At 35.8% G+C, this 50,876-nt stretch overlaps 4 protein-coding genes across 4 annotated transcripts; 2 read left to right on the top strand and 2 right to left on the bottom strand.

The window, feature by feature from the left end:
* Positions 1-3,679: 3,679 nt before the first annotated feature.
* Positions 3,680-11,786, bottom strand: LOC150083417 (uncharacterized). The gene is made up of 6 exons (XM_090377260.1): positions 11,611-11,786; positions 9,593-9,648; positions 8,264-8,365; positions 7,281-7,316; positions 4,146-4,178; positions 3,680-3,821 (listed from the first exon to the last, which is right to left on the bottom strand). The coding sequence occupies exons 1-6, from the start codon at positions 11,753-11,755 to the stop codon at positions 3,768-3,770; spliced, it is 426 nt and encodes a 141-aa protein (XP_090233386.1). The 5' UTR covers positions 11,756-11,786; the 3' UTR covers positions 3,680-3,767.
* A 5,000-nt stretch (positions 11,787-16,786) lies between these two features.
* On the top strand, positions 16,787-25,075 carry LOC150083416 (uncharacterized). The gene is made up of 6 exons (XM_090377259.1): positions 16,787-16,969; positions 21,481-21,536; positions 21,918-22,019; positions 22,668-22,703; positions 24,546-24,578; positions 24,868-25,075. Exons 1-6 carry the CDS (start codon positions 16,825-16,827, stop codon positions 24,919-24,921), a joined length of 426 nt encoding a protein of 141 aa, XP_090233385.1. The 5' UTR covers positions 16,787-16,824; the 3' UTR covers positions 24,922-25,075.
* Positions 25,076-34,174: 9,099 nt separating this feature from the next.
* Positions 34,175-40,829, top strand: LOC150083415 (uncharacterized). Its single transcript, XM_090377258.1, has 6 exons — positions 34,175-34,358; positions 35,998-36,053; positions 36,376-36,477; positions 37,674-37,706; positions 40,323-40,355; positions 40,638-40,829. Exons 1-6 carry the CDS (start codon positions 34,217-34,219, stop codon positions 40,689-40,691), a joined length of 420 nt encoding a protein of 139 aa, XP_090233384.1. The 5' UTR covers positions 34,175-34,216; the 3' UTR covers positions 40,692-40,829.
* Positions 40,830-42,874: 2,045 nt separating this feature from the next.
* LOC150083414 (uncharacterized) lies at positions 42,875-48,750 on the bottom strand. The gene is made up of 6 exons (XM_090377257.1): positions 48,529-48,750; positions 46,066-46,121; positions 45,654-45,761; positions 44,902-44,934; positions 43,356-43,397; positions 42,875-43,182 (listed from the first exon to the last, which is right to left on the bottom strand). The coding sequence occupies exons 1-6, from the start codon at positions 48,632-48,634 to the stop codon at positions 43,114-43,116; spliced, it is 414 nt and encodes a 137-aa protein (XP_090233383.1). The 5' UTR covers positions 48,635-48,750; the 3' UTR covers positions 42,875-43,113.
* Between the last annotated feature and the right edge of the window lie 2,126 nt (positions 48,751-50,876).

The raw sequence follows: 50,876 nt of genomic DNA, 5'->3' as shown, positions 1-50,876 counted from the left end.
TTCACGTTAATGAACACAGAGAGAAGGGCTCTTCGGTGGACTTTGAAATCGGGGCCCAAAATTTCCAGCTTCTTCGCTAATAACACGTATTTAAATACGAGAATGCCATGCAAGATTCGTTTACTATAAATTTCTGTCGTTTACGTTTAAAAAAATTAAAATAAACATTTCTTGACAAAACTCTGATAGTCTTTATTTTTCATTCGTTTCATACAAATTATGTATATTTTGATATGAATTTCTTGATATGTCAATATGCAGAGAGACGCATCACCCTTGTTGCTCTTTGTGCCTTAGTGATTTGGGTAACGGCCCCACATGCACATCTCAAACAGTATATCCGACTGGAGTACTGGATATTAAAATGGCTTAGCCGAATATTTGGAACTTCCTCACCATCTCCAAGACAGCCTCACTCTCAGTGCTGAAAACAACTCCATTTGTTCTTAAAATACGCCCATGCTAACATACGTTTAGCAAGAGTTCTTGGAAAATAAACACCCTCGTTAAACCTATAACGGGAAGGCTTGATGCTCCAGACATCCATAGACTCATCATCGAAAATTATAGACCAAGTGATAGAGCAGATATGTCCCTCCCTTGATCAGCTGAGCTGTTTGGATAACATGTTACCATCTAACGAACTTGATTAGCCAAACCCACAAAGAAACTACACGTAGTCCTTAATAATCATGAAGTACAATCCACATTCCAAATAAATGATTTAGTCTACAATGTATTTTGAAAGAATTGAAGCTCTTTATACCAAGGATCAATTACTTGTACACTCAATACGAGAATAAAACAACATTCAACGTCCGTCCTTGAGTCCCGCTCCTCTGCTTCGGAACTTGCCTTCCATGTGATCAGTGAAGGTCACTCCTTTCTATTCAACGAAGCAAAAATACTTAGCATCCAGCATGGTTACACCAAATTATTAATTGCTGAGAAATTAATAATTTGTTGTAATCGTTGCCCTTGAAATTAAATTGCATCAAAATTCAGTCAATGTAAGTCGCCCCAACCCCATTCCAGATTCATGGTCCTTCACAGACATGTCCCAAGATAACAACTAATCTCCATGCTATAAATTCCGTCACAAACCGGTGGTTTTACTTTCCTGTGATCATGACCCTAGTCGAAAATCCCCGTCAGCTTCAGGGAAGCAACACAATTCTTTTAATTTCTTAACGTGTCAGAGGATTCTTGGTGTTTTGTTTTTTTTATTTTTATTCTACGATCTGTTCGATGATCTGTTCTTGGTATCTGAAGAGCAGTTCAGCCGTTCATTATTATTCTGCCCCACCAAGAATACCACCTCCATCTTAAGTGACCCTTTCTCTGATGTTGGAGAGAAATTACTGTATTTCTCCAGGTCTCCAGAAGAAACAACGTCTAGAATCTGTTTGTAGGCTTAAACAGGACTCAGCCCGTCACCACCAAATACGGAGGATGCGGAAAGGTCAGGGAATAACCACCGCATATCCCGGAGTAATATGGCCTTAGTTGCTAATGCTCCTAAAAACCAAATAACAAAACAAACAGGACTCATCGGAGTTCAACTGTATCTAATTTTGTGGCAAGCTGTACGAGTTACACAACATTTTCTACCATTAATTAAGGTTAACTTACCAGTTGACCTTAAATAATTGTTTGATCAAATTCCATTTGGTGTTTGGCAAGTAAGTGGTTTTTGATAAATTTAGGAGTATTTGTCGTATTATTAGAAAGAAAGGCTTTGTAAATTTTTCCTGGCTGTTACTTGATAAGTTGTTTCTTTGCAGTATTGTAAAGCGAACTTCAGTCATCTCACATGGTGTCCGTTTTCCTTTAAACAGTCACAGTGGATATTAGGGCTCTTGATTGACCTTCAGACATTCGTTGTGAGACGCGTCTCCACTGCCATTCAGTTTAATTTAGAAAATTTAAGATAGAGAAAGTTACCAAATTTAAAATAAAATACGAGTTTAGTAAAATTAAGCCAAACTTGTACTAAACTGTCTGGTAATCGAATTCCTTTGTGCTTCCATAAACCATGGTAATGTTGTGGCTTCTTGATAAGTTATTATGTACCTTGGTTTACGATTATTTATTTATATTTTTCTTGTATCTTTTCTATGCTATCATTGTGATTTATTTGATCCCATATTACTGCATTAATTTTTTACTTAACTCGCTGCTCATTTAAATAAGCAGTTATTATTTAAAAAAAACAAAAAATGTTTATTTAACCTAATTTTCTCTAAAAGTGTATTTTATTATCCCCTCTCTTTTATTAAGTAAAATTTCGTAGAAAACCCTTCTAGGTCAACCCTACCCCACGGTTATTTATATATAAAAACTGTGTGGTACTACAGTGGATACAATTACATAGCAAAGCGATCTGGCATGGTCCTGTTGAAATAAATAAGGGTGTGTACCAAAGCACTCCCTCATCGCAGGTAGTATCGTATTGTCCAAATATTCAGGTAGGCTTATGGATTCATGATTCTCACCACAACCACTTAATTGCTTCGGCCATACCACGAGATCTAACGTCACACTTTAACCATATCACCACCGAATTTCATTGTTGACACGAATCATTCCAGCTGAAATCTTCAAGTCATCATTCCTGATGTTTGGATTATGGGCCACCGCTCTTCCACTAAAAGCAATGTGTGTTTAACATCTGTTGAGACATTAACTGCAGTTGAAACTTTATTCCATCGTTGAATTACAAAGTTTTTTGGAACATCTGGAGTAATCCCTTTCTCACGAGAAATGAACTACCGTGATTTTCCTGTGCTTTTTTGAATGGTTGTGGTAATATCCTCACATTTCCATTTCATGATATATGTCTTTAAAAGTGTGTTCATGGGCCGATATGACTTCTATCTTGTGCCCTGCAGAAAAACCCGTAATAACTCATTGGAGAACCCCACTCCCACCTCCTCAGATAGGCTATCAACAGCACCCAATGAAGAGTTCTTTAGAAATTTCTCCAATTTTCGACGGTAAACAAACTCAGACCTTTTCAAACGAGTGTCAAACGAAGATGTATCGTGTCCACTAGACTGCCACGAAAGACAGGTTCAATGGACATAAGGGGGATCCAGATATTTGTTTCCAGGGTAGTGTAAAATCCACTTTATCTAGGTCTGATAATGAAGATATAGTTTTACTGGTAAAAACTTACTATTTAAGGAAACATAACTAGATTTTTAAGTAGTTGAAATGATCGCTTCACAGTTAAAAAGGAGAAAACAAGAAGAGAATGAGAAACAGAAAAATAGCTTTATATAGCGAATAACTATTCAAGAAGTAATTATAGAGTATAAAGATGAAAACAGTGGCAAAGTGCAGAACAATCAGAATGTAAATGCTGGAAGAACTATTTCTTAACTAAAAAGAAATCTGATTGAATCGATTATCAAACTGCTTGAAGTGATTGCATAAAAGATGTATGTCGTCCATGTTAATGGCTGTTCAATGTGAGAAATCTTAACGTTCTTCTAAAATATTTTTTAAAAATATATACATTCTTACTTCACCATTTTGATTCTCAAATAAGCATGTATGAATGAAACCAAAAGTAATCTTGAATTAAAAGAATTTTACGTTATATTTCAAAAACGATTTCATCTCTTCTTTTACTTTTTTATTAGTTATATTCTCAAGAAAACAACTTTTATAATATCAGTTGAAATGGTGACTGGATAAGTATGTGGATTAGAAACTAAGGAATACTTCTTAGCATTAGTTTCATTTTCTTCAGAATTTTGAAATCAAATGTTGCTGCGCACTCCCATCACCTCTTCAACGAAATCCTTCATGCACTCCTTAAAATGAAATAAAAGCATCACCATATATTGCTTCTGAGCATACTTATTCATCATATTTTAAATATGAAATAAAATTAGCTATATCGTATTTTAAATATAATTTTATGCATCATATTTTAAATTTAAGAGTTTGTGTTAGTTCATTTATAATTATTCTAAAATTAAAAGTGAAACATTATTCGAGGTTTTTCTTTTTTTTTTAATTAAATCAATTTCTTAAATTTCAAATAAATTTAACAGAAATAAAATTTTAACGAAACTAAATATGAAATTCAATGGCTACTTCAATACAAGATTTATGTAAGAAGAAAAAAGGCTTACCACAGCTTCCATGACATCTTCACTGTCTGGCGCCTGAAAGTGGTAAAGAAATAACTCAGAATTACTTTCTTCTCTGGGCATGCTTAAAAACTATCAACCTGAATTCAAAGAATTTGTTTTGAGGGGAGGGGAGGGAAAGTTAAACGGTTTTAAAGGAAGGGTTAAATGTCTATGCATAACTGAATACATCGAAACGAATTACCAGTTTGTATTGCGAACTGTAATGAAAATTAGACAACTTAGGAATTACTCAAACTAGAATTTGTTTTTTTGCAATCTTTAGAATGATAAAATCTGCTTAATGACTTCAAACCTGGATACGTCTGAAGTTCATCTTTAGACAGAAACGAAAGAAACAGGTTTGAATAAAAAGTGGGTTTTTTGAAAATTATTTTGTGCAATGACTGCGATTCATATTCAGAAATGTATTTTTTATAAGAATCCTTTGTTTTCGTTTACCTGTAATTCATTTCAATTTAGGTTAAATTAATTTAAGATAATTATTGAGAAAACTAACAAAAATTGATAATAACAAAACGTATGCAGGAAAGCAGAAGAGCTACGGTCAGTCAAATAATAATCCAGTACAGCTGTGGTAACCGAAGAGGCATTTCCCAATGCACGACTCGTCTTAACTTCTTCTTTAAGCAGGAAAATGCACCATATCACAATGCCAGAATTGTACAGAACTGGTTCCAGGAACACGAGAGTGACTTTTGAAGACTGGACTTTTGGGGGGTTTTTTTTTCAAAATACAAATGGTGTGTTCTGACTACTTGATGTATAATTAACCCATTGTGGACCATTCCGAATTGGACTGTTTTGTATGGGGCTAAATGGGGTTATATTTTTATTTTCAATTAGGTGCTAGAGTTTAGACAGAATTAACCCTTGAATGGGTGTACTCTTCCCTGTCTTTGGGCAAGAAAAGGGGGATGGTTCTTTCGCAAGAAAGCATTCGTAAGCTGGATACTAAACTAGCCGGCGCCAAGTGGCAGAGATGGTTAAAAGTATCTGCAACTGTCTGGGTGAAGTGGCCAGTCACTTAATGTAAACAATGCATCCGAACACTAAACATGATACATGAATTCTATTACACTGATTAGCCTTTATCACTGTTAGACATATCGAGCAGTAGGTTTTGATTGGGAGCCCTTTGGACAAGAGATCTTCCACTATCCAAATTGCAATAACGGTGGGAAGCAATTGAAGGCACATGCATCTCGCTAATACATAATTGCATCCATGGCATTACGAATGCAGGATTTTCTGAAGGCAAAATTGAGATCTCCTCGCTATTTGGTAGGTTTACATAATGATGGAGTCTACTCAATGTATTTTATGCTATATTGTATGCTATAAATCCTACAGATTGAAATAAAACTGACCTTCCCACAATTGGCGAGCCAGTTTGTTATTTATTATATAAAGTTAAATACATTCACATCTTGGGTTATACGTTTCAAGTAGATGGAACCGAGAGAGGCCATGGAACTCAATAGCAGTAGCTATTGGGAAGAAGCTATTACTCAGAAATTGGTTGGTTATAAGAAGGGCTTATGAAAATATAGCACTTATGTAATCTATTTTCAACATTTAAGTATTCTGTATTTAAGTGGACCTTAGAGGTCTAAATCATGTCGTTACGTAAAATCAAAGGCCTATATACCTGAGTGGAAACAATTGTTTCAAAATGTCTTACGTTTTACGAGAAAAAGAAAAAAAAACATTATTGTCCCCATGTCTCCACTTTACAATTTATTTTAGGTAGCAATCGACATTATTTTGTATACAGTAGTAATAAATATTGTTATGAAAGATGTTAATACGTGTTGATGGGAGCCCCTGGAATGTCCCAAACTTGTATACTGACTCCGCAAGTGGACTTTCTAAACACACCGACTTCAAGTGATGATGTGGAATCAGCTGGACACCATAACTGGGGTTACTTCTCTGGGGTAGAAGTAACCCCAGAGAAACGTACCAACTGTGTGGTACTAAACTTAAGGTGGTAGTAAATGAAAAAGACCTGGGAGTAATTGTGTAGTCAGATATGAAGTTTTCTGAGCAATTCAGACAAGCTGCCAGTGCTTGTAATAGGGCTTGTTAATGATATAGAGGAATTTTGCTAGCAGGGAAAAGGAGGTGATTGTCCCTCTGTATAAGGTAAGGCAATGGTCAGGCCACGCCTTGAGTACTGCGTACATGTCTGGAGGCCCCATTTTAGAAAGTATGTAGATTTGCTTGAGCGTGTACAGAGAAGGACAACAAGATTGGTGAGGGGAATGAAGGTATCCTCTTACCAAGAGAGGCTTAAGTTCTACAAATTGCAGTGGCTGGAGACTAGGCACCTGCGCGGTGATGTGATTGAGGTGTATAAGGCCTTGAAAGGGTTGAGCACGCTGAATTCTGATGGGATCCTTCCACTTGTTCAGATTACGAACCTTAGGGGGCATAAATTCAAATTAAGAAAGGACAGATGTAGAATAGATGTGCGGTAATTTGCCTTTAGCCAGCGGGTGGTTAATTGCTGGAACAAACTTCCATCTGTCGTTGTGGAAGTTGATAGGTTGAATAAATTTAAGGAGGAACTGGACAGGCATTTGGAGGGAATGGTGTGATTTTTTTTTTTTTTTTTTTTTTTTTTTTGGCTGATGCTGCATAAGCTCATACATGTGCTTTCTTGCATCACATGCCACTACTACTACTACTACTACTACTTTGGAAAAGAAATATGAAGATATGATTGGAGAAACATTTGAAAGGTTTTCATCTTCTTCTACAGACAGAAAAATTCACCTCCGCCATGGGATCCTTAGTCACAACCTACCTTGAAAAAACCTAATTTATTCCAAGGTGTCCAAAGTACCATCTGAAAGTACGCATTCCCGACAAATTAGAGTAACTGAGTTGTCGAATATAAGGCAGGACAATGCCAGATTAAACGCGAACCAGTGTATCATCATCTTGTGGGTTTCATTTATATAGTCAGAGAAAGCTAACCGACTTATTAGAAGATTTCCTATTCCAATGGGGGCATTTTAACTTTTCATTTCAAGTGTCTTATAAATTGAAAATTTAAAGAAAACCATTTTTATTAAAAGCCAGAAGAAAATTTCTTCAGAAAATACTTACTATATCTGCAGTTTTTTCTTGTATGCATTCATTCACCTATAAATATAAAGAAAGTAAGAGATTGTTAATTACAAGTTGAAAATCACAACATAAAATAACTGTGATTATAAAATCGCTGAGTGCTTTACGTCATTCCACAAAGAATGAAAAAATGAAGATTAAGGAAACTGTGTACAAATTGGCTTTAACCAGCAAAGAAATAGGTTGGATAGACCGAAACAAGAGCATAAAAAGACACAATCAGTTAATGAATCTGGTGATATCTCTGAAGGTTAATTTTCTCCCATAATCAATGATTCGCTGGCTAAACTAAAACATCCTATAAACTAGTCTGAATCTCAACAACTGAAATTTGAATTTAAGGCTCCTAGTTCTGGTTATAACAGTGAAAATTCCACCTTCATTCTTTTTATTGAATCAATGAAGATTCCTAACCTTCTGAGAGCCTTATAAACTCCAATAAGGTCTCCTTTGAGGTATTTAGTTGCGAGAAGCTCTGTAGCCCACATAATCGGAAACTTGAAAATATTGAGAGAGAGAGAGAGAGAGAGAGAGAGAGTGAGAGAGAGAGAGAGAGAGAATATGACAATGACTTATTGCATCAAGTCTTGGTGCGTCAATTTTTGGCGGTTAAACTTTCTAATCTTAAGTAATGGTAGAATCCTGTATCCGCACCTAAATTTGTAGTACAATAACGATTCCTAATTGAATTTCTTAAAATTTAAATTGGGGTTCAGGGTCCCCCAATTTCTCGATTTCTCTCTGTAATGGATATCTTAATTACAATGAGAAATCAAGAAATATGCGCAATATTTAAGGCAGCAACACCGAAAACGTATTTTCGTTATTTGTAATTTGTATAAAAGGTGTCTTGTTTTTGCAAAGTGACATTAATATATTTTTAAAACATTAATTCATTAACATAGATAGGGATGTTATACTGATATAATAGTCTACTAAATATGTTTCAATAAAGTACATACCTCACTTGCAGCGCCTGTACAATAATGATTGACAAAAGTTAACTCTGGGTGTTCACTGTCAGGATAGTGTTCCGAGAAACATTGAGAAAGAGCATCCTTGAACTATAGAAAGAAATTTCATTAGATACCCATTTTAGTTAGTCCACATACGGCATAATTTCATTTTAAAATTCTGAGAAGCTGACCAAAATAATTCGGATGGATAAGTGATTCTAAGACTATGGAAGAAGAAAAAATATTATAGAACTGCAGAGATGTCAATCCACAAGTAGCCATAGAGATTGGTCAATGGTCGGTCATCTGCAGATAATGAACATCATTTGATGTAAATGAAAAGATCAGGTTTATGGGCATTGATCATTTTTTTTAATACCCATTTATCAATTTTCTATTTGCATGAGTAGAAAATTTCGGCAATAAAATTCGGACTAAGTAAGAAAGTAAATAATAATGAAGTGTCACTGAAAACACGAATAGTAAAGGTACAACGTGACAGAGCAACAATTCATGCTTTTACAGCTGGTCTGTTAAAAATCGGTTAACTACTGAGTGCCGGGCACTCAGGATTAAGGGTCCGTAGTCACGAATGGTCGTTAGTGTAGTATCTCAAATAGAGAGCTTTGTGGTAACTGAAAACGTTTCTTGTACCCCGTCTTGGCCAGAACTGAGGAACTAACGAAAACGTTGTCTATTTGAGTCTTTCCAGTTGTTCTGAATAAAAAGGGTGGGAAAAGCGACTCCGACTTCTTCCTGGAGAAGCGATTAAAGTCTTGGGGGAAAAGCGACTGGCAGATGAGAGCCGTGCAAGATTCTGCGCAGGCGTCTTGCCACCACCGCCGCCTCAACGTTGGCTCTCTGAGCCAAGGTTGCCGGGACAACTCCAGCTTTGAAAATTGTTAAAAAATACTTCTCTTCGCATAATTTATAAATAACCTTTATACAATTATTAACTAATTACTTAGCAACCTTTTTGTCAACAAAAGGAGAGTTACTTAGTAAAAGAAGAGCGCTACCGATGTGCAATAAAAATTGTTTTTTTAATTTTAACTCAAAAAGTAAATGTGGGACAACACAGAGACTTTTTTTTTGAAGGCTGACCTAAAGGTTATTACTAATTGTATTTACAGTACACTAAAACTCAGATGGCTGCTCAACCAGCGTGTTACTGTTGCTAACATAAATTTCTATGATCTAAAGAGTAAATTTTACTTTACAACATCAAATAACATATTCGGGAACAATAAATAAATGTACATTTTTAATTGAGTAGTTTATTAATTTCGTTTAATTTTTAAGAGAGAAGAGTGCAGTACAAAGATGTATTCTTACCTCGGCAGTGGGTAACTTAATACATTCTGCAATTCTATTTCGGGTTTCGTCGTCCCCTGAAATCAGAGTAACAGGTTTTAATTTATAAATAACTCCATTGAAAAGAACTCTTCGTGTAATCACTGAAGAGAATTTATCTCTGTTTGTGAGTGTTAAGATCAAATTAATCGTATGTTTTAGGTCATGATAATCGTAGTCACGATATTCGTTAAAGAGGAAGGAGACTATATTCAACAAACGTTTGCATTCTGTATTGAGTTAGGATGTTATTCCATCGTTGTTGTCTGCGCGTGTAGCACAGTGGAATCTTCACCGTCCTTCCCACACCTGATGGAAAAGCCTATGGTTCGAATCCCGTTAATTACGCGAGGAACTTTTATGGGTTATTTTCACTCCTTGGCCGAGTTAATTGGTCTGAGGCGTAGATAATAACGTTCCCCGAAATGGAAACTCGGTATTTTGTCCAGCAAAATAGGCAAATCGATCAGAGAACACACGCATTTCATGCACATAATACACTTAAGTAGTGGATTTAAAATTCCAGATGGTCCTACTGTTATTTATTAATATTAATGTTCTGTAATAGTATTGACTTGTAGGCTGTGAGAGTCATCCTAGTAGCTTGGAAGAAAAGCCATATTGGGACTGTTCTAAAGTAATTTCCGAAAGTATTTGTTACTTTGGTGAGTAATGATGATGTTTTCTAAATTCAATGTAAATTTGTATATAATAGCAAATATTTAGGGAGTCCAATGTATGTTGTAGTCAACTCTTTCACGCTTCAATTTAGGTGTTTATTGCTGAAGAATCGTTACGTGGGATTTATTTGACATTTAAGTGTATATGTAAAACAAGGGCTATGGTTGTCCTGCAGAAACTCAAAAATTGCTAATGTGAAAGCAAGCAGAACATATCCCACAGTCCACATACAATGGATTTATATTCTTTGCTGTTCTGAAACTAATGTGAAAGATGTGATGTCTTCTGTGAAGTAGAACTGGGCTCATGAAAAAATTTTCGGATTCAGCGAAAAGAAAATCCAAGAAGGTTTCATTTATATCCTCGTTAAATAGATAAGTTTTGTTTTAAAAGAATTTTTCAATCGTCCCAGTTGGAGTGTTTCCAAAAATCGCTTAGAAAAATTTAATCAATTTATTTTTAAATAAAAACCAAATGTTCACATTACACTTCAAGACCACAACTTTTTAAAACACGCTTTATCTTTTTAAAATAAACAAAAATTAAAAAGTACAGCTCTTTCAGGCCACCTAATTCTACCATTTTGAAATTACAATTACAAATGTCTTACATTTGTAATTGTAATTTCAAATTTGTATATAGTAGCTGTATACAAAAATGTCTTACAGGTATTAGATGAAGATTAGATCGTTAGTCCTACAGGTTTCATAACCCGCTTCTGTAAAATGAGAATCAGGGGCTTCATCGGACTGTCGGTTTTTCCAAATTACGCTCCTATATATTTTGTTGCTCACTTTGCTTGTTCCAAACGAATTCATGGCTTAGGACGCAATGTCCGAGATTGCTGAAGCACGCAAAAACCCTAAAACAGCCCTCTCTCTAAAAACAACTCTCCCTATTCTGAAATAGTAATTTAACTAAGAATTTCTGTAGTCCATAAACTTTTAAAACTCACGTTTGAAGAGAATTCTTGACTTTGAAGATATGTTTAATGAAATTTTAACAACCGAATAATATCTTTTATTAAATGGCCGAAATTCTACTAGAATTCATTTTTCACGCTATGAGGGTAGAATCTACAAGTTGTTTTGAATGAGGGAGACCGTTTCTACCATTAACAAAAGTAAAGTTGTTACGGGCACGAATCTCTAATGAAAACTGTAGCAGACACAGAGAATATTCCAACTTTGGAGTACAAAAAACTTTTAAGTCGATGTTTATGTAAATGGTTTATTTACAAAAATTCGCAACCTTTTCTTTAAGATATTGAATACGCTGCAAGGCATACTGAAATGAGAAACCTATCACGAATTACTTACTGCAGATAACAGACATAATATCTTTTATCCTGGGAGGCTCAGATGTATCTGAAGGAGGTTCAGGAGGTACTTCCTGTCCTGTTGGAAATGCGAATCCAGAACATAACGCTGCACCCGCAAGGAATAAGGCAAGCCGAAAACTCATCTTTCGTTCTTGCAAATTTCGAAAGTAAAATACGAAACGAATAGGGTAAGGGCTTGCGAATATCTTTTTATACCAGCAGGTTTCCTTGATTACTTCACACCGGCCTTGAATTACTTCCTTTCCTTTCTCATTATCGCAGGAAATTAAAAAAAATAGGTAGAATGATTAGGCTTATCAAAGAAACATTTGGTCATTTATGAAAGCATCTAAAAAATTAGAGTTTAACTCAAATGTTTGATATATCTATTTTGCAGTACATACTTTGCAAGTATATATGATTATAATTATTATTTATTCGATGAATAAATAATTAGTAAATAAAATGAGGGATTACCTCTATGACGTGTTGATAGAACACTTCTGTGCTGATACTCTCTGTTGTTGAATTAACTATGCAAATAAGTTACATGGATTTCTCACACTCGTCGACAAAAATCAATGATCCTATACACCACGTAATTGGAGGCCAGCTGACCACAAACCCGTACGAAAAATACATCGAATCACCAACCGAAATCTTTGAGTGAGTGAAGATCATAAGTCCATACTTTAAAAACAATTTAAATGCTTTGAAACCAATTTAAATAATGAGAACATACTTTAAACACTTTAAAACGTGGAAGCAAGCAAAAAAATGTGCAAGCATATTAAAACATATTTATTTAATTATAAAAACAATGATATAAGTTTCTTTTAAATCCAATTACATTCAAAATCTGATCGCTGAACGTTTATTTCTGGAAATGTTCGTTCAATATTTACGTTTTTGTGAGGAATGCAAACAAAATAAATGCTTTCAATATTTTGAAAAATTCAATACTCGATCAATTCCTGTGTATAAAGCGAAGCGTAATCAGCCAGGTTTTGAATATATCAGATTATTATTGTTGCATTTCTTATTCTTTTTTTCTCCATATGGGTGTCTTTTCCATCCCAGAACCGGTACAATTACCGGGTGCTTGGGGCAGTTCTTATGTCTAGTCACTATCTTATTACTACTCAAGGAAGCCTTTGGCTATACTGCAAATGATCAGGATTTCCGTTTTCTGGAGTTCCTTGTAGGGGGTTCTCTGGGAAGCCCATTGCTTCTGAGTTATGAAGCCTCTTGACACCATGTCGGTTGGTTACACGATGATCGGGATCGTCCTTAGTTATTTCTGGAGGTTGCTGGTGGGGGTTGTGCACCGCGATGTCGTTCAAGTAGGTGGTCATTTCCTTCTTGTCGATGACGGTTAAGTCTGATCCGTTGTGTGAAATCGTCTCATCCGTTGTTATGGCACGGCCCCAGTATATAATTTGTGAGTGGGGTCTCTGGCACGGCCTGAGGCTCGTACTTGTAATGCGGTACACTTTCTTTGATCAACTGGTATTATTATTATTATTATTATTGTTGTTGTTTCTCTTATATTATTTCTCCCTGATTGGGGGATTCTACTCCGTGATAGATACTGCTACCAAGTACACAAGGTGGTTGTTGTCTGGTGTTACTGTCGGTCGAGAAAATCTCTGACTGTCCTACAGGTGTTCAGGATTGCGACTTTCTGAAGTTCCTTGTAGGTGTACTCTGGGAGACCTATTGCTGCTAGGCTGCTATGTAGAGTCTTTGGTACCATACCGGTTGTTGACACGATGATTGGGATGGTTGATACATCTTGCATATGCCACATCTCCTTGATCTCATGTCTCAGGTTCGTGTACTTCCTAATTTTTTCCTCATGGATTTTCTGGACATTGCTAGTGTTCGGCACCACTATGTCAATCAGATAGGTAGCCTTTTCCATCTTGTCCACAAGGGTATGTCCGGTCAGTTGTGCGGGATGGTCTTATCCGTTATAATGGCGCGGTCCGAGTACAGCTTGTGGGTTCGGGTCTCTACTACTGCCTGGGGTTCGTACTTGTAGTATGGTACACTTTCTTTGGATAAAGTGTACCATACACTTTATCGAAAGTGTATGGTACACTTTATCCAAAGATTATTCTTATTATTATTATCATTTCTCCTTTATTTGGGATTCCACATCGCGACGGGTATTGCTGCCAAGTACACGGGGTGGTTAATGTTATGTCTGGTGTTACTGTTGGCTATTATTATTAATATTATTATAAAAACCTTTTATCTCCTTTATGGATTTTTCTGCACCTTAAAGGGTACTGGTACCAACTGAATTGGGTAGCTGATTATGTTTGGTTACTATTATTATTATAATTATTAATATTGCTATTGATCGAGGAACGTTCTCTCATTCCTACATGTGTTCAGGATCGCAGCTTTCTGGAAATCCATGTAACTGTTCTCTGGAAGGCCTGCCTGTTTCTGCTTGGATTCTATGGAGGCTCTTTGGCACCATGCTCAGTGGCGGTTTTAGGAAGACGCCCCTGTAATATATAAATTGAAAGTAAAACAGAAACAGGAACCCCTTATCGCTGTTTTAGTCTCAATTTGGGTGGTTGACCCCCGACGAAGACCCTAGATTGTGTTAACATGTACAAAAAGGAGTTCCTTTTTGTACGTGAAGAAATTTACATTCTGAATTACAAGTACAGAGGATTAATAATACATAAATACTTAATAATACAATAAATAGCAATTGTACGCCATTAGCCTCCTTTCAACATCACTTCAACAGATTCTTGTTGTCCATTCCCGATTCAAGCAAGTATCCTGGACGAAGCGGTCCTCATTCTGAATGTCCATTTGAAAATCCGTCAATGAGCTGGTACCTAAAAGGGAGAAAACAATCGGTAATTAGTAAACCGGATCCATAGACAGGGATGCCCATACAGAAGGACACAAGTACAAACAGATTAGTGCACCGCGTACCTCCCCCTACTAACGGGCAAACGTCTACCACACTGCTGTCCCCCACCCAACCGTAAGGATCCAGTTCTTCCCTATTGAATAAGCCTACCCTCCGTTCTGTTCTTATGAAATTATTAATGAAATAAATTTAGTCAATCTAAGTCCATTAGACACAATTGGCCCACGATTTTTATTAACATATTTTTAATTCATTCTGGAGTCATCGATAAAATTCGTTATCAATTTGAAATTTCCATTGCAGATTCGTCATAAACTCAGTTATTGCAACACTAAAATAGTCTTCACTGTTCAGAATTTTCTGTCCATTCCTATATTCTGTCCATTGCAGTCAATATCTGGGAAGTTAAAATCCTCCATTATAAGACATTCCGATTTACTAGCCCACTCTATTTCTGTGTACAATTGTTCATTGTACTCATTCAAGTCATTAGGCCTATAACACACTCCTACTCTTATTTTTGCTTTCGCAGTGCTTATGTCACACCAAACTGACTCAACAGTGCACTGTTCGTCTATACCAATTGGATGCACTTCTTTTGATTTTATGTTTTTCTTAATTAAGCTGATTGGATTAAAAATTCAAGTGCACCAAACAACTTCGGATCTTCAACTTTAAAGTATCACCCCATCTATGAGATATCTCCAGAGGGGTGTCGCTTCTTATCCAAGAGGAACTGCACCGTGAGAAGTGGGTAAACAAATCAAATATCCTCGGATGGAAGTTACCGCTGCTTTGATGTCGGTTTGTTTGGAAACAGCAAAGACTGCAACGTCACATTACATCCATCCGAGAATATTTACTCAACTGGGAGTTGATTTTATTATCTATCCGATGAATAAAACTGATTTTTAAACAATTTAAATAAATTATTTATATTCATTAGTGTTAGTCAGATAGTGAGCTATTAACAAATACTTAAATATATATATATATATATATAAAATTATTTATCTATTATGATAGAATCTTTTTCCTAATATTAGGGAGGGTAAATGTGGTGGGCGATGGATTTGTTAAATTCTAACTGAGCAGCACACTGCTGTACGGATGATGCCCGTTAGGAGGATGGAGGGAACGTTCATTATTCCCACACGGTGTGCTGCGTAGTGAAAACACAACGTGTCCATCAAAGGAGCTCATTGGGAGGGTAGTTAACGCGAGAAACTGCAAAACTGTTGCGTTGTAAGACAGGATGGAGGGTGGGCTTATTGAAGATGGACGAACTGGATCTCCACGGTGGGGTGGGGGTGAACGGTGAAGGCCACACCTTTCTATTGAACGAAGCAAAAATACTTAGCATCCAACATGGTTACACCACATTATTAATTGCTGAGAAATTAATTATTTGGTGTAATCATTGCCCTTGAAATTAAATTATATCAAAATTCAGTCAATGTACGTCGCCCCAATCCCATCTCAGATTCATGGTCCTTCACAGGCATGATAGCAACTCCATGCTATAAATTCCATCACAAACCGGTGGTTTCACTTTCCTGTGATCATGACCATAGTCGAAAAGCCCCGTCCGCTTCAGAGAAGCAAGAAAATTCTTTTATTTTCTTAATGTGTCAGAGGATTCTGATGGGTTTTTTTTATTATATTATTTTTATGTTTTAATATTTGTTTTTTTAAGTGTTTAAAGTATATACTCATTATTTAAATTGGTTTCAAAGCATTTAAATTGTTTTTAAAGTATGGTCTCATGATCTTCACTCACTCAAAGATTTCAGTTGGTGATTCGATGAATTTTGGGGTCAGGTTTCGGTTCCGCTGGCCTCCGATTCTGTGGTACATTGGATCATTGATTGTGTCTAAAAGTATGAGGAATCCATGTAAATTATTTGCATAGTTAATTCAACAACAGAGAGTATTAGTACAGAAATGTTCTATCAAGACATCATAAAGGTAATTCCTTCTTTTCTTAAGTAATTATTTATTTATTGAATAAATAATAATTATAATCATATATACTTGAAAGTATGTACTGCGAAAATCGATAAATATTGACACTTGGGTTAAACTCTGATTTTTTAGATGCTTTCATAAATGACCAAATTTTGTTTATAATATTTGATAAGCCTAATCACTGTATCTTCGTTTTCAATTTCCTGCGGTAATGAGAAAGGAAAGGAAGTAATTCAAGGCCGGTGTGAAGTAACCAAGGAAAACTGCTGGTATCAAAAGATATTCACAAGCGCTTACCCTATTCCATTCGTATTTTACTTTCGAAATTTGCAAGAACAAAAGATGAGTTTTCAGCTTGCCTTATTCCTTGCGGGTGCAGCGTTATGTTCTGGGTTCGCATTTCCAACAGGACAGGAAGTACCTCCGGAACCTCCATCAGACATACCTGATCGCCCCGAGTTAAATGATTTTATGGCTGTTGTCTGCAGTAAGTAATTCGTGATAGACTTCTCATTTCAGTATGCATTGCAGTAAATTCAATATCTTATTTCTATTTTAAAGAAAAGGTTGCGAATTTTTGTAAATAAACCATTTACATAAACAGCGACTTAAACGTTTTTTTGTACTCCAAAGTTGGAATATTCTCTGTGACTGCTACCGTTTTGATTAGAGATTCATGCCCGTAATCACTTCACTTTTGTTAATGGTAGAAACGGGCTCCCTCATTCAAAACAAATTGTAGATTCTACCCACATGCAAACTGTATCCTAGTAGAATTTCGGCCATTTAATAAAAGATATTATTCGGTTGTTAAAATATTCAGTTATTAAATTTTCATTAAAAAAATCTTTGAAGAAAAGAATTCTCTTCAAACATGAGTTTTAAAAGTTTATGAACTACTGAAATTCTTAGTTAAATTACTATTTCAGAATAGAGAGACTTTTTTTAGACAGAGGATTGTTTTGGGGTGCATCAGCAACTTAGGACATTGTGCCCTAAACCACTAATTAATTTGGAATAAGCATAACGAGCAAAAAAATATATAGGGGCGTAATTTGGAAAAACCCGTCAGTCCGATGAATCCCCTGATTCTCGTTTTACAGAAGTCGATTATAAAACCTCAGGAACTGACGATCCAATAGTCATCTAATAGCTGTAAGACAGTTATAATGGCGATAATAAATTTTCAAATTGTTATTATCATAAGATTCATTGAGGAAGTGAGTTGAAATGTTTTGAAAGCAAGAGCATTTATGAAGAACATTAAGATTAACTCTTTTCAATAGTACACCGTACACTTTTGGACAGTGATCTTAAGACTGATGTCATTTCACCAATAAGTGCTTATTTAAATATGCCCAAGGTTTATTTGAAAATTGTTAAGTTAGCAGTTTTTATGAAAAATGTTTCACCTGTCCTACCATGGTGTGGAAAGACAGGAGGAATTTTTCTTTTTCGCGAATCAAGAAACTATTAACGGTTTTATTCATACCATGGGAAGTTAGTCGGTCCTGTAAAGCAACACTCGCACATCCTTGTTTCTTATAAACTGGGAATTTTCTTACAAAAAAACAAGCAAGTTAACCGAAAAAGATGTGTCATTTACAGACACATTATACTCAAGCCTCTCAGCGTTTGCTGCTTTGGCGCTTACCATTCAAGCAACCTTTTTTTTTAATGACTCTTGTAATTTTGGTCCTAGAGATTAAAATAGCAATAAGTTTGTAATTATAATTCTCTAAGTTTTTAATTGTAATTTTTAATGACCATTAAATTGTAATTGTAAGGCTTTAATTTTGTAAATTTGCATTTTTAACAGAACATAGTAGTAGTAGTAGTGGTGGTGGTGGCATGTGATGCAAGAAAGCAAGTGTATGAGCTTATGTAAATTCAGCCAAAAAAAAAAATCACACCATTCCCACAAAGTGCCTGTCCAGTTCCTCCTTAAAGTTATTTAACCTTTCAAATTCCACAACGACAGATGGAAATTTGTTCCAGCAATTAACCAACCGCTGGCTAAAGGCAAATTTCCGCAGATCTATTCTACATCTGTCTTTTCTTAATTTGAATTTATTCCCCCATACGTTCGTAATCTGAACAAGTGGAAGGATCCCATCAGAATTCAACGTGCTCAACCCATTCAAGGCCTTATACACCTCAATCAGATCACCGTGCAGGTGCCTAGTCACTGCAATTTGCAGAACTTAATAATCTCTTGATAAGAGGATCCCTTCATTCCCCTCACCAATCTTGTTGCCTTTCTCTGTACACGCTGAAGCAAATCGACATCCTTCCTAAAATGAGGCCTCCAGACCTGTACCAGTACTCAAGGCGTGGCCTGACCATTGCGTTATACAGAGGGACAATCACCTCCTTTTCCCTGCTAGCAAAATTCCTGTATATCATTGACAACACCCCATCACCAACCCTGGCAGATCATGGGGTGTTGAGCAATGTCTGTCTGCATTGCTCGGAAAACTTCATATCTGACTGCACAATTACTCCCAGATATTTTTCATTTTCTACCACCTTAAGTGTAGTACCACACAGTTGGTACGTTTCTCTGGGGTTACTTCTACCCATATGCAGTACTTTGCATTTGTCAAGGTTGAACTTCAGTTGCCACTTCTTACCCATCTGCCCAAATTATCTAGATCCTGTTGCAGTAGCACACTGCCATTACTGTCATTAACAACCCTGCCTACCTTTGTATCATCTGCAAACGTCGACATTAAGCCTGATATACCTTCATCAATATCATTGATAAATATACAAAACAACAGTGGACCTAACACCGAACCCTGTGGGACTCCACTAATAACATCAGTCCACGAAGAGCAGCACCCATTGATTACTACCCTCTGTCTTCTCCCACTCAACCATCCTTTTATCCGTTTTAGCAACTTACCCTTAATACCATTCTGCTCCAATTTGTACAATAGTCTTCCATGCGCAACAGTGTCAAAAGCTTTCCTGAAATCCAAATATATGATATCAAAATTATTTTTTGCATCCAGTTCCTTTGTAACCACATCATAATATCCTATCAAATTTGTCAGACAAGACTTTCCCTTAACAAACCCATGCTGTGTCTTAATTATTGCTGCAGTCTTGTCTAGATGATCCTGCAATGCATCTTTAACCAGTGACTCCATTATTTTACCCGGACCAGAAGTTAAACTAAGTGGTCTGTAATTACTCGTGTCACCCTTCGATCCCCCTTTGTGAATTGGGGATACATTTGCACATCTCCAGTCCGTGGGGAGCTCCACTGAGTCCAAGGATGCTCTCATAATTATGGCTAAGGGTTTGCTTAGTTGCTTTGTAAACATTATAAACATTGCTCTATACTGTCTTTTTAGACTCATGCGAAGGAATTAATTTAGTAATAATGGCTGTTACTAAACACATTATAGCAAAATAAATTATGAACTACATAAAAAAGGCGAAAAATTACAGTTTTTATTATTCGACGTTTCCATTAAAAAAATCTCGGTTCATTTCACTTCGAATAAATGAGACTAGTTCAAGAAGGTATTAACGAATTAGTTGTCCACTGATATTCTTGTTTCATTTAGACTATCGATAATTCAACTACTCGCCATCAATCGGTCTCTCACCATATTGGTGTTTTGAACGATCAATGTATTGATCTGCCGACATTTCAAACTTGTCATGATTTGAACTGCTTTTAGAATTTGTTGCATTTTCATCTGTCAGTGTTTTAAATGTCACAGTTTGGAATATCAATGTTTAAATGTTTAGTGTTTCAACTTTGGCCATTTGATTGCTTCGAAAATAGTTTATATAAAATATCTACACACACACACTGGCCAAAAATAATATTATTCAGTATCGAATTGGGCCGCTTTTGTTTGAAATAACAGCACGTTTCAAGCACAGCAATGATTCTGTTAAGGTGTTTTAGTGTGTTTTTGCCTAATATGTTAATATAAACTGTTTTTGTGTAACCAATCGTATTTTGATCACTTGGCCATAAAAATTTCAAAATGGAAGAATAAGGTGACCTGAAATAGCTCCAATTTTTAATTTTTGCTTATTTAAAAGATATAAAGCGTGTTTTAAAAAATTCTGGTCTTGAAGCGTAATGTGAACATTTGGTTTTTATTTAAAAATAAATTGATTAAATTTTTCTAAGCGATTTTTGGAAACACTCCAACTGGGACGATTGAAAAAATTCTTTTAAAACAAAACTTATCAATGTAACAAGGATATAAATGAAACATTCTTCGGTTTTCTTTTCGCTGAATCCGAAATTTTTTTGATGAGCCCAATTCTAAGAGTTGACTACAACATACATTGAACTCGTTAAATATTTGCTATTATATACAAATTTACATTATTTAGAAAACATCATCATTACTTACCAAAGTAACAAATACTTCCGGAAATTACTTTAGAACAGTTTCAATGTGGCTTTTCTTCCAAGCTGCTAGGATGCCTCTCACAGCCTACAAGTCAATACTATTACAGAACATTAATATTAATAAATAACACTAGGACCACCTGGAATTTAAATCAACTACTCAAGTGTATTATGTGCTTGAATTGAGTGTGTTCTCTGATCGATTTTCCTATTTTGCTGGACAAAAAACCGAGTTTCCATTTGGGGAACGTTATTATCTACGGCTCTGACCGATTAACTCAGCCAAGGAGTGAAAATAACCCATAAAAGTTCCTCGCGTAATTGACGGGATTCGAACCATAGACTTTTCCATCCGGTGTGGGAAGGACGGTGAAGATTCCACTGTGCTACACGCGCAGACAACAACGATGGAATAACATCCTAACTCAATACAGAATGCAAACTTTTGTTGAATATAGTCTCCTTCCTCTTTAACGAATATCGTGACCTAAAAAATACTATTAATTTGATCTTAACACTCACAAACAAAGATAAATTCTCTTAAGTGATTACACGAAGAGTTCTTTCCAATGGAGTAATTTATAAATTAAAACGTGTTACTCTGATTTCAGGGGACGACGAAACCCGAAATAGAATTGCAGAATGTATTAAGTTACCCACTGGCGAGGTAAGAATACACCTTTCTACTGCACTCTTAAAAATTGAATGAAATTAATAAATTTATTAATTTATTAATTTCATTATGTAAATTTATGTAAAGTTAAATTTACTGTTTAGATCTCTCCTTTCCTTTAAAATGTGAATAGAAATTTATGTTAGCATCAGTAACACACGGTGGTTGAGCAATCACCTGAGTTTTAGTGTAATGTAAATACAATTAGTTATAACCTTTAGGTCAGTCTTCAAAGAAAAAGTCTCTGTGTTGTCCCACATTTAGTTTTTGAGTTAAAATTAAAATTAGTTTCGTCAGATTGTCAGAAGTTTAAAATGAAATTATGCCGTATGTGAACTAACTTAAATAGATATCTAATGAAATTTCTTTCTGTAGTTCAAGGATGCTCTTTCTCAATGTTTCTCGGAACACTACCCTGACAGTGAACACCCAGAGTTGACTTATGTCAATCATTCTTGTAAAGACACTGCAGGAGAGGTATGTACTTTATTGAAACATATAACATCCCTATGTGTGTTAATGAATTAATGTCACTTTGCAAATACAAGACACCTTTTATACAAATAATGAAAATACGTTTTCGGTGTTGCTGCCTTAAATATTGCCCATATTTCTCGATTTCTCTCTGTAATTAAGATATCAATTGCAGACAGAAATCGCGCATTGGGGCACACTGAACCCCAATTTAAATTTTAAGAAATTCAATTAGGAATCTTAATTGTACTACCAATTTAGATGCGCATCCAGGATTCTTCTATTACTTAACATTAGAAAGTTTAACCGTCCAAAATTGATGCACCTAGACTTGATGAAATAAGTCATTGTCATATCCTCTCTCTCTCTCTCTCAATATTTTCAAGTTTCCAATTATGTGGGCTACAGAGCTTCTCGCAACTAAGCACCTCAGAAGAGAACTGATTAGAGGTTATAAGGCTCTCAGAAGATTAGTAATCTTCACTGATTCAATAAAAAGAATGAAGGTGGAATTTTCACTGTTATAACCAGAACTAGGGGATATAAATTCAAATTTCAGTTGTTCAGATTCAGACTAGATTAGCTCAGTGATTTTATAATCACAGTTATTTTCAACTTGAAATTAACAACTTCTTATTTCTTTATATTTAGGTGGATCGATGCATACAAGAAAAAACTGCAGATATAGTAAGTATTTTCTGAAGAAATTTTCTTCTGACTTTTAATAAAAATAGTTTTCTTTTAATTTTCAATTTATAAGACACTTGAAATGAAAAGTTAAAATGTCCCCATTGGAGTACGAAATCTTCTAATAAGTCGGTCAGCTTTCTCTAACTATATAACTGAAACCCACAAGATGATGACACACTGGTACGTTTTGACTAAGGATTCTATGGAGGAGGTGAATGTTTCTGTCTGTAGAAGAATATGAAACCTTTCAAATGTTTCTCCAATCATATCTTCATATTTCTTTTCCAATGTTATGGTGTCCAGCTGATTCCAATGTCGATTCTCGAAGATATCATCACTTGAAGTCGGGGTGTTTAGAAAGTCCACTTGCGGAGTCCGTATACAACTCTGGGACATTCCAGGAACGCCCATCAACACTTATTAACATCTTTCATAACAATATTTATTACTACTGTATTCAAAATAATATCGATAGCTACCTAAAATAAATTATAAAGTGGAGACATGCGGACAATAAAAGTTTTTTTTCTTTTTCTCGTAAAGCGTAAGCAATTTTGAAACAATTGTTTCCACACAGGTATATAGGCCTTTGATTTTACCTAATGACATGGTTTAGACCTCTAAGGTCCACTTAAATACAGAATACTTAAATGTTGAAAATAGATTACATAAGTGCTATATTTTCATAAGCCCTTCTTATAACCAACCACTTTCTGAGTAATAGCTTCTTCCCAATAGCTACTGCTATTGAGTTCCATGGCCTCTCTGGGTTCCATCTACTTGAAACGTGTGACCCAAAATAGCATACAATACGTTGAGTAGCCACTACATTAGGTAAACCTACCAAATAGCGAGGAGATCTCAATTTTGCCTTCAGAAAATCCTGCATTCGTCATGCCATGGATGCAATTATGTATTAGCAAGATGCACGTGCCTTCAATTCCTGCCCACCGTGATTGCAATTTGGATAGTGGAACATCTCTGGTCCAAAGGGCTCCTAATCAAAACGTCCTGCTCGATATGTCTAGCAATGATAAAGGCTAACCAGTGGAATAGAATTCATGTTTCATATTTAGTGTTGGGTTGCATTGTTTACATTAAGTGACTGGCCACTTCACCCAGACAGTTGCAGCAACTTTTAACCATCTCAGCCTTGGAGCCGGCTAGTTTAGTATCCAGCTTACGAATGCTTTCTTGCAACAGAACCATCCCCCTTGTCTTGCCCAAACACAGGGAAGAGTACACCCACTCAAGTGTTAAACTCTAGCACCTATTTGAAAATAAAAATATAACCCCATTTAGATCAATTCAAAACAGTCCAATTCGGAATGATCCACAATGGGTTAATTATATATCAAGGAGTCAGAACACACCATTTGTATTTAAAAAAAAAAAAAACCCACAAGAGTCCAGTCTTCAAAAGTCACTCTCGTGTTCCTGGAACATTTCTGAATATGAATCGCAGTCATTGCACAAAATCATTTTCAAAAACGCCCACTTTTTATTCAAAGCTCTTTTTTTCGTTTCTATCTAAAGATGACCTTCAGACGTATCCAGGTTTGAATTCATTAAGCAGATTTTAACATTCTAAAGATTGCAAAAAAACAAATTCTAGTTTGAGTACTTCCTAAGTTTGTCTAATTTTGATTACCTTTCGGAATAAAAACTGGTAATTCTTTTCGATGTATTCAGTTATCCATAGACATTTAACCCTCTCCTTTAAAACCGTTTACCCTTCCCTCCCCTCCCCTCAAAACAAATTCTTCGAATTCAGGTTGATAGTTTTTAAGCATGCCCAGAGAAGAAAGTAATTCTGAGTTATTTCTGTATCAATTTCAGGCGCCAGACAGTGAAGATTTCAGTAAAGTTGTGGTAAGTCTTTTTTCTTTTTACATAAATCTTGTATTGAAGTAGACATTGAATTTCATATTTAGTTTCGCGAAAATTTTATTTCTGTTAAATTTATTGAATGAAATTTAAGAAATTGATTTAAAAAAAAAAAAGAAAAACCTCGTATAATGTTTCACTTTTAATTTTATAATAATTATAAATGAACTAACACAAACTCTTAAATTTAATATAAAATTATATTTATATTTAAAATATGATGAATATGTATGCTCAGAAGCAATATATGGTGATGTTTTTATTTCATTTTAAGGAGTGCATGAAGGATTTCTTTGAAGAGCTGATAGGAGTGCACAGCAACATTTGAATTGAAATTTCCGAAGAAAACGAAACTAACGCCAAGAAGTATTCCTTAGTTTCTTATCCACGTACTTATCCAGTCACCATTTCAACTGATATTATAAATGTTGTTTTCTTGAGAATATAACTAATAAAAAAGTAAAAGAAGAGTTGAAATCGTTTTTGAAATATAACGTCAAATTCTTTTAATTCAAGGTTACTTTTGGTTTCATTCATACATGCTTATTTGAGAATCAAAATAGTGATAGAAAGAATATATATTTTTAAAAAATATTTTAGAAGAACGTTAAAATTTCTCACATTGAACAGCCATTAACATCGATGACATACAGCTTTTACGTAATAATTTCTTTTTAGTTATGAAATAGATCTTCCAAAATTTACATTCTGATTGTAAATGTTGAAAGAACTATTTCAGAAGAACCTGTTCTGAACTTTGCCACTGTTTTCATCTTTATACTCTATAATTACTTCTTGAATAGACATTCGCTATATAAAGCTATTTTTCTGTTTCTCATTCTCTTCTTGTTTTCTCCTTTTTAACTGTGACGCGATCATTTCAATTACTTAAAAATCTAGATATGTTTCCTTAAAGAGTAAGTTTTTACCAGTAAGACTATATCTTCATTATCAGACCTAGATAAAGTGGATTATACACTACCCTGGAAACAAATATCTGGCCACCCTTCTGTCTATTGAACCTGTCCTTCGTGGCAGTCTAGTGGACACGATACATCTTCATTTGACACTCGTTTGAAAAGGTCTGAGTTTGATTACCGTCGAAAACTGGAGAAATTTCTAAAGAACTCTTCCTTCGGTGTTGTTGATAGCCTATCTGAGGAGGTGGGAGTGGGATTCCCCAATGAGTGATTACGGGTTTTTGAGCAGGGCAAAATATATAAATCATATCCGCCCATGAACACACTTTTACAGACATATATCATAAAAGGGAAATGTGAGGATATCACCACAACCATCCAAAAAAGCACAGAAAAATCTCGGTAGTTCATTTCACGTGAGAAAGGGATTATTCGAGATGTTCCAACAAACTTTGTAATTATAAATTCAACGATTTAACATCTCTGAAGGAGTTTGCCTCACTTTAAGGTACATATTTGTCACTACTTTCAGATAACAAATCTAAATTCATCATACCGCTAAAAGTACAGTGAATAGTTTAATAATCAAAAACATCGCAATCGTCCAAGCGAAACGGGTACAACACGTTCTGTAGACTTACACTCTGCTGCCACTTTATTAGGTACACCCCTGCTGTGCACAGAAATAGTTTTTCACACAACATTGCAAGTCACATGACCACAGTTGTGGATATAAATGCAGCAGAACAACCTTCGTAGTATCAGTTAAGCGCACAAACCGCAGCAAGAATGGGGAAAGGAGTGATCTAACGGACTTCGAACGTGGCATGGTTGTAGGTGCAAGACGTGCTGAACAAAGCATCTCTGAAACGGCAGTTCTCCTGAACTTTTCAAGCACCACAATTTCAAGGGTGTATCGAGAATGGTGCAAAGAACACAAAACATTCTCTCAATGGCACTCCTGTGGAAGAAACTCGCTTGTTGATTAGAGAGGTCAGAGAAGGATGGCTACAATTGTGCAGGCAAACAGACGGGCCATAATGTCGCACATCACGTCAGAATACAACCTACCTTGGTGCGCAGAACAAAATATCGCAACTGACCACTAGTCGCACTTTGTCGCGAATGGGCTACAACAGCCGACGGCCACATCGCGGAACTTTGTTATCAATGAAGAACAAGAGAGCACGCCTCCTGTGGGCACACAGCAATACCAGCACTGGACTATCGAGGATTGGAAAACAGTTGCTTTATCTGACGAGTCGAAGTTCCTGGTGCATCATGTTAATGGATGTCTTAGAATTTGGCGAAAACAACATGAATCCATGGACTCGTCACATCTGACGACTAATGTGCAAGGTGGTGGGGGGATCAGTATTATGGTGCATGGAATGATTTCTTGCCATACTTTGAATCGTTCATGTTGACAGTTTATCCTCAGTCAGATGGTTACTTTCACCATGTGTACATGGTACTCCATTCCTACACAACGTTTTCAGCTTCTTGTTCAATCCATGCCTACACGAATTCAGACTGTTTTGAAGGCTAAAGGAGGCTCAACTCGCTATTAGGTAGGTGTACCTAATAAAGTGGCAACACAGTGTAGTTCACTACAGCTCCAGTATAGAGGTAATATTTATCGGAGGAGATGTGTATTGCTGCCATCTACTTGAGTATACTGTAACTACGTACTGGTTCACTTCAAAACTGAACAACATGTGGATAAATGAGATCTATTTTTATGAAAAGTGAACCAAGCCCGATTTTGGACTAGGTTCACTTCACGAACGAATCACTCATTCATAAAATTGAAAAGTTTCATTTAATATATAGCAAAAAAATAATAGTTACTTTATTAATTATTTTAGGACTAATTAAGCAGAGTTGCAATAAAATAAAGCAGAAGCCAAAGATTTTATTCAATAAACAATATTTTAGTAATAAAAATTTATTTATTTAATTATAAAAACAATGATATGAATTGCATTTAAATCTAATTACATTCAACATCTGATCGCTGAACATTTATTATTCTTTCAATATTTCAATGTTCTTTCAATATTTACATTTTTGTGAGGAATGCAAACAAAAAAACGCCCACATTTCCGAGAACTTCTCCTGAACTAGAAATAATACAAAAATGAATAAAGCTCGCTAAATGTGAACTGTGCCACAATTTTCATTTCCTCGAAGAGCACCTTTTTCAGTTGCTCCCTTTGTCTTACAACCAAGGCAGCAAAATTTTCATCGATGAATAATTTCAGCAATTTGATTATCTTATGAACAACTAAACCCCAATGCAATTTTCAGAACATTTATTTATTTTCTTATTGGATATGCCGAACATTACACACAACTTTGACGGACTCTTCACTAAATGCTAATTCCAAAAGATTTTCAAAAAAGTTCGGCGGGTTTTTCTGCAAATGCTTTCAATATTTGGAAAAAATGTAATACTCGATCAATTGCTCTGTATTAAGTGAAGCTTAACCAGCAAGGTTTTGAATATATCAGATTATTATTGCTGCTTTTTTTTATTCTTTGTTTCTCCATATGGGTGTCTTTTGCATCCCAGGACCGGTACTGTTACCTGGTGCATGAGGCAGTTGTTATGTCTGGTCAATACATTATTATTACTGAAGGAAGTCTTTGGCTATACTGCAAATGATCAGGATTTCGGTTTTCTGGAGTTCCTTGTAGGGGTTCTCTGGGAGGGCCATTGCTGCTGAGCTATGAAGCCTCTTGACACCATGTCGGTTGGTTACACGATGGTCGGAATTGCCCTTAGTTATTTCTGGAAGTTGCTGGTGGGGGTTGTGCACCGCGATGTCGTTCAGGTAGGTGGCCATTTCCTTCTTGTCGATGAGGGTTATGACTGATCCGTTGTGTGAAATCGGTGCCATAACAACGGATGAGACGATTAGTAGTACTTGTAATGCGGTACACTTTCTTTGATCAACTGGTATTATTATTATTATTATTTCTCCCTGATGGGGGATTCCACTCCGTGACGGATACTGCTACCAAGTACACAGGGTGGTTATAATGTCTGGTGTTACTGTTAGTCGAGCAACTCTCTGACTGTCATATAGGTGTTCAGGATTGCGACTTTCTGCAGTTCGTTGTAGGTTTTCTCTGGAAGATCTATTGCTGCTAGGCTGTTATGTAGAGTCTTTGGTACCATACCGGTGGTTGACACGATGATTGAGATGGTTGATTCTTTTTGCATATGCCACATGTCCTTGATTTCATGTCTCAGATTCGTGTACTTTCTAACTTTTTCCATACACTTTATCGAAAGTGTACGGTACACTTTATCCAAAGATTATTATTATTATTATCATTTCTCCTTTATTTGGGATTCCACCTCGCGACGGGTATTGCTACCAATACGGGGTGGTTAATGTTATGTCTGGTGTTACTGTTGGCTATTATTATTATTATTATTATTATAAAAACCTTTTATCTCCTTTATGGGTTTTTCTGCCCCTTGACGGGTACTGGTTCCAAGTGAATTGGGTAGCAGATTATGTCTGGTTACTATTATTATTATAATTATTAGTATTGCTATTGATCGAAGAACTTTCCCTCATTCCTACATGTGTTCAGGATCGCAGCTTTCTGGAAATCCATGTAACTGTTCTTTGGAAGGTCTGTTTGGCATTAGGGACAGTTTTAGGAAGACGCCCCTGTAATATATAAATTGAAAGTAAAACAGAAACAGGGAACCCCTTATCACTATTTAAGTCTCAATTTGGCTTGTTGACCCCAGACAAAGACCCTAGATGATGGTTAAGCGGAACTCCTTTTTGTACAACCTAACACGTTTCTTAATCTTGGTGGCAAGTATTGAATGTGTGATACGAGGATCATCAATAGTAAGTTTTCTGTTATTCATCTACACCCTCGTTCCCAGCCCATCCAGAGTAGATTATAAAGTGCATATTGGTTTGGAGGAAGATGATTCTCCTTTGTAAACTGTAGAAAATGCACTTTCTTAATAAAAAAAATTTAATTTTATTAGCGACACGAAATTTGTATTCCGAATTGCAAGTACAGAGGATTAATAATACATAAATATTTAATAATACAATAAATAGCAATTGTACGCCATTAGCCTCCTTTCAGCATCACTTCAACAGATTCTTGTTGTCCATTCCCGATTCAAGCAAGTATCCTGGACGAAGCGGTCCTCATTCTGAATGTCCATTTGAAAATCCGTCAATGAGCTGGTACCTAAAAGGGAGAAATCAATCGGTAATTAGTAAACCGGATCCATAGACAGGGATGCCCATACAGAAGGACACAAGCACAAACAGATTAGTGCACCGCGTACCTCCCCCTACTAACGGGCAAACGTCTACCACACTGCTGTCCCCCACCCAACCGTAAGGATCCAGTTCTTCCCTATTGAATAAGCCTACAATCCGTTCTGTTCTTATGAAATTATTAATGAAATAAACTTAGTCAATCTAAGTCCATAAGACACAATTGGCCCCCGATTTTTAATTCATTCTGGAGTCATCGATAAAATTCGTTATCAATTTGAAATTTCCATTGCAGATTCGTCATAAACTCAGTTATTGCAACACTAAAATAGTCTTCACTGTTCAGAATGTTCTGTCCATTCCTATAAATAATGGGAAACTTTTAACAATCCACTGATTGTGACCCTTTCTGATGACTTCATAATAATAACAGATTGTTGATTGAACAAGTCCATTAAACTACGTCCTGCATCAGAAAAATTGGCGTGTGTTTTAGCTGATTGGATTAGACATTCAATTGCACCAAAACAACTTCGGATCTTCAACTTTAAAGCATCGCTCCGTCTACGAGATATCTCTAGAGGGGTGTTGCTTCTTATCCAAGAGGAACTCCACCGTGGGAAGTGTCCAAACAAATCAAATATCCTCGGATGGAAGTTACCGCTGCTCTGATGTTGGTTTGTTTGGAAACAGCAAAGACTGCAACGTAATATTACATCCATCCGAGGATATTTACTCAACTGGGAGATGATTTTATTATTGTTGTTGTTGTAGGAATTTAGAAGCATCAGCGTCAAAGGACATATTGCTCAATATGTACTGTCTGTAAATTACGTGTGGTAGATTTTCTGTTTCCTGGAAAAACACGAGCTTCTGGGAGAGAGGACCATGCTACCCTCGCCTGAGGGTAGCGTTTTAAAGCCTGTTTAAAAATGTCACTTAGGAGACCTTAAGAGTTCAGAGAAACAGTTAGTTAGTGGTAGCGGAACGGGGTAATAGACATGCGCGTTATCTGATGAATTCGGTCAAAGTTATGCTTGCGCACATCTCAAGACTTGTTTTTTGCCGAACTGCTGATATTGGTAAGATGTTCTGCGGGTAGTGATGTTTCTAAAGAGCAGGAAGCTAATTCTGGGGGAAAACAATGTCGAATATCTTTGAGGGGGTTGTCAGATTAGTCAACTATAGATGAATTCTTAGTCTTTGACGGTGTCTACAGTGATGTATCAGAAGTGTTTTCAATAAAATGAATGCGAATTCCTAGTTAAGACAACTACTGCTGATATAAGATGGCTAACGGAAACGTGTCGTTGCCTGGAAATTGAGGAATGAATTTCAGTATGATATTTATAATGCATTTAGGAAGGATAGGGAAGAGAGAAGAGGGTGGTGGGGTCAAGCTTGTCATCAAAAGCTTTCGAAGATTTAGAAGTTACGCATCCAGCATAGGATCTATGTTGGATCCCATGCTGGATGCGTAACGATGAAGTTTGTGTCTAGGCTTTTGTGTGCGGGGTCGTCTTATCCGTTATTATGGCACGATCCTAATAGTCTGTGAGTAATGGTCTCTAGTATGGCCTGAAGCTCGTGCTTGTAATATGGTACGCTTTCTTTGATCTGCTAGTATTGTTGTAATAGCTTCTGATGTATTATCCTGGCCATCTGGTCGTGTTTGTGATTTTACTCCGTCTGAGTGATCACTCTGCATCCCGTTGTGATGTGCGGGGTTTATTTTCATAAATAACATCCACGAAGAGATAGAAAGGATGATTTCAAAATTTTCAGATGACGTAAAGATTGGTAGAGTCGTGAATGATCAGTGCCAAGCAGTATGGCACTGATCATTCACATCCTTTAGGATAACTTGAACAAAATTCAAAGATGGTGAGAGAATTGGCAGCTGTTTTAATGCTGCTAAATGCAAGATCTTACACTAGGGTAATAGCAACCCACAAATTATACACTTGGTGGGATTGAATTGAAAACAATGGAGGAATAAAGGGATCGGGGCGTTACAATACGGTCAGATATAAAATTTTCTGAACAGTGTAAACAGACATCTAGGAAAGCCTGTAGACTCCTATCGATGATTTATCGAACGTTATCTTGTAGAGACAGGGAGCTCATAATCCCACTGTATAAGGCATTTGTAAGACCATTTGGAATACTGTATTCAAGTACGGAGACATCGTCTGAAGAAAGACATTGAGCTTCTTGAAAGAGTCCAAAGACGGCATCTCGAATGGTGAGATCTGCAGAAGGACGAGCGTATTAGGGTAAACTCCGATTATGTGGGCTACAGAGCTTCACATCCAGACACCTTGGAGGCGACCACTAATCTCTGAGGCTTTGAGAGGGATTAATAAAATGAATGAAGGGGTAATTTTCACTGGTATAAAGAATTTCAGAACTAGAATATATTCAAACAGGGATTGAGGTTTAGATTAGATTGTAGGAAGTTTTCTTTTAGCCACCTAATCGTTGGTTGCTGGAACAAGTTGCTCTCGCAGTAGTTGAGGCTGACAGTTTGAATAAATTGAAAGTTCAACTAGATAGTTATCGATATGAAAAGGGAAGCATATAATTCGTATTTTCTTATCTACTTGGCTTGAATTACATATTGTGTCCTCGTCGACAGATTCTGAACGAAATTTTTGACAACAGGAAAGTGGCATTTTGGTTCATTTCTCCTTCTGTTTGGCTGCTGATTGAGGGTATGTTATCTGGTCCAAAACTGGCCTTCCATTCATGAAAATAGAGTTCAATAGGATTAATGTTGTGACTGTGGGCAGACCAGTGAAGCTGTTGCAGGCCCAGTTTTTGAAAACAAGTCGCTACAAATAAGTAATAACGATAGCTAAGCTGTATAATCATAGATAAATCTGAAATTCGTGCTATTGGTTATGTACGTAGAACCAACTCGATTATTTAAATCTTCACTGTGTGACTCGACTAAGACATCCTATTCTGCCATCGCCACCATGTTTCTTAACGTAACGTGAGCTGTCTCTTGCAAGCCGAGGTAACTTTGGATATACTCAAGACATAACGGCAAGTTCCATACACAGTTAATGTCTGAGTACCACCCTTCATACTGTGTCCTCCATTCATGAGCATTTCGGACTCATTATAAAAGGATTGTAAATTGAAATCAAGAAAAGAATTCCGTGGCAGAACATGTAAAAATAGCATGCACACGCTCGTTCCTTCTTGCTAAATCACAATCCACTTTGTCAGCAAACGTCGCAATGATGGTAGATTTTTACTCAGGTTCGAACGCTGCTAGTTGGTCGCGAGCCATCGAATGTCTGTAAATTGTTTTTACGTTTCGTTATAACAAGTGAAGTTTGTAGTAATCCAAAAATTAGCGATAAGTTTAAAGTGTCATTATAAATAAACGTTGTTAAACGAATATCGTTAAATGAGTTATACCCATTTATTTGTTTTGTTGCATAGATGAATGAAAAATCAGTTTTTTTGTGAGGAAATAAAAACAAAACTTCTCGAAGAAAAACGTCATGCAATCCCCACCAGCCAATTCTGTCAAAATATATGAAAATATCTCCTATAGGTGGAATATATCTCAACTTCGACCGGAAACTGAAACCATGCATATTCCAAAAGGTTTTAGAAAGCTCCCATGTTACAATGCTAATCAGAAGAGGTGTACTGAGTACAAAGGCACAAACCGAATCACCATTTCTTAAACTTTCGTACTTTTTCGTTTACGTACAAGAAAATGAAATGAGTAATACTGATTTTATTCGTGGTAACTTGCTGAGGCACAGCTACCATGGTCATAGAATTATCAAAGCTCAAGTCCCATGAAGACGAAAGCTCGCTTGAAACTGTCGATGTTTTTTATAAATGATATTTTTACGAGCAAGGCTTTGGCATTTCGCGTTACTGAACGTAGAGAGAGAGAGTTACTAAAAAATGCTATAAAGACTGCTTAATAAAACTGTGATATTCTTCTTTTTTTATTTATTTATTCTTTTCTTGCGAATGTCTTCATATATCGATCGAAGAATGGTCTTTCTTCTCTAGCTCAACTATAGGCACCTTCAATCCGATGTTGAAAACTTTCTAATCTCTTCCGGAAGGGGAAATATAATTAAGTGAGGAAAAGAAAGAGTCTGCAGTTAAATGATCTAAAGCAGGCACATGTATATGGGCAAGGTACATAATGAGAAAAGTGATAAATATCGAACACTTGGTTTAAGCAAAAATTTTCGTTAGATCTGTTTATAAATGTCCAACTGTTTTTTTTGATAAGCCTAATGAATATCCCTTCGTTTTCAATTTCCTGTGGTAATGAGGACTGAAAGGAAGTAATTCAAGGCCAGTGTGGACTAATTCAGGAAGGATACTTGTATAAAAAGTTATTGGTAAGCTCTTGCGCAATTATTCGTTTCGAAACCTGCAAGAGTAAAAGATGTTTAGGCTTACCATATTCCTTGCATGTGCAGCGTTATGTTATGGATTTGCTTTTCCAATAGCGCAGGAAGTACCTCCGGCACCTCCATCAGCTACGTCTAAACCTCCCTCTGAAAATGATGTTATGTCTATCATGTGCAGTAAGTATTTCTTGGCCTTTAGACTTTTCATTTCAGTGTACATTCAATTATATTCATTATATCATATTCTTCTTAATAATGGTTGTTAGTTGTTCGGAATAAATCATTTTCAATTACTGAATCCTAATTGCAAGTGATTTATTTATACTTTATTACTCCAAGATGCGACTATGCGACTGTTATTAGAGATTCATACCAGTATCAACTTCGCCCTTGTTAACGAGTCAAAAACTCGCTATCTGATTAAAGAAATTGTAGATTTTTCCTTTACAGCGTGTAAAATTTACCCCTTGCAGAATTTTGACCATAAAATCTATTTATAATCCAATATCATCTATAAATGCTAGCTTTAAATATAATGTAGAGTCGTTTAGATGTTTTACGTTTCATATTAGGGCCGTTTGATTGCTTCAAAAATAGTTTATATAAAATAAGAAACTGGAGAGTGGAAACGCATTCGAAATATCCTCTACCTGATTGCATCTAAAAAGTAAATGCGGCACACAAACAAAAGAGCAAAGTCATCGTACTCGAAGGAAAACTCTACCGGAAAATTGTACCTCCAGTGTGCAGCAAATAACACCTGAATTCAACCAAGCCCAGAACTGCCCTATTTCAACCCATACCATGCACAAGATATTTAAGAAATTGGGTATTGGTAGTCGCGTACCTATTCGGAAGCCATTTTTTGTTTCAGAGATAAACAAAACAAATAGGCTTGCAGTTGCCGAGAACATCATGATTAGACTGGAAAAATGGAAGAAAGTTATGTAGTTAGACGAATCCCAATGCACTTGTTTTGCGCTGATGACAGAGACAGGAAGTGTAATGAGAACCTAGTGAAGCAATGGACCCTGCTTTCCTTCTTAAAACAACCCAAAAATCTGGAGTTTGTATGATGCTATGGGGGATGTTTCGTCGACTCGGATCGGGTTCGTTGATACCATTGGAAGGTCGAATGTCACCAAGAGCCTAATTGAATTTTGTATCAGATATATTGCACCCTGCAATGTTTTACTTTAATCCTGAAGGTAGCCACTTTATGGATGACAATGCAACAGCATTTTGTGCCTGAATCGTGGAAGAATGATTCGGATAACATTGCACGGATTTCTACCATCTTTCCTTGCCCCAATGTTCATCTGATTTCGGTCCTATTGAGAATGTGTATAATATGCTGGAGAGAGCTATTAGGCAATGAAGTCATCGTCCTTCAACTTTGCTTATTCCGAATGCTTTAATTCCAGCTTATTCCGAATGCTTTAATTCCAGCTTATTCCGAAAGCTTTGATTGTATCGATTAATCAGCATACAGGCCTGACGCCAGGAATTGGCGGGATTCGAACGCATATCTCTTCCGTGAACGGGATTTGAACGCTGATCTTTCCCTAAACGATTCGAATGCGATATGCCTTTTTCACAACTGAGTTAGTTAGCCTATCTCAGACGAGGATAGCATGTTTTTTTTTTCTCCATGAACTGGGCTTTTCGTCCAGTAAACAGCAAATCGACCTAATTCGACATCATAATGTGTCGAATTAGGTGCTGCCACTTTATTGGGTACACCTAAGTAGTAGCGTGTTGAAGAGTTCTTTTCAATGTGGTTAATTATAAATTCAAATCTGTTCTTATATTTCAGGAGATGAAGGAACCCGAAATACAATTGCCGGATGCATTAAGTTAGCCACTGGTGATGTAAGTATATAATATTGTACTGTACTCTTTTGAAAATAAAATTAAATGAAATAAATAAACAATGCGGTTAAAATTTATACAATTGATATCGTCCTCAAATATGTCACTTGATGATCCAAAGTAGAAATTACTTCTCCTTACACAATGAACAGTAAAATACACTAAGGATCTTCCATTTAGGTTATTCCACGGCCTTAGAATCCTTATGCATACAAATTACTGTACGAATTTTGTTCAATATATTACTGTGTACAGAATTACACTCAATTGAAGTTATACAGTATGTGAACAACCTGAATGATAATGAAATTTCTTTTTATAGTTAGCTGGTGCTCTTTCTGAATGCTTTTTGGAACACTACCCAGACAGTGAAAACCCGGAGTTGACTTATGTCAATTATTCTTGTGAAAAGAATGCAAAAGAGGTATGTACTACATTGAACATATTTAGCATTCTATTATAGCAGTATAGTATTGCTATCTATGTTAATAACTTTTAAAAATACATTAAAATGTCGTTAAGAATAAAGACACATTTTATACAAATGAAGAAAATACGTTTACGTTGGTGATGCCTTGAGCAGTCCATATATTTCTCGATTTCTCTCTGTAATTAAGACATCCATTGTTCATTGTCTCCTATGTTAAATTTTAAGCAATTCAATTAGGAGTCTTTATTGTACTAGCAGAGGGTTGTGGATACAGAATTCTCCCAATACTTCAGATTACAAAGTTTAGCCTAACAAAAGTGACCCATCTGGAGGATGCAATGCGTCAATGTCACAATATATTCAAATATAATCCTGCACATACTATGCTACCAGATTTGAAGGGTGGTCCCTTTAATTGTTTAAAATTTTTGTGACTACGAAGTACGCAAATATTTTACATACAATCAGTGAAATAGAAGTCGACCTTGAGTACGTCTAGAGAGATGTCCATAAAACCTTACTGAATCTCCTGTTAAGTTAAATGATTCCTCTCTCTCTCTCTCTCTGATACACACAAATCCATTCCATTTCATATTGCACAGATGTTATGTTTCTGCTCCACGCCCTGTTTTCTACTAATATTTACATGATATGCACCTTTTTTCTGAGTTTGTATCTATAATTCCATCACCTTCTCCCAGCCAGCTTATTCCGAATGCTTTAATTGCATCGATTAATCAGCATACAGGCCTGATTTAACTCCAAGTGCAGCGAATTAATTTTCGTTTTTGATTTATTCAATTCCAGTGTTTTGTTTTCTAAAATCTTTGTCAGCTGAAAATTATAATCTGCTGAAATTTAGCTCCTGCGATAACAAGTATCTTGTTGAACTCTCAACTCGTCCATTATAGAAAATTACCATCGGTTTCACCAACTTTTTGATTATAACAATAACAATGGAATCACTAAATTCATTAACTCGTTGTTCTGTCCTTTTTATGCTCTTGTTCCAGTCTGTTCAGGCTATTGCAGTGATGATTAAAACCAATTTTTAGATAGCTTCTTTAAATCGTTATTTTGCATTCTTAGCAGAAGAACATACAACACCCAATGATATTATAATGGCATTTATATTGCGTTGTTATTTTCAACTGGTAATTAACTACGTGGTATTTTTATATATATTTTAGGTCGATCAATGCATAGACGATAAACATGACTCGGTAAGTATCTATCTTCTGAAGAATTTTTGTTTCTATCTTTAATAAAAATTGTTTCTTTAATTTGAAGTCGATAATTCACTTGAAATGCAAAATGTAACTATGCCTCATTGCAATACGAGATCTTCTAATAAGATGGTATGCTTTCTCGTAAATAATTGAGTCCGAGGAAATGATGATACCGTTTAACTTAAGCTGCCCTACTACCTCTTTGACGTACGACACATTTATTACTCTACTTTTATGGGAATCGGTATTTCAGACAACACTTTTGACACTATCTCATAAATTAAGTTTTTACTGTGTTATGACTGTGGAACCGACGGAAAGGGAAACTTTCCTGTCTATAAAAATGGATGAAACCTTTCAAATGTTTCTTCAACCATATCGGCATATTTCTGTTGCAGTGGTAAGCTGTTCAGCCAATTCGAATGGTGATAATGTCTTCCTGCTGGAAGACAGCATCACCTGGAGTCGATGTGTTCAGAGAGTGCACTTGTGGAGTCCGTGTACAGTTGTGGTTCTTCCAGGGACTCCTCTCAACACGTATTGACATCCCTGATAACGTTATTTTTTACTGCTGTATATAAAATTTTGTTAATAGCCACCTAAAAGAAATTGCAAAAAGGAGACTTCAAATTTTAAAGTTCCTTTTACAGCACCAACCCTGTTTTAAACTTGTCTTACCGAACAAAAAGTTTCAATTTCTGACTCTTTTTCTCTTAAAACCGAAGAGAATTGAAAAAATGTTTATGCATAGCTATATTGGCCCTTGTTTATAAGCGAAGACATTTTTTAAACCTTAAAGATCACCTTAAACACAAAACTTTAAAAAAATATATTACATAAATGTAATATTTCCGTAATATCTTTCTTCTTCTTACCTACTCCTTTCTGTATAATATCTTTTTCCCAATAGCTATTGCAACTGAGTTCCCATTCCTTCTTCGGGTTCGGTCTACTTGAAACTTATAACAAGATAGCCGAAAATAGAGTACAGTACATTTAGTACTCACCATAATAGGTAAACCCAACAAATAGCAAGTCTCCCTTTATCTGATATTGGATTCGTCATGCTGTGGAAGCACTTAGGAATACTCGTCCACGTCGTATTAACTGTATTCCACCTTTATTGTAATTTGGTTGGTTGCGGATCTCCAGTCCAAAGAGCTCCTAATAAAATCTACTGATCTATCATTCTAATATTCATAAAGGTCAATCAGTGTAGTAGCGCACAAGTATCACAGTTTAGAGTTGGGTTGCGTTGTTTATATTAAGTGACTGGCCACTTCGCATAGATGGTTGCAGTAACTGCAACCAATTGGTTACCATCCATGGTAATTTGATTGGTTTTTATGAGTCTTTATGGATTTTTAAGGGTCGTTTTCACAACGTAGCTAAGTTAGTCGGTCGCAGATGAGAGTAGTATGGTGGTCTTCTTTCCAGGAAATTCTGGTTTTTCGTCCAGAAAACAGGAATCAACCACAGAACACTCGCAATTTAAGGTGCAATATGGCTTAAGCTGCTGATGCGCTTAAAACCCTAAAAACAACTAACCAACCAATCAACCAACCCATTCTGGTCCCCCATCAACGTTAAACAGTCAGAACAGAATTTAGTCAGACTACGCCACGGTGTTTTATCAATCCTCCATTGTTGGTGTGCCCTCTATAATCATGACTTCTTTTTTGCTGACAGAAGTGTGAAACCGATCCGGTCATCAGCTGCGATACCCCATCTGAGACAACGACGAGTACATTCTGAAATGCCTCTTTGGTTACCACTGCTGTACTGGGTTATTATTTGAGTGACTGCAGCCGTTCTGCTATCTTGAATAAGTTTTGTTAGCTTCCATCAGCCTCTTGCATGAACGAGAATGGTGATCCCACACAGGATCGCCATTAGCTGGATGATATTTGGTTAATGGTCCAATCTCGATACACCCGAAACACAGCATTACATGAAAACCTCAACAGTCTGTAGTTTCCGCGATAATCATACATATTTAGCGCTATCTAGCATCTCACTTTCAAAGTCACTTAAATCTTTTATCTTGCCCATTCTCGCATTGCATTGCAGGGGACCTACACATCTACCCATCTGCTTTATATCGCATGGTATGCACACGGAATGCTGCTCCTGTAGGGGTGCGCTATTTCCTGAAAGGGGTAGGCGAACTCAATTGACTCGATATATTACATCCACTGATAAATGCGGCTTGGACATTACAGTGTCTGTTGCTATACACATGTATATAGATATTAGAAAGTTTGTATAACTGTTTAATTAAGGTTTATGTAGTTTTAATCGCATTAAATTATATTAAAGTAATTAAAATCTGCTTAATGACCTTCGAACCCACGTTTGAAGATCATTAAGCAGATTTTAGTTTTCTAAAGATTACAAATGAAAAAATCTGCTTGGATTATTTCCTATCTTTGTCTAATTTCCATTGTTAATTGGATTTCGGAATACGAATTGGTAAGATCTTTTCGATATATTCAGTTAGACATTTCCCCCCCCCACTTCAAAACAAATTCTTCTTATTCAGGTAGATATTTTTCAGTATCTGTCAAAGTAGAATACAATTCTGAGATGATATTTTTGCATCACTTTCAGGATGAGAACAGTGAAGAGCTAGAGCCTGTTTTGGTAAGTCATTTATTTTTATATAAATTTAGTATTTAAAGAGCCATTCGATTTAATATTTAATTTCGGAATATTTTTGTTTCTGTTAAATTTATTCAATGAAAATTAAAGTTGTATAATAAAAGAAAATCATAATATTTCCCTTTTAATTTTATATAATATTTAAATTTAAATATTAACTCTTAAATTTAAAGTATGATGTACATAATTTTATTTAAATTTAAAATATGATTGATATGTACGCTAAGAAGCAATATACGTTTAATTTTTTTTTTTTATTTTAAGGACTGTATGAAGGATTTCTATATTGAGCAGATGGGAGGGCTCGCCAACCTTTAAAATTTAAAACTCCGAAGAAAACAAAACTGAAGCCAAGAAGTATCCCACGCTTTCTTATATAAATGCTTATCCAGCCACCTTTCAACTGACAGTACGAGTGTGTATTTTCTTCGAAATATAACTAATAAAAAAACAGAAAATAAAAAAATAGTTGAAATCGTTTTTGAAAAATAAAAAGTCTAATACTTTCAATTAAAAATTATTTTTACTTTCATTGATGCGTGCTCTTAATAGAAGAAGAAGAAGAAGAAGAAGAAGAATTCTTTATTTAGAGCCAGAGCAAATAAACAAACCTCGGAATTAATGACTAACTGTTAAAAGAGCGAGCATTTTTTTTAATTACTGTTTCCATCCAAGTGATTTAAAGACCTAAAACCAGACATTGCACAAAACCAGAATAAAAAATCCGTCTGCCCAGCTTGCCGCAACGGGAAAGAACCAATCATTCCATGCTATGTATGTAAATCAACTTATTGCACCCATCAAGCAGCTTCATTACCATTGTTTTTTAAAGGATCTGTCACTAGAGGCCACCTCCTATCTGATATGGGACCAGTAACACCCGAAACTTGCTGTCACAGCAGTGTTTCGCCTTTTAAATAAACATCATATGTTGTGTTATTAATGACAGATAACTTTAGGCGATGTAATTTGTTTAAAAATAGTGCAATATTAAGGCAACTCGTGATAAATTCATTTTGATGTGATCATTAAAATCATTCCATATATTAAGCAGTTTAAATTCTTAAATCCACAGAAACACTAGAAGAGGTGGCGAACTTGCTTTGTTGTTTACCACTAACCATTAAACTTTCTGAATGATAAAATGCTGGATAAAAAAGCTTTTATTATAAATCTGCTTTTCAGAAAACTCGTTGCTTCTAAAAAAAAAGTGTGTGAACAACAGTGATAGACGGCCACGGTTTGATAAACAACAAAGAGAAATGTAAATTATTCTTCGCTGTTGAAAAACCAAAAACTAATCATACTATAAAAAAATATGGCATTAAATATTCCTTGTATATATATCGTTACTGACATTATAAACAGTTCTCAAATTTTCAACAGATTTCTCTGGAAAATTCAAGGGATATTTTAAATTTTAGAACGGAACCATTGGTTCCAGTCAACGGATGACACCACTTTTATTAACAGTCTCCTTAGGGAGACCAAACCTGTACTGAAGAAATAAACCTTTAGAGCTTTATTTATCCAGCCGAGTGGTCAGGAGCGGGAGTGCAGTAGCACACGCTCTTTGAGTAGACCGGGGTTCAAGCCTCTGACTGCTAAATACGGTCGATCTGCCAACCCGCACTGGACAAGCGTGGCAGATTATGGTCCATTTCCCCTCAACATGGATTGTTGAGGAGGCTTCCATCCTGCAGTGGGTTGATAATGGCTGCAGTTTACTTTTTATCTACTATTTTTGGTCATAGTGCACAGTAGCGCCTGGTAGTAATTTCAACTAGTAAACGATCCTTCTAAAATAAACATTTTTTTTCATTTATTTTATTTTTTATTTATTTATTTTTTAGTATTACACAAAACATTTTAAAATTCAGCCCCAATTCTTTCATATCATATGTATTATTTATCTTGTATAACATTTATCCAGGTGTAATATTTATCTTGTATTATATCTGCACAAGCGAATATCGAGGGTCGATTTGCATGTCGTGTCTTCTACAAAAACCAGGAATGACTAACTCTAAGAAACCCCTAATTCACCACTAGAGATCAGCTAAGCTAACGAAGTATTGGAGCCAAACAAAACTTATATTACCAATTATCCAATTGGATAATTACCTGTATCCAATTAAAGGGCAGTAGGCTTTCTACCAGTGTAGAATCTCCAAGAAAAGCAAAACCTCCCGTTATTATTTTATTTCACTTTCCTTGTTTATCATCAAATAAAAAGTGCATAGACATTTTTTAAAGTTCATGCAGCCATAGCTTTAAAAAAAATACATAGAACTACCCCTGGTAGTTAACTGGTATTTTTTGAAACATCCTGTACATGAAAAGCTCATATATTGGGCAGGATTCAGCAGTAAAGAATGAAAAGCTCATTGTCTCATACTGTTTGTGCTCATGGATTCTCCTAAAGAGAAGGAGAAAGAATTAACAATGAGATAAAAACTCGTTTATGTGGTAAGTGTTTAGTTTATTTGTACTATCTTTATTGTTTAACTTTAGTGGATCCTTCTAAAATATTCAATTGGTCATTGAATTAATGGTATGGAAATTTATTCGAATTATAACAGATTAACCTACTGTTGCTTTTAAAAGTTATGTTTAGAAAACATTAAACTCGATTGTTGGAATCTGCAGCAGTTGAAGAATTTCCTGATTTACAAAATGATTTCTTCAACGAAGATTTAAGTTCTACGATGGAATTTGAGAAATCAGCATCTTCAAGCACCTACTTCATTTCCACATCTTGAGGATCTTTGAGTCCCCACTGGGTTCCAATAATATCCTCTAAGCATTCCTGCGGGTAAAGAAACCATTTATTATTCTTCACAATTATGAAAATTGGAAGTAATTTGATAATGAATATTTTTCCTCATTTAATGAGGACATTATCAAATTCCAGAAATGCTGCGCTGTTTGGCCCCTTTGAATAATATAAAGCTAATATAATAAATATATTTATGCACTTACATAAAATTCAGTCTGTGCGTATATCTGTTCGGAATTTTCATTCTGTAAAGAAAATATAATAGCATTAAATTTTACAAACAAATTTTTAATTATTTTTCATTCTGTCACTTTCGTTATCAAGGTCATTTTCCCATTTTAATGTTATTATCTTGATCTATATAAGGGATTGAATAATGACGATTAAATAACCGCCAAGAGAATTAAACTGAAAAACATTTTACAGTTTTTTTTTCCTTTTAAAATAAAAATGTTATTATTCTTTTAGAAAGTAAATTTTCATTTTTCACAGACATACGAGTAAGTACCCATTGTGTGCTTATTACCCTATACCCTAATTCTTACCAAAGTATCTTACCTCAAGTATAATTTACATAACAACTGCCCTCATGTGTAGCACAGTTGGTAGGATCGCTGTCCTCTCCACACCGGGTGGAAAAGTCCTGAATTCGAATCCCGTAGATGATTGGAGGAATTTTTATGGATGTGTTTTTCACAACGTGGCTGAGTTAGTTGGTCTTAGCGAGGGTAGCATGGTTTTTTCTCCCGAAAACTCGGGTTTTCCGTCCATAAAACAGAAGTCGCAAATTTTCAGACAATATAAACGCAGCGATATGGCCTTGGTCTGCTCCTAAAACCCTACTACAACAACAACAACAACAACGTAACACATCATTGGAAATAATGGAGTTAACGTCACTTTTCAAAATTAAATCCACTCTTTCAAATTGAAAAAATCTTTCTGGTCACTGCCATTGATGAACTAGGTGTTACCCAAATTCGTTTTTGAGTTGATCCGTTGTTCCAGCCCACTAAACCTTTGATCCTATGGACATGCCGGAGTATAAACACATTTTTTTAATTATTATATAAAAAATTGGTGATCGGCGTTTATCATCGAATCGCTCTTTTGTGACGAATGAACATAGGAACTTATCGAGTAGCGACACCTAATACAGTCAAACGTGTAGTTCCTTAAAAACAGGAATTATCCTAAGAAAGATTATGTTAATGCCATGTTTCCAGACCAGCACTAGACTGATAAAATCTGTAATTTAAGGTCTTGCTGCATCCACCACACGGTCTGATCTTCATTTATGAATAATCCTTTTGACCTAAGTATTTTTATATCACGTAAAAAAATAAACCTTTTGGACCGCAAGTTCATGGACGATGGAGAAGTAATACGCCTCGATCAAGAAGTAAATGATAAAATAGTTGTACATATACAGATTTACATTAAGAAGAAAATCAGCGTAATTAAACATAAATTTTAACGAGACGATTTCCTCTTGGGAACTAACTTTAAAATTAATTACATTCATACTCCATGATCTTGATTGTGATCAAGGAACCAGTAGAAGTTCGCTATGTATTTCAATAAATTAGTTCCATCGCATAAAACTTCTGTAATTAATTTAAAATCGGTTCTTAATAAATTTAAAGTCTTATCAATTTAATACTCTCACAAGATACTCTTGTTTAACTGCGACATCATACATTATACATTCTAAACCGAAAAAAGAAAAAGCTTCATTTAGATACTTACGTCTTTGACTTTCTCATCGGCGCAATCCAACACCTATGAATCAAACATTAACAGCGATTAAAAATCATGCGATAAAAATCATAAAACTCATTCAGAAGGAAATTACTTTTTTTCTGAATATTTCACGAAATTACACATGTCAAAAACAACTTGCAAAAATAAAATAATGTGGTATCTATTAGTATCACTAATTTAGTAGCTCCTCCATAGGATGGTTTAACTAGAGTGGATCACTTTGGTTCGCTTGTGGGTGTGTGGCAAACTGTGACCAGCCCACAGATGAAATTTGGGAACAGTTACAGTCTGCAGAGGTTGCACACCAATTTGGGTCTGTGAACATCGGTGGGGTTCCGCGGGAATATGCAATCTCACTAGTCACATTAATCCCGAGAGGTTTAATCTGGGGAGTCCTCCGATAAAACTAGGATTCAAAAGGGTTCGTGGCTGAAAAATCTTCCGTGACACTGGTCTCCAGCCATTGTCGATTCCAAATTTCATATGAAGGGTATACACAGTTTGTCACAGCAGACCAATGTGATGCCCTGTAATTATAAACACCCCATATACGAGTAGATGGTCAAATAAATTACGCATTGATGTCAAAGGAACATACCGCAAGGCAATTGAATATTTTTAAATATTAAATTTAAGGAAAACCTTAAATTTAATATTTAAAAGTTATTTCAAAAATCAAATATTATTTTTTATATTCAGAACAACAGTACTAAGACATTGATGATGCAGATACCTACCAACATGGCATTTGTAGGAGAAACGCAGAAATAATTCACGAAACCATTGAAGATATCTTCGGAAATGGAATAACGCTCTACGATACACTCGCTAATTGCACTTTTGTACTGAAAGAAAAAGGAAGGTATGAGGTATTAGTTTATAAGCAGAATTATAATCCCTGCTTGTAAATATGTACAGTATTAAAATTATAAGAAATTGCTTCTAACTTACACGATGGAGTAAAAGTTGTGAAAAAGTTATACAACGTCGAATTATCGCTATAAATATTTAACTTTCTTTGATTTAATTTAATTGATGCTAAGGTTGATATTATATAGATAAATCAATGAAATAAATAAACGTATTATTTATTTACGTTTGGAAATAGTATTAAAATAATTAATAGAATAAAAATTGCATAATACTTACAGATGGGGTATAAAGGTTCATGCACTGAGCAACTCGTTGCATATTTTCTTCACTACCTGAAAGGAAAATCAGAAAAACTCATATTTTTTGTCGAATACTTTATACTCGTTGGTGTTTGTTTAATAAATCTGAGAATATTTCGTTGTTGATCGATATAATATGAAATACTTTACTCCTTGAAATTTTTTGATTGGTATCCTTCTCCACAAAACCATATTAATCTATAATCTTCCTCAACCCAAAAAGTAAAAGAATGATTGTAACGACCCATGTGAAATTGAAAATAATCTGTGAAGTCTACCTTGTTTGCAATGTTCGTTTTTGCTTCCTCATTGAACTCTCTCATTTATTTAGCTGCTGAAAGTAGTCAAAAATCAGAATAAACTGAATTTTAAATGCACACATGAATCAGAGAGGTTGTGCCAGGCATATGACCGCTAGTATAACATTACAGTCCCTTCCGAATACAGACATCATATGACATATAGACGGAAGTATCAGTTAAAAGCAAGATATAAGAAGCGTCCACCCTCGATGGCTAGCAGATGCAACAGAGGGGAACAAGAAAAGGACCGACAATTCACAACAGATGTAATAGTAGGTTATCACAGAGGAGTGCCCTCAGGGTTAACACAATCAGTACAATCGCTATCCTCCCCACACCGAGTTGAATAGACCTGAGTTCGAATTCCGTCAATGATGCGTGGAATTTGTATGGGCCTTTTTTCAAAATGTGGCATCTGCTAGTCGGTTTCAGGCGAGGGTAATATGATTTTTTCTCCAGGAAACTTGGGTTTTTCGTTCAGCAAACAGCAAGTCCACCACAGAACACATGCAATTTACAGACAGATTATATACGGCGCAATATTGCCTAAGTTGCTGATGCGCCTAAAAAAACCCTATAACGACAACAACATATGGGTATATCAATGTACCAGACTATAAAAATACTGGGATACAGAAAAGCAATTACTAGAAACATCACATGCCCATTAGAACACAGAACCACCAAGTAGACCATCATTCATCCCAAGCTAGGTAGCATACCATTAATTAACCTCCCTCTCAAGAGCATATCTACAACTGAAACGGAAAGACAGAAATTTGTAAAGGTACCCTTAATAAGCAGACTCAAGAGACAACTGACAAACTTGAGATAAGTGTAGGGCTAACAACCATCAGAAAAAACAGCTCATAGGCTGGATTAACCATGCTGATTCAGTTATTCGAAAACGTAAGGTGATTCCCAGCAAGGCACGTCACCGCCTATCCTACCGCAGAGAATGGAAGCATTAGATATTACAATAATGATGGAGTGTAACGTGGAATGATGAATCCAGGAATCATCACACGAACGCATATTGATGTGGAGTATGTCCTTAGAACAGTTTTGCCCCAAATTGTATTGAACCAAAAATGATGTTCAGTTCCATGGTGATAGTGTGATGGTATGGACCAGTTTTAAGCATTCTGGACTTATTCTGCTGATGGCCATTGATGAACCCTTGAATTCAGTTGTGTTGTGATATTCTGCACAATTTTGCCACACCTGTATTGCCGCAATCCTTTAGAGAGGGGCCGTATTTGTATCTTCATAACAACGATTCCTGTGCCACAGTATGGTCAGTACAACCTTGATTTGAGGAAAATAATGTGGTGAATGTTCCATTTCCACCTCAAATCTGAATCCTATTAAAAACTTTAAGTTGTTTTTGGATAACAATTGAAAGCCGTCCTATATGTAATTCAAGCAGAATATCACTTACAAGAAGAGTGGAAAATGATTGCAATTTCACACATAAAAAACTTTAGAAAGTGTTCACTGTAGGAATGGTAACGTAATTGAGAGCCCATGGAGTAGTCTTGTTTGAAGTTAAAAATTTATTTATTTTAAACTAATAATTTCTCATTAATTTCCAAATACACGCTGGAGGACAGTATAATTATTTGCATGTAATTCAAAAATTTTTAATTGCACTGCCAAAAAATACAAGTCTCATTCCAACTCAGATAAAGAAGGACAAGCCTATAACCTACCGGTTATGCAGAAGTAAATTTAAAAAATTCATGAAGTCGCATCTTAGATAACCTGCTCCTATTAAAGAGCAACTGGAACACATGAACTGTCCAGCTAATCTTCGCCTGTAATAAAAATATACGTGCTCAGAAATAGGTACTTTTCTGTTGAAAAAAAAAATTTGTTCACATTGAGATAGGATGTTAAAACCAGATCTAAGGCACACTTTCCTTATTGATCACCCCCATCGCTATGATAAATAATTAAAATGTAATTGGTCAGAAACACCACATCTTAGTTTCCAACAGCTTTTTTTATTGTTAAGAGACTTTGTATCAAAGTTGGTGTCAACATTGGTATCAAAGTTGGTGACCTCACTGAAAACCTCAGTCACAAAGCAAGTAATGTTCATTTATCAGAGTAAATTAACAAATAAAACTACTTACTGCATATAATTTTTCCTGGGTCATCACGGTCTTTCTCGAGAATTTTTCCATCTACTGCATACGACAACACCGACAACAGGCAAACGAAGACGAACACCGCAACCATCGTGTCACTCAATAAATGCAGTAAAATAAAAATCAAACTGCATTTCCATCACCTAAAACAACAATTTGTTTTCTTAAACAGCCCATGTGATTTATGACGTGGAAAATTGAGTGAGTCCGGCCAACTGCTTCATCGCAACTTCCTATTGGCCAACGCTATTACAAGCAATTTACGCAATGACATTTAGATGTCCCACTAGCCAAGCTATTGTTCTTCAAAGGTATAATTTCCAGTGATCATATTAATATTCTGCTGTAATTTTTTCTCTCAAATTATCTGAGTTCTGTTTCTCTTTCACTAAGCGACATCATTAATGGCTTATTTGCACTTGAATTCGTACAAAAGGTAAAATAACACCATATTGGCAGAAATGTCTAGGTACAGTGGCTAATTCATCTACTGCTGAGAAAATTCCAAGGTTATATGGACAAACAATTTGATCAGATAGACCACTGTTCTCTTACTGCTGATGTGCAGATACTGGAAACATGCGCAGAAAGAAAATACAAATCCATAGAAATGAAAACGTGTTTTCGAAATACGTTCAGTGATGAGGAACACATTTGGGTCTTCTAGGAAGTGAAATAGAGATAATTATCTCCCATTATATTCATTGGTATAAATTGAATCCTACAAAAATGTTGTTATGACTACCATACACGCGTATTAAAGCAGATAATTCTGTTTCAGTCGTAGCCATTTATTTTTGTATCAGAATAAAAGATCAGGAAAATATCCGGTACTCAGATATTGGAGTTTCCTTGAAAATATTCAAGGTCCTAATAATTAGCAAGTTCTGTCCTTCTGTAAGTTGCAGTTGCCATAGGCAGATTTTTATCACCACCTTTCATAGCGAGGGTAAAAAGATTACCTTTATCTGTCGCAGGTTTCCAATTTCGTGTCCAATTCAAAGCACTGCTGAAGATAAAATGAATATGCTCGTGACATTCTTTAAATAAAGGCTTGAGTTGTAAGTGTAATTAGCTAAGTGGAATTTCTAAGCAGTTTGTAATCTCTGGATTAAGTGCATCTGTATTGTAAGTACTGTACATAGCACTGCAAGGAAAAGGAAAAGCAAGGCAGCAAAGGCCATGAGGCTTCGTGGTGTGTATCAATTATGTGTATTCCAATCTTTGCCTCTTTCCTTGAATGTCATATTGAAATAACTTGAGAAAGATAACCCACTTCAAAACAACCCAACAAAATTAATAACTCTTGTCTGAATAACCCAAAAAAATTAGAGGAACACACAAGAAAGAGCGGCATGCTCTTTCTTGTGTGTTCACAAGGGTTATAATAAGCACCCTTCAATGCCATGTGAAAAAGGATGTTCGAATCCTCTCGAGTGAAGCTTCATGGAATTTTTAACACCGTGGATGAATTATTTTCTCTTCAGCATGGTGGCATGGTTTATTCTCGGGAATTCCTCTTTATAATTCGTCCAGTGTATCTGTGAGGGAATCAAGACCCTTTTTCTTGGGAAGGGGGTATCACTTACAATCTTCCATCACTCAGTAACATTCGTCAGAGTAGATTTGGAAGTGAGCGAATGCATGCCAAACGCCAAAGCAACTAAGACTATGACAGTATACTGTGTCTGTAAATTGCGTGTATATTTTAGTCAATTTGCCTGTTCTTGGTGCAAACCCCGAGTTTTTGGGGGCAGAGGGTGGGAAGAACATGCATTTATGGCCTGGAACCAAATAATCAGCCTCGCTGTGAGAAAAAAACGCTTAAAAAATCCTCTTATTATTGGCGGCACTCGAACCCTGGCTTTTCCACCCGATGTGAGGAGGAAGGTGATTATATCCCCTGTGTTACCGGTGATAGTGAATTTTCGGAGATTCAGACGAGTCACAGTTGCTCACAGAAAAGTTACAGATGTAGAATCCAACGATCATCATGCTGAAAAAACCGGTCTGGCTTGCAATGTACTTCTGTTGGTGCGCAGGCAGATCGATGAGTTATACAGTACTAATATAGCAAACCTGGTACGCATGCGCAAAGGCTTCTGGCACGGTGTACAATATTCGTGGAGAGTTATATGAATACTGTTGATCAAATAGCTTATTGTTTAAATCTGACTCTCTCACTAAAATATTCTAAGGTTAGTTTCAAAAGATAAAACGAGAAAACTTTTCAGTGGCATGAAATTAATCCATGTCTCTGGCCACCTACCAGACTCAACACTGATCTCAGTGAGACTTGAAATCCTTCTCTAATTACCAAGCCTGCTGTTCTG

Source organism: Mastigoproctus giganteus, chromosome 7, assembly GCF_048544385.1.
Source record: "Mastigoproctus giganteus isolate SK-2022 chromosome 7, ASM4854438v1, whole genome shotgun sequence".
Classification (NCBI taxonomy): Eukaryota; Metazoa; Arthropoda; class Arachnida; order Uropygi; family Thelyphonidae; genus Mastigoproctus; species Mastigoproctus giganteus.
This window is presented reverse-complemented; position numbering and strand designations above follow the sequence as displayed.

What these genes read in the sequence shown, in the direction of transcription:
- LOC150083414 (XM_090377257.1), bottom strand. Translation starts at nt 48,634, where the DNA reads ATGGTTGCGGTGTTCGTCTTCGTTTGCCTGTTGTCGGTGTTGTCGTAT. An exon ending in CCCAGGAAAAATTATATGCA is followed by an intron (nt 46,122 to 48,528) that starts GTAAGTAGTTTT and finishes TTTTCCTTTCAG; the next exon opens with GTAGTGAAGAAAATATGCAA. An exon ending in CTCCTACAAATGCCATGTTG is followed by an intron (nt 44,935 to 45,653) that starts GTAGGTATCTGC and finishes TTTGATTCATAG; the next exon opens with GTGTTGGATTGCGCCGATGA.
- LOC150083416 (XM_090377259.1), top strand. Translation starts at nt 16,825, where the DNA reads ATGAGTTTTCAGCTTGCCTTATTCCTTGCGGGTGCAGCGTTATGTTCT. An exon ending in TTTTATGGCTGTTGTCTGCA is followed by an intron (nt 16,970 to 21,480) that starts GTAAGTAATTCG and finishes CTCTGATTTCAG; the next exon opens with GGGACGACGAAACCCGAAAT. An exon ending in AAGAAAAAACTGCAGATATA is followed by an intron (nt 22,704 to 24,545) that starts GTAAGTATTTTC and finishes TATCAATTTCAG; the next exon opens with GCGCCAGACAGTGAAGATTT.
- LOC150083415 (XM_090377258.1), top strand. Translation starts at nt 34,217, where the DNA reads ATGTTTAGGCTTACCATATTCCTTGCATGTGCAGCGTTATGTTATGGA. An exon ending in GTGAAAAGAATGCAAAAGAG is followed by an intron (nt 36,478 to 37,673) that starts GTATGTACTACA and finishes TATATATTTTAG; the next exon opens with GTCGATCAATGCATAGACGA. An exon ending in AAGAGCTAGAGCCTGTTTTG is followed by an intron (nt 40,356 to 40,637) that starts GTAAGTCATTTA and finishes TTTTATTTTAAG; the next exon opens with GACTGTATGAAGGATTTCTA.
- LOC150083417 (XM_090377260.1), bottom strand. Translation starts at nt 11,755, where the DNA reads ATGAGTTTTCGGCTTGCCTTATTCCTTGCGGGTGCAGCGTTATGTTCT. An exon ending in GTACAGGCGCTGCAAGTGAG is followed by an intron (nt 7,317 to 8,263) that starts GTATGTACTTTA and finishes TTATATTTATAG; the next exon opens with GTGAATGAATGCATACAAGA. An exon ending in AAGAAAAAACTGCAGATATA is followed by an intron (nt 4,179 to 7,280) that starts GTAAGTATTTTC and finishes TACCACTTTCAG; the next exon opens with GCGCCAGACAGTGAAGATGT.